This window comes from Mustela nigripes, chromosome 12 (genome assembly GCF_022355385.1).
Source record: "Mustela nigripes isolate SB6536 chromosome 12, MUSNIG.SB6536, whole genome shotgun sequence".
Taxonomy (NCBI): domain Eukaryota; kingdom Metazoa; phylum Chordata; class Mammalia; order Carnivora; family Mustelidae; genus Mustela; species Mustela nigripes.
Window position 1 is genome coordinate 97,022,236 of NC_081568.1, and position 71,511 is coordinate 97,093,746.

At 39.1% G+C, this 71,511-nt stretch overlaps 3 protein-coding genes, 1 long non-coding RNA gene and 1 pseudogene across 6 annotated transcripts in view; 3 read left to right on the forward strand and 2 right to left on the reverse strand.

Moving 5' to 3' along the window:
* Positions 1-3,693: 3,693 nt before the first annotated feature.
* Positions 3,694-36,270, reverse strand: LOC132028707 (survival motor neuron protein). Of its 3 annotated transcripts, XR_009407499.1 has the most exons (11): positions 36,023-36,154; positions 24,781-24,852; positions 22,592-22,711; positions 21,489-21,689; positions 20,745-20,903; positions 18,325-18,414; positions 17,178-17,288; positions 11,741-11,791; positions 7,973-7,999; positions 6,822-6,855; positions 3,694-4,049 (listed from the first exon to the last, which is right to left on the reverse strand). XR_009407499.1 is itself a non-coding variant. In XM_059418027.1 (10 exons), exons 1-8 carry the CDS (start codon positions 36,092-36,094, stop codon positions 11,744-11,746), a joined length of 873 nt encoding a protein of 290 aa, XP_059274010.1. In that variant the 5' UTR covers positions 36,095-36,155; the 3' UTR covers positions 3,694-4,049; positions 7,973-7,999; positions 11,741-11,743. The 3 variants fall into 3 exon arrangements, 2 of the variants coding, with proteins under 2 accessions (XP_059274010.1, XP_059274011.1); XM_059418027.1 differs by lacking the exon at positions 6,822-6,855 and having other exon boundaries at positions 36,023-36,155; XM_059418028.1 differs by lacking the exons at positions 6,822-6,855; positions 24,781-24,852 and having other exon boundaries at positions 36,023-36,270.
* Positions 18,779-18,903, forward strand: LOC132029014 (small nucleolar RNA SNORA70; annotated as a pseudogene).
* LOC132028709 (uncharacterized) lies at positions 36,198-41,444 on the forward strand. The gene is made up of 3 exons (XR_009407500.1): positions 36,198-36,314; positions 37,975-38,100; positions 41,316-41,444. It is a non-coding gene; the product is annotated as an uncharacterized LOC132028709 (long non-coding RNA).
* Positions 41,445-45,883: 4,439 nt separating this feature from the next.
* Positions 45,884-50,137, reverse strand: LOC132027939 (small EDRK-rich factor 1). The gene is made up of 3 exons (XM_059416638.1): positions 49,988-50,137; positions 49,087-49,195; positions 45,884-46,143 (listed from the first exon to the last, which is right to left on the reverse strand). The coding sequence occupies exons 1-3, from the start codon at positions 49,992-49,994 to the stop codon at positions 46,071-46,073; spliced, it is 189 nt and encodes a 62-aa protein (XP_059272621.1). The 5' UTR covers positions 49,995-50,137; the 3' UTR covers positions 45,884-46,070.
* A 4,272-nt stretch (positions 50,138-54,409) lies between these two features.
* The window catches only part of BDP1 (B double prime 1, subunit of RNA polymerase III transcription initiation factor IIIB), a 95,674-nt gene continuing 78,572 nt past the window's right edge, over positions 54,410-71,511 (forward strand). Inside the window, 7 exon segments of the mRNA XM_059418029.1 lie at positions 54,410-54,890; positions 58,202-58,478; positions 61,173-61,282; positions 62,295-62,354; positions 64,126-64,254; positions 65,367-65,500; positions 66,620-66,714. Coding sequence (XP_059274012.1) covers positions 54,679-54,890; positions 58,202-58,478; positions 61,173-61,282; positions 62,295-62,354; positions 64,126-64,254; positions 65,367-65,500; positions 66,620-66,714 — 1,017 coding nt within the window. The 5' untranslated portion in view covers positions 54,410-54,678.

A 71,511-nucleotide genomic window follows, 5' to 3' on the forward strand; every position in this document is an offset into this window, starting at 1 on the left:
TTTCGGCTCAGGTCATGATCCCAGGGTCCTGGGATCGAGCCCCATGTTGGGCTCTCTGCTCAGCGGGGAGCCTGCTTCCCTTCCCCCCTCTCTGCCTGCCTCTCTGCCTACTTGTGATCTCTGTCAAATAAATAAATAAAATCTTAAAAAAAAATACTCTTTAAAAAAAATTAAGATTTTATTAAATTTGGGGGCGCTTGGATGGCTCAGTGGGGTTAAGCCTCTGCCTTTGGCTCAGGTCATCATCTCAGGGTCCTAGGATTGGGCCCTGCGTTGGGCTCTCTGCTTGGCTCTGCTTTTCCTTTTCCTACTTGTGATCTCTCTCTCTATGTCAAATAAATAAATAATTAAAGATTTTATTAAATTTCAACATCTTTAAAAAATTTGAATTTTGAAAATTTTTGAAGATTTTATCAGAGAAAGAGCACAAGTAGGGGGAAAGGCAAGCATGGGGAGATGACCTGAGTCAAAGGCAGATGCTTAACCAGTGGAGCCACCCAGGTGTCCCTAAAAATGTTTTTGTTTTTTTTTAAATCAAAGATTTTTAAAATTTCTTTGACAGAGAAAGACATAACAAGAGAGGGAAGACACTAGCAGGGAGAGTAGGCAAGGGAGAAGCAGGCTTCCTCACAAGCAGGGAGCCCAATGTGGGGCTCGAATACAGGACTCTGGGATCATGACCTGAGCTGAAGGCACACACTCAACGACTGAGCCACCCAGGTACCCTTAAAAATGGTATTTTAAAAATGAAGAGAACTCCACATAAATGATCTCTTCAAAGCCAGCAAGGATGTCTAGTGTAAAGCAGGGGCCAGCAAAGTGTGGCCTGAAACTACATAGGCTTGGAACCAAGACTCTTTTTTACATTTTAAAAGTTTAAAAAATATGTGACTAGCCTGCAAAGCTAAAATAATTCTCGCCCTTCACAAACAATGGAATACTTCCATGACAAAGTATTTTTAGACTGTAAGATTACTGTCCTGTTTTATTCTAGTATATGTTGTCTCCACAACCCTCACCACCCTTTTGTTTCTAAACTTCTCCCCTTCTGATCACCTATTTAACCCTCTGCAATTCCCGAAATCCTTCCACTCTACCCACATGAGAAATATCCTCAACTATCCTCAACCTCTTATCCAACAATACCTACATCATCTTGTTCTAACTTCGTATTTTTCAGATTTTTACTCACAGTAAGAAATTTCATGTAAACAACTGACACATTCAAAAACATGTACACAAATGAACTAAGAATTACCAAAAAAAAACTCCTCAAAGTTATATACTATTTTACTTATATACAAATATAACAAATTCAGAAATGCAAAATTCCTTGGAAGAGTTGTTTATATGGTGCAATATTCAGTTGTTCTTACATTCTCTCCCACAAGGCTTTTCTTTTCTCCATTCCACCAAAACAGCATTTACGAAGGTCACCAGTGATCTCAACATTGCTCAATTCAATGAGCAATGTTCAGTACTTCTCAAACCTCATCCTACTTTACTTGTTAACATCATCTAACCCAGCAGTAACTCTGATGTGGCCCATCACTCTCTCCTCGAATGCTTCATTTGCCTTCCAGGGCACCCCTTCTGGGTTTGTTCCTAACTCACTGAGTTCCTCATTCTCCTTTACTGCTTCTCATATCTGATGTCTACACACTGGGGATACTCTGGAGTTCTCGGACATCTCTGTGTAAATGGAGATCTGGTCCTGTTGAACAGCTTGAAATTCCAAGTCTATGTGAACTTGTACATTTTCATGTCTAGCCCAGATCTCTTCTCTGAACTCCTGACTCGTATCGAACTCCTCTTAATATGAGCTATGAGTTTCATCTCAGGTTTCACCTGTCTAAACCCAACTCCTATCCTTCCTTTCCCTCAAGTACTCTTCACGCCAACTTCTTCATGTCAGTAAGTTCCACCTTTGTTCTACTTGCTGAGGCCCAAGTCATCTTTGATTTCTCTTTCATACTCCACATGCAATCAATCTATACGCAAAGGCTGAGCTCTACTTTTAAATTACACTCAGGTCCAACCACTACTACCCACTGGTCTTAACCAGTCAGCAGCCTACTGCCTCCCTTGAATCTTACTGTCTACTTTCAACACAAACACAACAGTCATAAGACAGTTTCAATAAATCAGATAATGCTGTATCTTTGGTTCAAAACCTTTCAATGGATCCCAAATGAAAATAATTGCAGAAGACCTTACAGTGGCCTACATGTGACCTGACCGCTGGCTACCTCTCTTACCTCCATCTCTTTAATCTCTCCTCCTCGTTCACTTCCATTCCACTGGTTTCTTTGCCATTCCCTAAACATGCCAAATTCACTCTTAGGGACTTTGCACTTGTCATTTCCTTTGCCAGGGAGGTTCTCTCTGTACTTACATGAATGGCTCTCATTTTCTTTGCATCTGTGCTCAGATGTCACCTCAGCTTCCCTGACCATTCTTTTTATTTTGTTAATTTTTATTTATTTTTTAAAGGTTTTATTTATTTATTTGACAGGCGGCCGGGGCGGGGGGAGAGCAGGCTCCCCGCTGAGTGGATAGCCCAATGTGGGGCTCGATCATGACCTGAGCCAAAGGCAGAGGCTTAACCCACTGAGCCACTCAGGCGCCTCTCTTTTTAACTTTTTAATAATCTCTACAACCAACATGGGGCTTGAACTTACAACCCCCAAGAGCAAGAGTCGCATGCTCTCCCAACCGAGCCAGCCAGGTGCCCCCTTGACCATTCTTTTTAAAAAAGCATCCACGCGGGACACCTGGGTGGCTCAGTTGGTTAAGCAGCTGCCTTCGGCTCAGGTCATGATCCCAGCATCCTGGGATCGAGTCCCACATCGTGCTCCTTGCTCCGCAGGGAGCCTGCTTCTCCCTCTGACTCTGCCTGCCACTCTGTCTGCCTGTGCTCGCGCTCTCTCTCTCTCTGACAAATAAATAAATAAATAAAATCTTAAAAAAAAAAAAAAAAGCGTCCACGCTCCAGTTGCAACCCCTGCGCAATCCCTTCCCCTGCTTCATTTTTGTCTGCAGCATGTATTACCATCTGGTGCCTTTACACACTCCACAAACATGTACTGGGCTGCTACAAATACATTACATACCTTTAGTTTGTCCAGGCGAAACTTCTGAAAGAAATAGCTTTTTATATTAACTCTTCCTCCACAGCTAAAAAGGTAGGGAGCATCCCAGGTGGATGGATACCAATCCTTAGACTCAAATGGAACAGTAGGATTCTCTACCTCTCCTGAGAATTTGAACGGACAGAGATACAGTCAAATGGATAGTAGGTAACGCAAGTAGGTAATGCAACCGTGGTAATGCAAGGCAGTGATGAAAGCACAAAAGCACGGACAGCCATGTTAGGCAGTGTGTGTGAGGAAAATCTGAAGGAGGCCAGAAGACAGAGAGGCAGGCAGATAAGACAAAGTATGGAGAGGAGAATGACAGTATGAATTCCAAGAAATGGAACAGAGCCATGGTCCCTGACTGGCTAGGTCCAGTGCCATGACACTCAGATTCATAGAAGCTTGGTTTCCTAAACTTGAATTACTAACAGTATGGCTTTACAACTGCTGTATGTTCACCCTGCTGCCTTTTATCTAAGTCTGAGAAGTTCTCTTCCTACAAATTTTAAACAGATTTACTTCACCATATATATTCTAAAGAAAATTACTCCTATAGTCAAGGTTAAAAAAATTTATCATTTATTTTTAAAGGCATTAATAAAAACCTTAACATACTTTATACTAAGAAAGATATAATATACAAATGGGCTGAGTTGAAATTTTCACAAATTGACTTTTCTTTACTACATGTAACTGAGTTTCTTTTAATTACTCACATTTCCACTGCTGAGTTATTCAAACTGATTATTCCCCTGAAACACATGGCTGGTTATTTAAGCATGAGTCATGTGCAACAAGGGGAAATGCAGGCGATTATGCCACCCAACCAACTGTTCATGAAGAAAAAACGACATTTTGTTCATGTTGACCATGGCGCATCAAAATACCATTCTCCTCGGGAGACAGCTGCACCTGTTTTTTTGGGAATAAAGATCGAGATATAAGTATGCAGTTAAAAAGCCTATTTTCTTGGGGCACCTGGGTGGCTCAGTTGGTTAAGCAACTGCCTTCGGCTCAGGTCATGATCCTGGAGTCACAGGATCAAGTCCCACATCGGGCCCTCTGCTTATCAGGGAGCCGGCTTCTCCTTCTGCCCCTCGCCCATTTCATGCTCGCTCGCGCTCTCAAATAAATAAAATCTTAAAAAAAAAAAAAAAGCCTATTTTCTTATAAAATCAAAAGAAATGGGGCGCCTGGGTAGCTCAGTTGGTTAAGTGTCTGCTTTTGGCTCGGGTCATGATAACAGAGTCCTGGGATGGAGACCTGTGTCAGGCTCCCTGCTTAGCATGGAGTCTTGCTTCTCCCTCTGCCTGCCACTCCCCCTGCTTATACTCTCTATGTCAAATAAAATCCTAAAAACAACAACAGCAACAACAACAAAAATAAACACACACACACACACAAAAGAAAATGGAAAGCAATACACTCAAGGGAAATAAAACTAGAATATAATATGCTAATATACTTAAATGCCATAAAAAATTCAATCTTTATAAGATACTTAATTACACAAATTGTGAAATTCACGTGAGTAAATGTGCAAGACTATTTTAAAAATAGTATTTTTTTAATAAAGATTTTATTTATTTGACAGAGAGATCACAAGTAGGCAAAGAGAGAGGGAAAACATGATCCCTGCTGAGCATAGAGCCTGATGCAGGGTTATATCCCTGGACTGAGATCATGACCTGAGCTGAAGGTAGAGCCTTAACCCACTGAGCCACCCAGATGCCCCTAAAAAATTTTAATGAACACTGGTATTTGATCTGTTTTAACAGAATTAAAAACATTACAAAACAGTGATCAAAATAATGTATTTTTAAAAAGCCCCCAAAACAAAAAACCGGAGTGCCTGGGCAGCTCAGTTGGTTAAGAAGGTGCCTTTGGTTCAAGTCAAGATCCTGGAGTCCTGGGATTGAGCCCTGTGTCAGGATCCCTGTTCAGCAAGGAGAGTCTGCCTGTCCTTCTCCCTCTGCCCCTCAACCCCCCACCCACCAGCTTGTGCTCTCTTACTTTCCAATAAAAATCTTAAAGAAAAAAAACCCCAACAGTGATTACAATACAAACAACATCACCCACCTGCAACAGGCAATTAAACCTAATTACCTAGAAATTAAAAACAAAGTCTTAGAGTATCTAGAAAATGGTAAGAATTCTACATAATAGAATCTACAAAATACAACTAAAGCACTGTCCAGAGAAAAAGTCATTGTCCTAAGATATCCATTTTGATAAACAGTGGATTAGAAGGAGTTTGTGAAACTTAGTAAGGAGAGCAAAAAGAGGAAACTAATTCCTACTGTATCATCTGGGTCCACTGGGTCCTATTCTATGTTTTGAGTTTCTTTTCTGAGCAGGTCTCATAGCTCTTTGTAAGGACTCATGACTCACTATTTCCTAGAGGTCTGCCAAAGAACAGAAAAAATTTACTTAGAATAATAAAAGATAAAACTCCTATCTTGCAATTTTGCTTTAATGCTATTGAATTTTTTTACAGATGTAAAATAGAGAATTTTAGTGATTTTATTATCCCTTAACTTTGAATATTTTGTTATTCTTCATCTCCGTATTTTACTTTAACTCATTGTGGTGGCCAGCCTTCAGCGTTGCCCCAGTGAGAACTGCCTCCTGGTAGGCATGCCCTTGGTAGACCCCTCCAGTTGACTGTTCATCCCACTCTTCTGACTTTAGTGGGTTGGACTTACTTCTAAAGAACAGAAAAGGGCAGGGAAGTGTTTCATTCAGAAACTAAGTTATTAAAATGGGTATGGTCTTGCTCACTCTCTTTTGGATCACTCCCCCTGGGGAATCAAGCTGTCACACTGTGACTCTCAGGCTGTATATGGAGAGCCCCAAAAAGCAAGGTCCTCAGGTCTCCAACAAAAAGCCATGAGTGAGCCTGGAAGCGGATCCTCCAGTCCCAGTGAAAACCTGAGAGGACTGTAATCTCAAGGGAACTACCCAGCTAATAAGCTGCTCCTGAATTCCTGACCAACAGAAACTAGAGATAATAAATGTGCTGTTTTGAAGTGCTAAATTTTGCGGTGAACAATTGATAATACACTCACTGATTATCTGCAGCTATGCTTAAAAAAAAAAAAAAAAAAAAAAAAAGACTGAAATAGTAACATGAAATCACCTAAAATGATGATGAAATAAATCATCAACAATGAGATGATTACTATTACAGCATTCTTCAGTTTTCTTATTCTCTTACCCAAAGTACTGGATTTTCTTTCAAAAAGTTACTATTTTTTAAGATTTTAGATTTTATATATTTGACAGAGCACAAGCAGGAAGAGTGGCAGGCAGAAGGAGAGGAAGGAGGAGAAGAAGGAGGCCTCCCCACTGAGCAGGGAGTCCAATGTGAGGCTCGATCCCAGGACCCTGGGATCATGACCTGAGCCAAAGGCAGTTGCCCAACCAACTGAACCACCAGGTACCCCAGAAAAAAATTTTGTATTACTTCTTAGTCTTTTCATTTTCTTATTTTTTAAGTAATGACTATACCCATTGTGGGGCTCTAACTGACGACCCTGAGATTGAGTCACATGCGCTTCCGACTGAGTCAGCTGTCCTTGAGAAAATATTTGTGATCCCTACTGTAGGCTAATAGTGGTGGTGAACTTGTTCCTATAAGCCAAGTCTCAGATGATGAGTCTTCAAATGGCATATGCTACTTACATGCATTTTCTCCAACCGAAGAACTGATATATTTCTGAAGACAAAAAAGGAAATACAGCACTGTGTTTCAAGTACTTCAATAGGAAGGATTTCATCATAATACCTTGTGGCAAAAATGTGAACAATCCCACTTGGCTAAAAAACAATCATTTTTCGGGACACCTGGGTCGCTCAGTGGGTTATGCCGCTGCCTTTGGCTCAGGTCATGATCCCAGAGTTCTGGGATGGAGCCCTGCATCGGGCTCCCTGCTCAGCAGGGAGCCTGCCTCTCTCTCTGCCTCTGCCTGCCTCTCTGCCTACTTGTGTGCTTTCTCTCTCTCTCTCTGACAAATAAATAAAATCTTTAAAAACAACAACAACAAAAACAATCTTTTTTCCCTGCCACCAGATAGTATTCAGCTTTTATGGCTTATGCACCAAAATTCACTTGATAAAGTTTTCAGCAAAGACAAGACCTATAGCTCTTAAACACATGAAAGGATGCTGGACTTTACAATAATAAAAAATTATAATGAGATAACCATTTCCAACTATAAGACTGACAAGAATCCAAAGGTTTCATAAATTATTGAACAGACTGGGGGAAACAGGAACTCTCAATGTTGATGAGAATATTAAAACAGTCTACAGAGAACATGGGAAGAAATTATTAAAATTATATATGTATATTCTCTTCAACCTAGCAGTTCTAATTCTAGAATCCAAACCAAGATTAGAATTCTAGACTCTATTAAGGTAATCCTAAAAATGTATTCAAAAATCTACAAAAAGAATTATGTAAAAGAGTACTGACTGTAGCATTAAATAGCAAACAATTAGGAAAGCCTAAAACTCCATCAATAAGAGCTTAATTAAGTAAAAGACACAGCTCCACATAAAAATATCATGCAACTTTAAAAAACAAGGCAGTTTTATTTTTTAATATTTTATTTATTTATTTGATAGAGATTACAAGTTGTCAGAGAAGCAGGCAGGGAAAAAATCCTCGCTGAGCAGAGAGCTTGATGCGGGGCTCGATCCCAGGACCCTGAGATCATGACCTGAGCCGAAGGCAGAGGCTTTAACCCACTGAGCCACCCAGGCGCCCCAAGCAAGGCAGCTTTATATACTGGTATGAAGTAGTCTCCAAAAAATGTTGAAAAAGCACTTACCTATTAAGAGAACACTGTCTGGATTACCTACAAAAATGAAAAAAATTTAAAGTTGAAAGGAATAATATGATAGAAACATCTTACCACATTTATTTCAATTATATATTATCTTTACTGTCAGTGAACATACACAGCACACATATACACGAACACAAAACATCAAAAGGTGTGCTGTGAAGTCTCCCTCACATGCCTAACCTAGTCTCTCTCCAGAGATGACCTGAGTATCACCCTGAGGTGACCATCAATGCACAGACATGTCTGTAAGTGTGTATTTACATCAATGGCAGGCAGCACAATACATTTCTGCATATTTTTTCATTTAAATATATCTATCTTCCTATCAGATTGTTCTACATTAATAAGTAACAATGCAGTTCTTTATTTTAGAGAGAGAGTGAGTGCCAGAACAGGGGGGGAAGAGCAGAAAGAGAGGGACAAACAGATTCCACGCTTAGCATGGAGCTCATGCCCACGACCTCGAGGATCATAACTCACGCCAAGATCAAGAGTTGGAGGCCTAACTGACTGAGATACCCAGGTGCTCCAATGATGTAGTTGTTTAAAAAAATAAAGAACTTTATGGCTTTTTCCCAGGATTCCTTAGTCTTTCAACATTAAATTCTTTTATTTTTATTTTTCTGTTTTTTAAAATTTTCCCTCTTGGGTACCTCAGTGGGTTAAAGCCTCTGCACTCGGCTCAAGTCATGATCCCAGCGTCCTGGGATGGAGCCCCACATTGGGCCCTCTGCTCAGCGGGGAGCATGCTTCCCTTCCTCTCTCTCTCTGCCTGCCTCTCTGCCTACTTGTGATCTCTGTCAAATAAATAAAATCTTTAAAAATTAAAAATAAATAAATAAATAAAATAAAAATAGGAACTGGGGTGCCTGGGTGACTCAGTGGATTTTAAAGCCTCTGCCTTCGGCTCAGGTCATGATCCCAGGGTCCTGGGATAAAGCCCTGCATCAGGCTCTCTGCTCAGCAGGGAGCCTGTTTCCCCCTCTCTTTCTGCCTGCCTCTCAGCCTACTTGTGATCTCTGTCAAATAAATAAATAAAATTTTTTAAAAAGAAAAAAAAATAGGAGGAACTGGCATGCCTGGCTGGCTTAGTCTGAACTCTCAACCTCAGGGTCACTGAGTTTCAGTCCCACATTGGGTGTAGAGATAACTTAAATAATAAAACTTAAAAATAACAGGAGGAACAGCTAGTAGTATACTAGCTATATCCATAGATTATGAAAGCTGGCATTGGGCAACAGATAGCACAGGGCAGAGATCCATGAAAAAAGCAAACACTTAAGGTGAGTTTTCCACTCACCCCATTTTGGAAGGAAACAATTTCCAAGGCAGAGCTTGAATAGGTATTGTTCTTCGTATGTGGAAAAAGAGAGAGAGTTTGGGCCTTGGAATAAGGGACCTAGAATCTAAAGATGTAAGGTCTAGTAAGCAGGGATTTGAAAATGTGGAGCTCCAGAAACCTGTGTAAAAATTCTACTTAGGTACTTGCCCAAATCCTAAATTATGCAGATACCACAGAGCTTGGAAGCAGTGCAGGGGGGCTGAGAGCTAAAGGGAGAGTTTTAAGGTCATCCAGAGTGCCATCACTTACTCTGTACCCAAGGAAAAGCCATTTCACTTCTATGAGTCTTATCTAAACACAAAGACTACAATGCTTCACATTGTAGTCTTCTGCCTGGAAACCAAGATCTGGTTTTATTTAGTGAAATACAGCTGTCCACCACCCTTCCGGGCTGCCGCAGTGGTGCCTGTGAATGCCCTGGCTGATGCTCTCAAGAGCATTAACAGTGCTGGGTTCTTATTAGGCCATGCTCCAGAGTCGTCATTCAGTTTCTAACTGTGATGACGAAGCATGGTTACATTGGTGATAGAAATCACTGATGATCACAGAGCTGGGAAAACTGCTGTAAACTTCATGGGAAGATTAAACACGTATGATCAGCCTCAGATCTGATGTACAACTGAAAGATCTAGAAACATGGCAGAATAATGTTCCTGTCCCATCAGTTTGGTTTCATTGTCCTCACAAACTCAGCTGGCATCATGGACTATCAAGAAGCAAGATGAAAACACACAGGAGGGAAAATTCTGGGATTCTTTTTCTAGGGATGTAATATATACAGCCAAATAAAATCCCTCAATGGACATGAATGAATGAATGAAGTGAAATGTAAATTCCAAATTATGTGCTATTTTAAAATATAAGACAAATTTATGTGTCATATTAATTAGTAATGAAATGATTAGAACTTGAAAGTCATAAATTACTTTCCTTAACCATATTACTTGTTACCTCCAAAATATGTTACATATAGTATCTGAAAACAACCGTAACACAACCGTAACTAAAAACAATCCTGTGTGAAAGAGTACATATTATAGGATTCCCTCATATAAAGTTCTAAAATAGGTAATCTTTGATCACAGAATTAAAAATGGTGACTTTTTATACTGAAGAAAATGTTCTATATCTTGGTTAAGGTGTAGTTAACAATGATACGCCTTCTCAAAACATCGAACTCTCATTTTAAAGATTTATTTCAGTGAGAGTGAGGGAGAGCGCAAGACAGCAAGAGAGAGAGCAGGGGGAACGGCAGAGAGCGGGGGGATAAGCAGACTCCTGCTGAACGGGGAACCTGACAAGGGGGGCTTGACCGAGATCACGACCTGAGCCAAAATCCAGAGTCAGACGCTCAACTGAGCCACCCAGCCACCCCTAAACTCTCCATTTTAAATCTGTGCCTTTTACTGTATACAAATTATACCTCAAACAAAGATACTGTGAAAAAAAATGTGGGCTATGTACAAATGTTGTTGAGCCATTCTGAAAGGCCATGATTCATACATAAAAATGACCAAATGCCAAGTACTTAGTGAGAGAACTATACAGTGAATGTTTTCTACAAACTGCCGTATACAAAACACAGACTCTGCAGTGGCAGGAATTGCTCTTATTCAAGGTTCAGAATTTGATTTCTGAGCTGAATTGTTTTTACACTCATCAAGAGCTTCAAACAACACGTGCCTTAGAAGTTTTTAACTGTTAAAAACCATTAACCCCGTAGTTTATTTACGTTAATGGCAACCATGCAGAAAAGCTATGTTTATTAAACGTGACTGAGGTACAGTGGTCTCTGGCCAATCCTTTAAAGAAGGCACTCTTCCAGTATGTCACCTCACCTGTCTCTCTTCCACCACCCAGGCGCCCCTTAATAGTTTTCGATTAACTTTTTTATTTTTTAACATTTCATTTAAAAAAATTTTTTCCGAAAAAAGATATTATATATTAGAGAGAGAGCGTGCACGCATGCAAGCACAAGCAGGGGGAGTGGCTGAGGGAAAAGGAGAAGCAGGTTCCCCACTGAGCAGGGAGCCCGACATGGGCCTCTATCTCAGGACCCTGGGATCATGACTTGAGCCTAAGGCAGATGGTTAACCAACTGAGCCACGGAGGCAACCCACCGTTTCAATTTTTTAAAACACATGTTGTGAGGGGCGCCTGAGTGGTTCAGTGGGTTAAAGCCTCTGCTTTCGGCTCAGGTCATGAGCCCAGGGTCCTGGGATCGAGCCCCGAATTGGGCTCTCTGCTCAGCAGGGAGCCTGCTTCCCTTCCTCTCTCTGTCTGCCTCTGCCTACTTGTGATCTCTCTCTGTCAAATAAAATCTTAAAAAAACAAACAAACAAACAAACAAAAACACATGTTGTGAAATTTATACAAAAGGTTCACTTTTATAATAATGGTACACTTACTCCTTAATTGAAATGTGAGCACCTTCCTTCTTTTTGGTTTTGTTTGAAACCCTGTAAGGAAACATAAAGGAATTTAAAAGAATAGCATACACATTTCCACTCTGTTCATATAACACATTTTACTAGTTCCACTTAAGAAAGTATCATCAGAAAATAAGTTCATAGCCTTTAAAAATATGCTTTAAAAGTGATCCCAGCGTAAACAACTATTAGGCTGTAATTAAAGAAATTTTCTTTCACGAAGTCCAGTGATGTTCCTGAGCAAACTTATACCTTAATTCTGTCAAGTAAAATATACACTGTATCACTCTCATTTATGAAAACAAAACCATTAGAGACTATGTACTAAAGAACATTTTAGAAGTTAAAAAAAGCAGGACCAGTACTTAAATATTTATTTGTTATTCCTGGTCAGACCTAACCCAAGTGCCCTATTCTTCTCTTCTGGCTTCCATGTGACCTTCTTTCCCTACACATGTATCAACTTTCCACTTTACTACTAATCTAGACTTTAGAGACCATAAGATATATTAAAAGTGATTTACTCTTAGTAAGTACCAAAGTTATAGCCTATTTCATGTTATTTCAAAAACACTACTCTTAAATCATCTGCATTATGCTTGGCTTTCTAGATTTCCAGAGGCTAAGAGGCGGACCCAAATCCTGTCTGGCTGTCCTAATGTGAACAGGTTGCTAATGGAAAAGTTGTCAGGCATGTTTCTGTGAAGCAATGGTTAAGAAATGCTAGCTGAAGGGTGCCTGGGTGGCTCATGTGGCTGAGTGTCTGACTCTTTTTTTTTTTTTTTTAAAGATTTTATTTATTTATTTGACAGAGAGAAATCACAAGTAGTCGGAGAGGCAGGCAGAGAGAGAGCAGAGAGCCCGATGCGGGACTCGATCCCAGGACCCTGAGATCATGACCTGAGCCGAAGGCAGTGGCTTAACCCACTGAGCCACCCAGGCGCCCCGAGTGTCTGACTCTTAATTTCAGCTCGTGTCATGTTCTCAGGGTTGCAAGAATGAGCTCTGCATAGGGCTCTGGGCTCAGAAGCCTGCTCAAGATTCTCTCTCCCCCTCCCTCGGACCCTCCCCCCACTAATAAATAAGTAAATCTAAAAAAAAAAAAAAAAAAAAAAGCTAGCTGAGAGTTGTGCCTCACAATCCCTGGAAAGCAGCTCTTTCTCCCCATGCCTTAAGAGAACACCTTTTGTACCAAAGCAAAACAAAAAACAAAAAACAAAACCAAGTGAGCTGTAGGCAGTGGTAGTTAAAACATATTTAAGCTGTTAGAAAACTTAATAATGAGTAGTGGCTTCTTTTTAATGATAACAATTTCAAAGAGAAATAATGCAATATCTAGGAAACTGCAATTTCTTTACACTTCTGATGTAAATGTTTTACATTTTAATGTATGCAGGTATACGAGTAACACCCCTTAAAGATCTTTTCTTTTTTTTTTTTTAAGATTTTATTTATTTATGAGAGAGAGAGAAGGGGAGAGAGTGAGCACAGGCAGACAGAATGGCAGGCAGAGGCAGAGGGAGAAGCAGGCTCCCCGCTGAGCAAGGAGCCCGATGTGGGACTCGATCCCAGGACCCTGGGATCATGACCTGAGCCGAAGGCAGCTGCTTAACCAACTGAGCCACCCAGGCGTCCCTTAAAGATCTTTTCTTAGGAACAAGTTAGTCATAGGTTGGTCATGAATTTGTGGCAAATATTCTGGACCAGGCTGCATTTCCAAGAACCGCTGCTTGAACTCAGGAAAGAAAAGCAAATATCTGCAATTTAATGGTCATTATCATAGTTGTAAGTCCAGTGAAAAAACAGAGTATGATCAAGTACTTCAAATAGGAGTACTTATAAATATAATTTTACCAAGTCTAATTTTCATCCATGCCATCCTTCAAATTAAATATATTCAAAATGTTGGGGTGCCTGGGTAACTCAGTTGGTTAAGCATTTGATTCTTGATTTTGGCTCAGGTCACAATCTCAGGGTGGTGACACTGAACCTTGCATCAGTTTTATTCCAATCATAAAAGTTAAAAAAAGGGCAAAACTAATCTATGATGTTAGAAGTCAAGAAAATGGTTACCCTTGGGAAATGGAATGGTAGTGATCAGAAGGAAACACAAGGATGCTTTAGGATTATGATAATGTTTTGTTGTTGTTGTTGTTTTTAAATACAGCTCCGTGTTTTCTTTTAAAAAGATTTTTATTTGTCAGAGAGAGCGAGCGCGCGCACGAGCCCGTGAGTGTGAGCACATGCACATAAGCAGGGGAGCTGCAGGCAGAGAGAGAAGCAGGCTCCCTGCTGAGCAAGAAGCCCAGAGGGGGACTTGATCTGTGGGGTCATGACTTGAGCTGAAGGCAGATGCTTAATGGACTGAGCCACCCAGGCATCCCAATGTTTTTTTTTAATCAAGCTATTCACTTCTAATACATGCATTTTTCTGCACATGTATTTCAATAAGAAGTTTACAACAATGACCAAATAAAACCATGAACCTATGCATAATATAAAGCTGAAAATAAAATATGGTGCATCTGGGTCAAAGAGCTCTCTAAAAAATAAACTAAAAAATAATCACAAGTTACATCAATAGTTTATTTATATATTATACATATATTTTTTAGATTTATTTATTTCAGAAAGAAAGAGCATGCAAGGGTGTATGTAAAAGAGAAAGCGTGGAGAGAGGGGGAGAGAACCCCAAGCAGACTCTGTGCTGAGCCTGAGGCAGGGCTTGAGACCATGAACTTGAGACCATACCCGGAGCTGAAACCAAGAGTCTGACACCCAGCCAATTGTGCCACTCAGTCGCCCTTACATTTTTCAAAATACTTCACAATAAAAAATATATGGAGAGAAATGTGAAGTGCAGAAAATGGAAGCTTAGCAAGTTAAGTGATTGGTCTCAAAGTATAACCTGTTAACTTGTTACTTTGCATTATCTTGTTGGTTATTAAAAGGGGAATTTCATCATACAATATAAATACACCAAGGTTACAACAGCTCATCATTAGCTTTTAAATAACAGTATTAATGGGAGCATGTACAGGTAATACATTTAAAAAAATACACCTTCAAGGCAGTTGTTTTTCTTCTATACATTAATTAACCAGAAATTCAAGTACCTACAATATCACATCGTAAACTCAGCATGGTATAACAGCTTCCTTTTAAAAAACTTAAAAATTACAGTGAATTGAGACAGAGGTTATGCTTCCATCACAGCAAGGTTACTGCTGTGGAGACAATGACACCGGTAATATGTTCTGCTAGGCTCATGGAGCAGAGTGGAAGTTACAAGACTTTTCTTTTTTTTTAAATTTATTTGACAGAGAGAGATCACAAGTAGGCAGAGAGGCAGGCAGAGAGAGAGAGGAGGAAGCAGGCTCCCTGCTGAGCAGAGAGCCCGATGCGGGACTCGATCCCAGGACCCTGAGATAATGACCTAAGCCGAAGGCAGCGGCTTAACCCACTGAGCCACCCAGGCACCCAAGACTTTTCAATATTAGAAAAAATCAAGGAATAAAAATTTTAGATCATTTGCCAAAATAGCAATCAGTGTATTTCCTACAGTTTGATTTCTAGGGGGTATAGCTCAGGGGTAGAGCATTTGACTGCAGTTTGATTTCTAAGGTCCTAAGGTCAAGAAATTGGATCCAGGGCGCCTGGGTGGCTCAGTGGGTTAAGCCGCTGCCTTCGGCTCAGATCATGATCTCAGGGTCCTGGGATCGAGTCCCGCATCAGGCTCTCTGCTCGGCAGGGAGCCTGCTTCCTCCTCTCCCTCTCTCTGCCTGCCTCTCTGCCTACTTGTGATCTCTCTCTGTCAAATAAATAAATAAAATCTTTAAAAAAAAAAAAAAAAAAAAAGAAATTGGATCCAAAAGGTTGCAGGTAGAGAATATGTGAAGTATGTCCACATTTAAGGGAAGATCAAAACTCAACTGAAAGAACTGTGGACTGACACTGACAAATGTGGGCTGAACAAAAGTTCTTTCTAAAAGTGCTGTTTTGGGGTGCCTGGGTGGCTCAGTTCTTGGGCATCTGTCTTCAGCTCAGGTCATGATCCCAGGGTCTTGGGATTGAGCCCCGCATTGGGCTCCCTGCTTGATGGGAAGCCTGCTTCTCTCTCTCCCACTCCCCCTGCTTCTGTTCCCTCTTTCACGGTCTCTCTCTGTGTCAAATAAATAAGAAAAAAAAAATGCTATTTTGAAGATTGTGATTCTGACTTTGGATGAACTACAGAGATTGGCAGTGAAAGGAAATCACATGTAAAAATTCCATAAATAAAATTTTAAAAATTAAAAAATTTCGGGACACCTGAGTGGCTCAGTGGGTTAAAGCCTCTGCCTTCGGCTCAGGTCATGATCTCAGGGTCCTGGGATGAGTCCCAAATCAGTCTCTCTGCTCAGCAGGGAGCCTGCTTCCTCCTCTCTTTCTGCCTGCCTCTCTGCCTACTTGTGATCTCTGTCTGTCAAAGAAATAAATAAAATCTTTAAAATTAAAAAATTTCTTGATAAATCCCAATACTACATGCCTGCAACAGACTGATATATCACATGATAAGTATGGCGCTTCCGTCCCTAACATCCAACCTGGATTATCACCTCAGACCTTCCTCTATGCACAAAAAGAACTTAACTCTTTTTGTCTTTCTTTTTTCAAGGTATTATTCATTCTTTGTCTATCTCCTACAATGCATTTTTTTAAAAAAGATTATTTATTTATTTGACAGAGATCACAAGTAGGCAGAGTGGCAGGCAGATAGAGTGGGGAAGCAGGTTCCCTGCTGAGCAGAGATTCCCAATGTGGGGCTCGATCCCAAGACCCTGAGATCATGACCTGAGCCAAAGGCAGAGGCTTATTAACCCACTGAGCCACCCAGATGCCCCTCCTACAATGCATTTTTATTTCAGATTGAAAGAGAAAGATTAGGGGCACCTGGGTGGCTCAGTGTTAAGCCTCTGCCTTCAGCTCAGGTCATGGTCTCAGGGTCCTGGGTTCAAGCCCCACGTCAGGATCTCTGCTCGGTGGGGAGCCTGCCTCCCCCTCTCCCTCTGCCTGCCTCTCTGCCTACTTGTGATTTCTCTCCCTCTGTGAAATAAATAAATAAATAATCTTTTAAAAAAAAAAAGGAGAAAGGCTAATAAGACTGGAAAATAATTTGGGAAGGGCATCATTAAATTAGAAAACATATTATCAACATTATCCAATAACATGAAACAGTTACACTTAGCAGGGACAATACAAGAATACAAGAGTACAAGAATAATGTAAACTTTAAACAAATAATTGTGTGTTTTTTTAACTTTAAGGTGATTTTCAATCCTTAGGATCTACCAAACATAACAAAACACTTTTTTAGTCACAAAACAAAGTCACATAATCACAAAATGGTTGTCAGGAAAGATGCTAAGTGATCACTTACCATATAGTAACCAGTATGATAGCCACTCATGTACCAAGAGATTAACATACTTCCCAAAGCATCAGCATCATCAAAAGAATCTGGACATATGGGAGGTGGTGGGGGAATTATCTGGAAAAGGAGAAAGACGTACTTTAAAGTCAATAAACAAAAACTGAAGTCTGGACATCCATTTTACATAAAGAATGCTGGATATTTGTTGTATCTTCCTCTATATTTTATGCCATTTTCTATTTAAAACTTAAAAAAAAAAAAAGACATTTTGAGAAAGCCAATGAGTAAAAACAAAAGACCAACAAAATCAAAATAAGTAAGAATCAAAAGACGATACATCATGTAAAAATGTCAGGTATTGTTTTGGCTTTTGAACTATTATTCCATTCCATTAATTATCTATGGGTAAAAGACCAAGTATAATATACTTTTTTTTTAAGATTTTATTTATTCAGAGAGAGAAAGAGAGCGCGAGCACGTGTGCTGGTGGGTAGGGGCAGAGGGAGAGAAACAATCTCAAGCAGATTCTATGCTGAACGTGGAGCCTGATGTGGGGTTCAGTCCCATGACCCTGAGATCATAGACCTGAGCCAAAATCAAGAGTCAGATGCCCAACCAACTGAGCCACCCAGACATCGCATGTATATATACTTCTATGGTTTTACTCAAAAACCACCCAGACAGCATATTAAGTAAAGGTCTTGGGTAGAACAGCTGCGCTGCCCCACTGGAACACATGCGATTTGCTAAAAAGCGTCTTGTATCTAGCCTACTGCTGATATCCAGAAGTCTACCATTAGAAACCCACACAGTCTATGCGAAGTTAACATCCAGGCATATATGGAAGAGCAAAAGATTAATCCTTAACTTACAGTGCAATTAAATCCTTTTAAGTAAGAAACACCTCCCTATAGAATGACATACAATTTCTGACAGGAAGGAATATAAGGCTCAGAGTTGGGGCCAATAAGAGGACTGAGTCTGGGTAGCAGAAGGGCATTAAAAACAAAAACCTGGGGTTCAGTTCCAATTGTTACCCACTAGAATCTGACCATAGGGATGGTCTAAAATGACATTTCGCAATCACCCATGTGCTGCTAAATCCCTAACTATGTATGAAAGCAACGTTTAATCTGAATTCTTTTGCACTTACTGGTGGTCCAGAAGGAAATGGAGGCAGCCAGCATGATAAGAAGTGTGGTGGTGGTGGAGGTGGTGGTGGGCCACTGAATTTTAGACCAGGCTGTAAAGAAGATTCCAAAGGAAGATTAATGTACCCATTTACACATGAAAGGAGGAAAATGATTCAGTGCCATAAGAGTCAAAATAACCACCAAGAATATTATACATATCAAGAAAGATGAAATAGAATTTCATATACCAAATAGTGAAAAATCATAAATCTAGATATCCCTCATTTCCTTTCTATATAAACATTCAGAAAATCAAATCAAACTAAGAAAGACTCTTAATTACCTAATAAATCAGAGATAATATATTTACCAAGGTATGTAAATCACTAAAGACTATCTCCCCCACAGTTTTACTAATTGTGTAATCTTTTTACGGATGTCCTTTGAGTTACATATTACTGTAGAGCATATACTGTACAAATTAGTAAACCTCACGTGTAATAAGGAAAACCATGCCATGGTTGCAAACAGTAGCCTCGTTGGTACTGTATGCAGCCTGTTGATTGTATGGGTTGCCCTAAGGGACCTTGGAGACAGCCCTTTCCAGTAGATGCTGAGGTCTGACCTCATGGCTATCTCCAATTTAGGCTGCAGACAGGTATGTGGGGTGCCTTTGCAAAGCCCCAGGTCACAGCAGCCAAGGTCCACACTGGCCAAGTCATCATGTCCATCCCTACCAAGCTGCAGAAAAAGGAGCATGTAGAGGGGGTATAGCTCAGTGGTAGAGCATTTGACTGCAGAAAAAGGAGCATGTGATCGGAGCCCTACGCAGGGCCAAGTTCAAGTTCCCTGGATGCCAGAAGATCCACATCTCCAAGAAGTGGGGCTTTACTAAGTTCAATGCAGATGAATTTGAAGACATGGCAGCTGAAAAGTGGCTTATCTTAGATGGCTGTAGGGTCAAATACATCTCTAATCATTGCCCCTCAGACAAATGGAGGGCTCTGCACTCATGAGAACCTTGGCACCACCCCCTCCTGTTGTATTCATGCCCACCAATGCCCACCAATAAATCCAACTTCCTGTCCAAAAAAAAAAAAAGAAAAAGAAAAAGAAAAACCAGCCCCGAGACCAATAAAGTATGATATATAAATTAAGAGGTTTGATCATTCTAGAAATTACAATATAAACCTAGTAAGAAATCTCTCACAGAAAATCTTCAAAAAACGCTTTAGTAAAACATGATTTTTTTTTAATTTTTTATTTTTTTAAAGATTTTATTTATTATTTATTTGACAGAGAGAGAAATCACAAGTAGGCGGAGAGTCAGGCAGAGAGAGAGAGAGAAGCAGGCTCCCGCTGAGCAAAGAGCCCGATGCGGGGCCCGATCCCAGGACACTGAGATCACGACCTGAGCCGAAGGCAGCGGCCCAATCCACTGAGCCACCCAGGCGCCCCTAAAACATGATTTTTAATTTATTATTATTGCTGCCTGAATACTATAACCTCCAGTGAAGAAATCACTGCTTTATACAAAACAACTGGGTAGGGACACACGCACATGACACAACTTAAAGTAAAAATCTTTTCTTCCTCCAAAGATTGAACTAATTAATTTATATGAGAGACAGAATGAGCGGGGGATGGGGGAAGTGGGGCAGAGGGAGAGGCAGACTCTCCCCTGGGCAGGGAACCTGACATGGGGCTCGATCCCAGGACCCTGAGATCATAATCTGGGCTGAAAGCAGACACTTAATCGACTGAGCCACCCAGGTGCCCCAGTAAAAATCTTTTCCAAGGTCTTACTTAGAGCTAAAAGAACCATATAGGAAAATATTATTTGCATTTTATTCTACAGAACAATCTGGGAGCACCCTAGGATTTAATCTGTATTAGATGTAAATGCTGTGTTTTCCTCCAGTTTTTACACACTTACCCAAGTGACGTGGGGAACTAGAGTATAACACCCAGCTGACCGTAAAACACCATACCTTCTAACTTAAGTTCACTAAATCATCAGACTAACATGCAATCCTCCATAAATAGTTGGGAAAGTCTTTCAGTATAAAATACTCTGTATTACGTTACTACCTTATTTCCTTTACAAAAAATTTTCAAGGGGCGCTTGGGTGGCTCAGTGGGTTAAAGCCTCTGCCTTTGGCTCAGGTCATGATCTCAGGGTCCTGGGATCGAGCCCCCATCAGGCTCTCTGCTCAATGGGGAGCCTGCTTCCCTCTCTCTCTGGCTGCCTCTCTTCCTACTTGTGATCTCTGTCTGTTAAATAAATAAATAAAAATATTAAAAAAAATTTTTTTCAAGTGTAGGTATGTTAGTATCTACAGAAAATTAACAGTTTCACAGAAAAGCTAAAACTCACTTAATGGAGGAGTAGAAAGTTCTTAACTATTTCCTCGGAAAACTTTTCTGAGTAAAAATGTACCTTTCCTGGTCCCAGTCCCGATCCTGGCATGGGGGGCGGTGGAGGGAGAAAAGAGTTCCATGGAGCAGCTTTTGACTTGATGTTATTGGGTTTATTTCCAGGAGACCTGGAGGAGGAGTTCTCACTTTCATCTGTTGAAATTTGACTCTCGTTTTCATTCTTTAGAAAGAAAAAACAGATGTGTTTTTGTTATACAGGTATCTTTTTTTTTTTTTTTTTTAAGATTTTATTTGTCAGAAAGCGTGACAGAGAGCACAAGCAGGGGGTGCAGCAGACAGAGGGAGAAGCAGGCTCTTGCTAAGCAGGGAGGCCGATGTGGGGCTCAATCCCTGGACCCTGGGATCACGACCTGAACTGAAGGCAAACGCTTAACCCACTGAGCCACCCAGGCGTCCCTAAAAGTATCATTAAAAAAGAATTAGTGCTTCAGGGTGCCTGGGTGGCTCAGTGGGTTAAGCCTCTGCCTTCAGCTCAGGTCGTGATCCTGGAGTCCTGGGATCAAGTCCCACATCGGGTTCTCTGCTCAGTGGGGAGCCTGCTTCCCCCCCTTATCCCTGCCTGCCTCTCTGCCTACTTGTGATTTCTCTCTCTGTTTGTCAAATAAATAAAATCTTAAAAAAACAAACAAACAAAAAAAAGAATTCGTGATTTCAGTAGATCAAACTAACAACTAGTTGTAGTATTTAGTTTCTCATCCCCTCTTGGCTTCCAAGAATTCTTTTTCCCCCCCCTCCGTATCCTTACCTCCTGAGCATTCTGTTCTACATTATTAGCTACTTCAGAGGCTGGGGAAAGTAGATCAGACATATTTTGCTCCTCCCTATTTCCATATCCGGTATAAACCACAACACAGGTTTCTCTCTTAAAATCAATTGAAGCAATGGTAGCTGGGTAAACGCAGCCATCTTCTGACCAAATGGCAGAACATTTGTCACCAACTTTCCACTATAAAAGAAACCAAAGATACATACACTCACATACTTCCTTTAAAGAGGATGAACTGCAATCTTGTTTAGGTAGGGTATGGTAGGCTGTGAAGGGGATAGTCTCCAGTTAACTCATCCGGAATGCAGAATCATATAAAAAGGTTTGGGGCCCAAAACACACAAGTATGAATTTCCAATATAATTCTGTTTATATCATCAAGCCACAGATTTGCCATATAAATTCGGCCATTTATATAATCACAGACAAGTTTCTTAATCTCTTTAAGTCTCATTTTCCTCATCTGTTAATTAATTACAACAAAATCTACCTCATGTATTTGCTGTAAAGAAGAGAAAGGGGGAAGGCGTGTAAAGTGTCCTGTGCTGTGACCCAGGACACAGGGATAGCTTATCAAATGTTAGCTCTCTTCCCCCTTGGTAATGATAAAATTAAAGGAACTGATGAGACACCAAAATATTTAGCTTTCAGGTCTACTAATTTAAATAGGAGATCTGATTCCACCCAGAATATTTGGTTCCTGGGTATTAGTTCAAGGGACCATAGAATGTGTGGTCCAAAGTGGGGGGAAAAGAAAGCAGAGCCATCTCTCAGCTTAAGTAGAACACTGCCAATTCAGATTAGGGTTCTGTAGTACTCCTCTCAAATAGCATTGGGTTCCTCTACAGCACCCCTCATATAAAGTAAACACAATCTTCAATGGATCATTCCCAACCAATTCAGCATACTTTTATTAACACGCATGTTCCTAAACTATAGAAAGTTTAATAGCTATTTTAGAATTTTGTGATTAACTGTCAATGGAAAACACTATACTAATCATTTAAGTTTAAAATATTTTACACTATTCTTAAAAACAGCAACAAATTCTTTGAAGTTAAATCTCAATATTTAAAAATAACCTGCTTCAGGGGTGTTGTTGCATTCTTTTTTTGGCTTTTATTCTTCTTAGCAGGTTTTCTTTTAGGTGTGCCTTTTGGTTTATCTGAAGCTTCAGAAATATCACCATTCTTTAGAGCATGCTATGAAAACAAGAATACAAATGTTCGTGTTACAGGTAAAACATCAAAGAAGTGTAACAAAAGAACTCAGTCACCATAAGCTGGTCCGAAGGTCCCATCAACGCAGATAGCTTCTATTTCCTCTTTCCGTCATCCCACACAATACAAAAACTATTCTGGAAGGCATCATACAGTTATCAGCTCTAAGGACCCTTTTATTTATTTTATTTATTTTTTAAAGATTTATTTATCTCTCAGAGAGAGAGAGAGACAGGGAGTGAGTGCACAGGCAGGGGGGAGTGGCAGGCAGAGGGAGAAGCAGGCTCCCTGCTGGGCAAGGAGCCCAATGTGGGACTCCATCCCAGGACCCAAGGATCATGATCTGGAGCTGAAGGCAGGCCCTTAACCGACTAAGCCACACAAGCATCCCTCTGAGGACCCCTTTAATTAAGTCCTCACTCTCATCCTTTCAGTAGCATTATATTCTGCTAATCATTTGTCTTGAAATTCATGACATTTTGGAAATAGCAATGCAGAGGACTCCAATACTTTATTACCTCTCTGATCAAGTCTTAAACTTGGGTATTCCCGAAAAGAACGGTCCACCCTTCTTTAACTACTTAGGATCATCTATTCCTATTAATTCCATTATAACCTCTATGTGAGCAGACTTTTAAAGCTATTATTCAGGTGACATTTCTCCTTCATTCAATCCAACATTTCCAATTACCGATTTCTTATCTTCACATTTACTTCACACTCAACACAATTAAAAGTAAACTATCAGGGAGCCTGGGTGGCTCAGTCGGTTAAGTATCTGACTCTTGGTTTCTTTTTCTTTTTTTTTTTTTAAGATTTTATTTATTTATTTGACACAGAAAGAGATCACAAGTAGGCAGAGAGGCAGGCGGAGAGAGGAGGAAGCAGGCTCCCTGCTGAGCAGAGAGCCCGATGTGGGGCTCGATCCCAGGACCCTGGGATCATGACCTAAGCGGAAGGCAAAGGCTTTAACCCACTGAGCCACCCAGGCGCCCCTGACTCTTGGTCTCAAATCAGGTCATGATCTCAGGGTTGTGACTGAATCCCACTCTGGGCTCTGTTTGGGATTCTCTCTCTCCCTTTCCCTCTGCCCCACCTCCTCCTCATACTCTCTAAAAGAAAAATCTTTAAAAATAAATAAACGTACCCTATTTTTTCCTCTACTCAGACTACTTCCCTCTGCAATATCGTTAATTCCATCCAATACTGAGCCCTACTTTAACCTGCATTTTACAGAACCCCGCATTAGTATGCTTCTATTCTAAGGGTATACTGTAAAGCATTACTGACAAATCTGAATTCAGCTTCAAGGATGACATACAGGTTTGATCTTTACCTCATGCTACAGGAGTGACTGAGGGAAAGAAGCGGACTTTGAACCTGGTGCTCTGAGGATATGCTCTTTGCCTGGACTACTGAAGGCCCATGCATGGTGCTCAAAAAAAAAACAAATACCTTACACGGTAGGGAAAGTGATAAAGGCAGATATCTGTGTAAATATCTTGTCTGGGCCACAAAAAGAGACTACAGCCCCTAAAAGAATAGTATATTCCTACCAGCAGGAACACTTGACTTGATAATCAACTCACAGGATTTGGGGAAGATTAATTTAATGTAAGCACAGCACTTAGAACGATGCCTAAAATGCTGTACACATTCTACAAATACTAATTATAGCACTGCTGATATTTATCATTATTATTTCAGTGAAGGCTTGTTAAATGGACATTATAATTCAGGCTGCCCTTCCACTAATTGGAATTAGAGGACTTCTATTGTTTGATACAATGCAAACACATTAAAAGTAATTAGTGTTTTAAAATTCTACTCCGGTTGCCTTTGCTAAAGGGATGACATACAGAGAACCTGCCTACTTTTAAAGGAAGATTATCAGATTATCAGGTAAGTTAATTAAGCAATGGTATCTACTGGTCTTCAAAATTAGAACTGAGTGATAGGTACATTAACACCTTAAGTATGTTATAGCTAATTTTTTTAACCAAATGATTAACATGAGGAAATAAGGAAATGAGTTAGTAAACATTTCATACCTTAAACGAAGCCACAGCTTTATCGTAAGCTTTTATCAATGCTGTATCATCCCAAATGTCAGAATCATCACTCTGGGAAGGGTAAAGAACAAAAACATTTATATGGATTTCATCAAAATGTATGTTAGATAGTATCACGGGCCATCTTACTCCAGACATAATGAAATTACACTAAAAATAGGTCTTTAAAATCCTAAATAAAACTGAAGAAAGACTACCTACTTAGACAGTATGTGACATCCCCAAAGCTAGACCTATGTAAATGCTCTAAGAGGTATGCTGAAAAGTGAATGCTCCACAATTTAATGAATAAGTATGTTTAAGGGTAACCTGTGTTTCAATCCTTTCTATGAGCCGATAAATGGTTTAGCTTGGCAATGTGGGAAAATACTTGGCCATTACCTTGAGATTATACAGACTACAGTAATGCTAGCCTGACCGTAGAATCTGAGGTCTAAAAAATATTCTTTCCCCCTTGACTTACAGTATGCCTAGATTATTAAAAAAATTCTCGTGGCACCTGGGTGGCTGAGTTGGTTAAGTGACTGACTTCAGCTCAGGTCATGATCCTGAAATCCTGGGATGGAGTCCCACATTGGGCTCCCTGCTTGGTGGGGAGTCTGCTTCTCCCTCTGAACCTCCCCCTTCCCATGCTCTCCCTTTCTTTCTCATTCTCTCTCTCAAAAAAATAAATAAAATCTTTATTAAAAAAATTCTCAAAATGTTTAAGGTTATAAATTATTAATAGTGACTAATCAACTTTCATTTTATTTTATTTTTAAAGATTTTTATTTATTAATTTGACAGAACGGGACAGGGAAAGAGAGAACACAAGCAAGGGGGGAGGTAAGCAGAGGGAAAGGTAGAAGCAGGCTCTCCACTGAGCAGGGAGCCTGATGTGGGAGGACTGAGCCACCCATGTGCCCTTGGAGAGGGCATTCTTTTTTATTTATTTATTGGACAGAGAGAGACACAGCTTGAAAGGGAACACACAGAGGGAGCAGCAGAGGGAAAGGGAAAAGCAGGCTTCCCACTGAGCAGGGGCTAGATCCGATGTGGGGCTTGACCCCAGGACTGGGATCATGACCTGAGCTGAAGGCAGACGCTTAATGACTGAGTCACCCACGTGCCCCAGAGAGGGCGTTCTTTTTCTTTTCTTTTCTTTTAAGATTTTATTTATTTACTTGACAGAGAGGAAGAGAGAGAGATCACAAGTAGGCAGAGAGGCAGGCAGAGAGAGGAAGGGAAGCAGGCTCCCTGCTGAGCAGAGAGCCCAACCTGGGGCTTGATCCCAGGACTCTGAGATCATGACCTGAGGTAAGGGCAGAGGCTTACCCCACTGAGCCACCCAGGTGCCCCCAGAGAAAGCGTTCTTAAAAGTAAAACACATAGGGGTGCCTGAGTGGCTCATCGGTTGTCTGCTTTTGGCTCAGGTCATGATCCCAGGGTTGTGGGATTGAGCTCTAGCCTGGGCTCCCTGCTCAGTGGGAAGTCTGCTTCTCCCTCTCCCACTTCCCCTGCTTGTGTTGTGTCTCTGGCTGTGTCTCCCTCTGTCCTATAAATAAATAAAATCTTAAAAAAAAATAAAAATAAAAACACAAAGCAACTCAAAATCCTCACATGGCAATGGTTATTGTCAGATCAGGGAAACAGGACATTTAAAGACACCTCAGATTTTATACAAAGCTATTACAACAAAAAATATTTTAGCTGATAAAACTTCCCAAATAACAATCACAAAAAGAAGAAAACACAACACCCAACTGAAATTAAATATTCTTAAACTAGCATCCACAAACCGACTTGAATCAAGTATTTAAAAAACTTAGATGGGGGTATCTGGGTGGCTCAGTGGGTTGAGGTGGGAAGTCTGCTCCGCCCCCACCCCTGCCGCCTCTGCCTGCTGCTCTGCCTACTTGTGATCTCTCTTTGTCAAATAAATAAAATATTAAAAAAAAAAAAAAAACTTAGATGACAAAACGGCAAAAGGGCAAGATTTGAATCAAGAGTTAAAATCAAGAAAGAAATGGAAGAAACAGTAATGTTTGCTACAAAGTAACCAAAGAAGAACACATTTGACTGAAGACTTAAGTGGTTCCAAGGAAAAGCTGAGAAAGAAAGAAAGAAAAACAAGAAGTGAAATGATAAATATGAGCGACTAGCAAAGAATATTTAACATATGTATAAATGGGGTCCCTGAAGAAAAAGCCTAAAAACACAAAAACAAACAAAAAACTCTAAAAAAACCTTACAGCCTATAAACAAAAAGATCAAGTCATTTACAAGATAAAGAAAATCAGTATTAGACTGTCCCATAGAAATTTATGAGAAAAATGGGGTGCCTGGGTGGCTCAGTGGGTTAAGCCTCTGCCTTTAGCTCAGGTCATGATCTCAGGATCCTGCGATGGAGCCCCACATTCAGGATGCCAGCTCAGCAGGGAGCCTGCTTCCCCCTCGCTCTCTCTTGTCTCTCTGGCCACTTGTGATCTCTGTCAAATAAATTAAAAAATCTCAAAAAAAAATTTATGAGAGAAAGTATAAGCCAAGGATCTTGTGATACACCCTAACTATCCTTCAAGTACCAAGACTAACTTACAATGTGCAAGAACACAACTAGTCTTTGCAGAGGAATCTACTGAAAATAAGCTTCATCCAACTAAGATATGAACAGGGAAATCTTGGGTTAAAAAAAAAATAAACCCAATGCTGTTAGCATCAAATATATATAATTGCAGTTTTAAGAGAAAAGTAAAGTATATGTGACTCCTGAACAACAGGTGGGGAGGATCAGGGGTGCCAACTCCTCTCTACCCCCTCTACTGCCCCCCCCCCGGCAAAAACCTGTTTTTAACTTTTTTTTTTTTTTTTTTTTTAAAGCAGACTCCATACCTAACATGGGCTTGAAGTCACGACCCAAAATCAGGAGTCACATGCTCTACTGACTGAGCCAACCAAGCACCCCTGTGTATAACTTGACCTGCCAAAACCTTAACCACTAATAGCCTATTGCTGACCAGAAAGGCTTACAGGTAACATGAACAGCCCATCAACACATATTTTAAAAGTATTATATACTGTATTCTTTTTAAAAATTTTAAAAAGATTTTATTTATGTATTTGACAGAGATCACAAGTAGGCAGAGAGGCAGGCAGAGAGAGGGAGGAAGCAGACTCTCTGCTGAGCAGAGAGCCTGACACGGGGCTCAATGCCAGGACCCTGAGATCATGACCTGAGCTGAAGGCAGAGGCTATAACCCACTGAGCCACCCAGGCACCCCTATGTACTGTATTCTTACACTGAAGTAAACTAAATATTAAAATCCTAAGGAAAATACATTTATATTACTGTACTATATTTATGGCAAAAAAATTCACATACAGGTGGACCTGCGCAGCTCAAATCAATGCTTTTCAAGGGTCAATATCTATTAAATTGACAAGCTGATTCTAAAACTCAAATGGAAATACAAAGGACCTAGAATAACCAAAACAACTTTTTTTTCTTTTTAAAAGATTTTATTTATTTATTAGACAGAGAGAGAGAGAAGCAGTCCCCCTACTCAACAGGGAGCCCATGGGGCTTGATCTCAAGACCCTGAGATCATGACTTGAGTGGAAGGCAGACGCTCAACCCACTAGGGGCACCCAGGTGCCTCTAGCCAAAACAATTTTGAAAAAGCAAAGCAAAGCTGGAGGATTTAATTTATCTGACTTCAAGATGTACTGTGAAGTTATAGTTATCAAAAAGTGCGTTATTAGCACAAGATAGATAAATAGACTAATGTAATAAAGCTGAGTCATAAATAGTCCCACACACATATGACTGATTTGAAACAAAGGTACAGATGCAATTTAGTAGAGAAAGCATAGTAGTGTCAACAAACGGTGCTGAAACAAACTCTTACCCAGAGAAAAGAATTTGCATCCGTATCTTGAGCCATACTCAAAAATTAATTCATAATGGATCACAGAAATGTAAAACAAAACTGTAAGACTTAAGAGAAAAAACCTTGAGACCTTAGTTTGCCTACACAAAAAGAACACTGAGAAAAAAAAAAACCTGAAAAATTAGATTTCAGCAAAATGAAGAATTCCTATTCCTAAAAAAGACAATGTTAAGAGACTGAAAAAGCAAGCCACAAACTGGGAGAAAATATCTGTGAATTATCTACCTCGTAAAATTTTGTATCTAGCATATTTGGAGAACTTGCAAATATCGACAAAATCCAATTTAAAAACAGACAAAACTGCCTGGGTGGCTTAGGTGGTTAAAGATCTGACTCTGGCTCAGGTCATGATCTAGGATTCTGAGATGGAGCACCAAGCTGGGCTCCATTCCCAACGGGGAGTGCTCTTCTCCCTCATCCTCTTCTCCCCCCTTCCTCTGCTTGTGTTTTCCCATATAAATAAGTAAGTAAGATAACAAAAGACAAACGATCTCAGCACTTTGTCAAAGAAGATAGTAAATGCGTAGCAAATAAGCACATAAAATGACGATCAATATCATCAGTCATTAAGGAAATCCTAACTAAAATCATGAGCTAGGGGTGCCTGGCTTGTGGAGTTGTGAGTTTTTGAGTCCCATGCTGAGTGCAGAGATTACTTAAAACAAACAAACAAACACAAACTTGAGAACAATAAATAAAATCTTGAGATAGCACCACATTAGAATGTCTTAAGTTAACAAGAATTACCAACTCAAATATTAAAAAGGATGCGCAAAATATGGAAATGTCACACATTCCTACTCAATATGTGACATGGTACAATCACTCTGAAAGAAGAGCTTCACACCCTCCCCTTTTTTTAAAAAAAAAACATTTTATTTATTTATTTGACAGAGAGAGATCACAAGTAGATAAGAAGGCAGGCAGAGAGAGAGAGAGAGAGAGGGAAGCAGGCTCCCCGCTGAGCAGAGAGCCCGATGCGGGGCTTGATCCCAGGTCCCTGGGATCATGACCTGAGCCGAAGGCAGACACTTAATGTGCCACCCAGGCATCCTTCCCTCCTTTTTAAAAAGATTTATCCATTTATTTGAGTGAGAGAGACTAAAAGAGAGTATGTGTGCACATAAGAGTGGGGTGAGGAGCAGACGGAGAGGGAGAGTAGCAGACTCAGTGCTGAGCAAGCAGCCTGACCCCGAAATCAAGCTCCAAGCGAAAATCAACAGCTGGATGCCCAACCAACTGAGCCACCTAAGCATCTGACCTTAGTTACAGCTCTGTTCATCATCTCATAGAGCCACATGTCGGGCTCTGCACTAAGCAACTAAACCAACAGAACCACCCTAGCATCCCACCTTTATTACTGTTTCAAGCTACTATGTTTGGGGTGTTTTGTTACACAATAGCCACCAGAACAGGACATGAGCACTGTCTTTATGTATCTGTTTCTCCGTTACCAGTAGTAGTAGCCTAGGTTTCCCAAGGTACTCCTCAATTCTGCCATCTTCTGTAATTCTCAATTGCTGACACTTCTGTTGTGATCTCTTGAGTAATCAGCAAATCCTGCTCCCAGTGTCTTTAACGTCTTATCTGAATATTCCCTTTATCTTCTTGTTTTAAAATCTAGCTTTGGCGTGCCTGGATGGCTCAGTCATTAAGCGTCTGCCTTAGGCTCAGGTCATGATCCAGGGTCTAGGATCAAACTCTACATCCCTGCTCAGTGGGAAGCCTGCTTCTCCCTCACCTACTCCCCCACTTGTGTTCCCTCTCTTGCTGTGCCTCTCTCTGTCAAATAAAGAAATAAAATCTTAAAAAAAAAAAAATCTAGCTTTCCCCAAAGATGCTTCTTTCCTTACAGACATTCAAATGAAGTATTTTCCCCTCCATATTCCTCAAATTATTGTACCACAGATGGGAAAGCAATCTTCCTTCTCCTCACACCCACTTCCAGATTTTTCTTCCTCCTTCCTTCCTGAAAACTGTTTTAAAAATCCTGTTACCAGACTCCACTGTCTACTGTTCCTCTCTATGTGACCATCTACAGCCATCTGAGCCACCTTTCCTCATTTTGAGATTTAAATCTCAGTACTCTTTGCAATCTACCCCTGTCATTCCTAATCATTTAAAAACCCATGTAGATGATCCTTCCAATATCCTATCATTGCAGGTCATTAAATAAACTCCTTCCTACCATCTTGTACACCACCCAATAGCAGCCACTAACTGATATGGTTCTTACTTATAATAATAACTACAAGCTTTCCATGAACTTGGTTTAAAGAATCCTACTCTTCCTGGGCAGCAGAGATAAGTATGTATTTCTTGGAATAAGACACAGAGGGCCAAAACACACATGAAAAGATGCTTAACATCTCTCATCATCAGGCAAATCCAAACCAAAACCCCAAGGAGATATCAACTCACACCTGTTATAATGGCTAAAATCAAGAACACAAGAAACAAGTGTGCGTAAGGATGGGCAGAAAAAGGTATCCTCCTGTACTGTTGGTGACAATCCCAACTGGACCAGCCACCATGGAAAACTGTACGACGATTACACAAAAAATTAATAACAGAACTACTCACCCCCTGTGATCCAGTAACCACACTGAATATTTATCCACAGAATACAAAAACACTAACTTGAAAGGATATATGCACCCTTATGTTTATTTTAACAATCATTTCATCATAGGTATATTCTTTAATCCCCATATCCCCACCTACCTCTCCTAACCATCAGTTTGTTTTCTCTAGTTAAGAGCCTTTCTTGGTTTGTGTTTTTCCTTTGTTTTCTCTTTCTTTCTTTCTTCCTTTTTTTTTTTTTTAAACATAGGCTCCAAGCCTAGCATGGAGCCCAATGTGGGGCTTGAACTCACCTGAGATAGAGACCTGGGCTGAGATCAAGAGTCAGACGATTTACCAACCAAGCCACCCAGGCACCCGTTTGTTTGGTTTCTTAAATTCCACATAAGGGTCAAATCAGAGGCGTCTGCCTTTGGCTCGTGTCATGATCCCAGGGTTCTGGGATCAAGGCCTGCATCAGGCTCCCTGCTCAGTGGGAAGCCAGCTTCTCCCTCTCCTCCTGCTTATGTTCCCTCTCTCGCTGTCTCTCTGTCAAATAAATAAATAAAATCTTAAAAAAAAATCAAATCATATGCTATTTGTTTTCCTATTTCACTTAACATTATACTCTCTAGCTCTATGCATGTTGTTGTAAATGGCAAGACTTCATTCCTTTTTAGGACTATGTAATATTCCATTGTATATACATACTGCATCTTCTTTATCCATTCACAGATCAATGAACACTTGGACTGCTTCCAATTTGGCTAGTATAAATAATGCTGCTATAAACATAGGGGTGCATATATCCCTTTGACTTAGAGTTTTTGTCTTTTTTGGGTAAATACCCTGTAGTGCAATTCCTACATCTTAAGGTAGTTGTATTTTTAATTTTTTGAGGAACCTTTATACTGTGTTCCACAGATGGACCAATTTGCATTCCCACTGACAGTGCAAAAGGGTTCCCTTTTCTGCACAGCCTCACACACTTTTCTTTTTTAATTTTAGCCATTATGACTGGTGAGATGGTATCTTTTCTTTTTTAAAGTAAACTCTATGCACAACATGGGGGTCAACTCATGACTCCAAGTTCCAGAGTCACTTACTTTACCCACTGAGCCAGCCAGGCACTCCTCATTGTGGTTTTGATTTGCATTTCCTTTGTGATGAGTGATGCTGTGCTTCTTTTCATATGTGTGTTGGCATCTGTCTTCTTCTTTGGAAATGTCTGTTCATGTCTTCTGCCCGTTCTTTTCTTAATTTTTAGTTAATTTTTTAAAGTAAACTCTACATCCACCAATGGATGGGCTTGAACTTGCAACAGTGAGTTAAAGAGTCATATGTTCTACTGACTCACACAGCCTGGTGCCCCTCTTCTGCCCATTTTTATTTTTATTTTATTTTTTTTTAAAGATTTTTTTTTTTTTATTTGTCAGAAAGAGAGAGAGAGAGAGCGAACAAAGGCAGACAGAATGGCAGGCAGAGGCAGAGGGAGAAGCAGACTCCCCGCTGAGCAAGGAGCCTGATGTGGGACTCGATCCCAGGACGCTGGGATCATGACCTGAGCCGAAGGCAGCTGCCCAACCAACTGAGCCACCCAGGGGTCCCTCTTCTGCCCATTTTTAAATTGGATTGTTTACTGGGTACTGAGTTCTATCAGTTCTTCACATATTTTGGATACTAATCCTTTATTAGATATGTCATTTGCAAATACCCTCTCCCATTCATTGGTTGCCTTTTAAAGATTGTTTCCTTTGCTGTACTGGAACTTTTTTCCTGATGTAGTTCCAATAACTTTTGCTTTTATTTTGCTTGTCTCAGGAGACCTATCTAAAAAAATGGTGCTATGACCAATGTCAGAGAGATTACTGCCTGTGCTCTCTTCAAGGATTTGTATGGTTTCAGATCTCACATTAGGTGTCTAATCCATTTTGAGTTTATTTTTGTGTATGGAGAAAGAAAGTGGTCCAGTTTTTCTACAACATTTGTAGAAGAGTTTTTTTTTTTTCCATTGTACATTCATTCCTCCTTGGTGAAAGATTAATTGACCATATAATTGTGCACTTATTTGGGGGTTTTCTGTTCTATTCCATTGAGCTACATATTTTTATGCCAGTACCATACTATTTTAATTACTACCAATCTGTTATGTATCTTGAAATCTGCATTTCTGATACCTTCAGTTTCACTTTTCTATTTCAAGATTACTTTGGCTATTCAAGGTCTTCTGCAGTACCATACAAATTTTAGGATTGTTCATTCTAGCTCTGTGAAAAATACTGTTAGTATTTTGACAGGGATGGCATTAAATCTATAGATTGCTTTTAGCACTATAGACATTTTAACAGTATTTGTTCTTCTAACCCATGAGCATTGAATAAATGCCTTTCTGCCTCTTTACATTGTCCTGAAATTTTTTCCATTGGTATCTCACCTCTATGTTTACTGCAGCATTATTTAGTCAAATAATGGAGGCAGCCCAAGTGTCCACCGATAGTTGAATGGATAAAGATGATGTGGTATATATAAACAATGGAGTATTACTGGCTATAAAAATGAAGTCTTGCCATTTGCAACAACACAGACAGACCTAGAGAGTATAATGCTAAGTGAAATACATCAGTCAGAAAAAGACAAATACCGTAAGATCTCACTCTTAAATATGTGGAATTTAAGAATTAAGAAACAAAACAAAGGACGAGGAGGCACCCGGCTGGCTCAACTGGTAGAGGATGCAATTCTTGATCTCAGGGTAGTCAGTTCAAGCCCCATGTTGGGTGTGGAGCCTACTTAAAAAACAAAGCAACAAGAACAAAAAGACACAAACAAAGCGGGGGGGGGGGGGGGGGGGGGAGACAAACTAAGAAACAGACTCTTAACTATTGAGAACAAATTGATGGTTACCAGAGGAGAGGTGGCTGGGGAGATGGGTGAAATTGGTGAAGGGGATTAAGAGTAAACTTACCATGATAAGCCCTGAGTAATGTAGAGAAGTACTGAGCCACTATAGTGTACACATGAAATATTGCACTGTACGTTACTAATATTACACTGTACGTTGAGTATACTGGAATTGAAAAAAAAAAGAATCCTACTTTCCACAACTATCACTTTCTAGCCTCTGCAACTTACTCCTTCTAGTAGGTGGATGATGGCAATCATTCCACCTCATGGGGACAAAACACTGATCCTCCAACTTTTTAAACTCCTACTCTAAGAACCCTCACTCCATTTCTTAGCCAGCTTAAATTCCATGGCCAATTATCAAGACATTTCCATTGTACCTCCCCATCTCCCTTCCTTACATTCTCTTGGTAAAAAGATACCGCCCCCTAGCTGTAGCTTTATTTAGGATAGAGAAAGAGAGCGAGAGTACAAATGAGGGAAGGGGCAGAAGGAGGAGGCGCTTCACTGATGGGGAGCTCGATGTGGGCCTCCTAACAGGATCCTGGGATCATGACCTGAGCCGAAGGCAAACACTTAACCAACTGAGCCATCAGGTGCTCCAAACTACAGCCCTTTTAATTTCAACTCTTAATTCACTCTGTGCCTGCCCTCACACACCTGAATTGGACTTAGCTGGAGAAAAACACAATTACACTGCCTAGTCCCCTTTATACTCATGACCACAAATCTCAAGTAGACCATCAATGTGGCCTAGCAACACTTCCACTACATTTCCCTAGTCCAACACTCATTCTCTATCCCTAGTTTCTACTCTCTCTGCTCAAATCTCCAACATTTTGTCTCTTCTCACTTCTAGGTGATGACTTCACTTCTTTTACTGAACACAGCCACAATCAAAAGAGAACTTTGACAAATCTGTCCAACCACAAAGGTCTCTATGCACACAATTACCACAATATTAACTGTCAATGTTTCTAACAAAGGCCAAATCCATCCTCTCTTAGCTATTCTAGAACAGTGCTTCGACATTTCTGTCTCTTGTGTCACCAAGTGTTCCATCCTTACTGGATCTTTCCCACCAGCCCACAAAATGTTGAAACAGGTCTCCCTCACCTTACAAACAAAAAACAAAATTGAGAATCCTGTTTATTTCAGTGCTCCCTCCATCTACTGGCCAATTTCTCTACCTTCTATTTACAACTTGAAATATTTATTTACAAATTTTCCCTTGATTTTCTTCTCTCCCGCTCCAAACTCACTCCCATCAGATTTTACCCAAGGTTGATCTTCCCCCTTACAAACCTTCTCTACCCACAGTCTTCCTAAGCCCACCTGAGTAAAAAGCAATTTCAGTTCGGGACAATCTTGAAATTACCTTTGACTTACCTTTCTCAAATCTCCATTATCGATTCCATGTGCAAAACCCACAGTACCTCTTGATTTCAAACTACACCTGGAATCCAAGTACTTTATTTTCCATTGCTAACACCTGGGTCTAAAACGGGATCCTTTCAACGGACTCCTAACTGGTTCGCCTGCTTCACCCCGGTCTGCTTTCCCACCACTTCCCAATCAGAAAGAATGAACAAATGAAGGTACGATCAAGGTGAGGTAGGGAAACGTCTCTCAGCTATCAGGGAGCCCGAGCCGCAAGAGAAAGGAGCTCGTGGCTAAAAGATCCCAAACGTGTGAAGACGTAGAAACCTAGAATCAGGTCCCGCAATCAGCGAACCCGCTAGGTCCCGTTCAGCCGCGGGGGCCGGGAGGAGGGCGCTGGGAGCCCACTCGGGGCGCTCGTCGGAAGGCGGTGCCCTCCAAGACCTCACCTGGCCTGTGCCGCGCCGGAACAACACGGAGTCTTCCTGCTCCGGGACGCCACCACCTCCTCCCATCGCCATGGCGAGCTTACTGCCGGGTGCACGGCGTGGGCAGCGTCTCTCTGGAAGTGACAACTTCCGCCGCCGGGGACCTCTGGGAGCGGAAGAGTACGGTGTCCTGGAGAGCGGCCACGAGGCCTGGAGAACTCCGCGTGGTCCGTAGGAGTGGTCGCGGTCTCCGTGATTGGTCGTATTGCTCCGTCTTTTCCGCCTGCTTTCAGTTCTTTGATTTCACTGTTTGGTATGTTCGTAGAGTGATTCTACCAGGGTGTTTTTCTTTTAAGCAAATTTCGATAGAAAGTATTGTCCATTGCAAATAATTTGGGAAATGTGGGTAAGAAATAAAAGCCTAGAGGTAACCATTAATACGGCTACCATTTAAAAAATGCTTTACAAAGTTTTATGTTAATTTTCACCACCCCGTAAGTGTGGAATTATTATGTCCATTTTAAAGAAATTTACTTTGGAATATGTGTACCATAGACTACTACTCAGCAATAAAAAGGAACAAGGGGCACATGGCTGGCTCAGTAGGTACAGCATGAGACTTACTCTGGGGGCGGGGGATGTGAGTTACACTCCCACACGAGGTGGTAGAGATTACTTTTTTAAAGATTTAAAAAGTAATGAACTGTTGATATCCTCCCAACCCGCCCCTTCCTTCCCCCCCTCCCCCAAGGAAACCAGCACAGAGCATTTACACAGCTGCCTGGATTCCTTTAGCCACTTCCCAATATTAACATTTAGGTGGATATCCATTCTCCCAAACCTTTTCTAGCAAATTTTGAAACTTAAACGAATCAAAATGAACAAATGGGACTGCATCAAACTTTAATTCTTTGCATAGTGAAGGAAACAAAAGGAAAAGACAACCTACTGAATGGGCAAAGACATTCTCAGATACGATTTAACTGATAAGGCATTAACATCAAAAATCTATAAAGAACCCATAAAACTCAAAGTTAAAAAACAACAAAAGGGGAGCCTGGGTGGCTCAGTGGGTTAAGTGCTTGCCTTCAGCTCAGGTCATGATCTGAGTGTCCCATTAGGTGCGGAGAGCCTTCTCCCTTGCCTCTGCCTACTTGTAATTTCTCAATCTATCAAGTAAAATATTTAAAAGACAACAAGAAAACTCCCCCAACGCCAAAAATCAATTCCCTTAAAAAATGTGCAGAGGCCCTGCACAGATACTTTTCCGAAGGACACATACAGATGTCAACAGGTACATGGAAAGATGCTCAATATCACTAATCATCAGGAAAATGCAAACCAAAACTACAAAGAGCTATTACAGGTGTTGGAATAGCTATTATCAGAAAGACAAGAAGTAACAAGGAGAGTAAGGATGTAAAAAGGGAACCCTCATGCACTATTGGTGGGAATATAAACTGATGCAAACCCCAGATGACTGGATAAAGATGTGTTTATACACATATGCACAATGAAATCTTCCATTTACAACAACAGAGACCCAGAGAGTACCATGCTATATGAAATGAGTCAGAGAAATACCATATGACTTGACTTACATGTGAAAACCAAAAACAAATGAAACAGAACAGATTCCTAGAGAATAAACTGATAATTGCCAGGGAGTGGGAGGAGTATAGTGATGGTTAAAGTGAGAGGGATAGGCAAGAAAAATGGGATAAAATATTATCTAATGTTTATGAAGGTGCATTTTTTTGTCTTGGATCAAGCAGGATTTTAGATCTTCAAAGGAGTTTATCATTTATTTTTCCAGATTCTTTATTGTTTAGGATTTAGTATTTATTTAGTATATTATTAAGTATTTAGTATTTATTAAGTGTTTAGGATTGCCAGATGGATTTAAAAAAAAAAAACACTGAGATATCTCTCAATCATAAAAATTCTCACAATAGCATTTTTTTTTTTTAAAGTAATTTCACGTAATGTGGGGCTCGAACTGACCACCTGGAAATCAAGAGTTGCAAGATCCTATGGGGCCAGCCAGGAACCCCTTCACGATGGCATTTGATGCAGAAATTTGAAGAATTTGGAATGAGGTTTTTATTTTTTAAAGTATAATTTATGTACCATAAATTTCACCATTTTATTTATTTATTTTTTAAGATTTTATTTATTTATTTGACAGACAGAGATCACAAATAGGCAGAGAGGCAGAGAGAAAGGAGGAAGCAGGCCCCCCGTAGAGCAGAGAGCCCGATGCGGGGCTCTATCCCAGAATTCTGGGATCCCGACCTGAGCTGAAGGCAGAGGCTTTAACCACTGAGCCACTCAGATGCCCCTAAATTTCACTATTTTAAAGCAAACAACTTAGTTTTTAGTGTATTTGGAAGGTTATTCAGCCACCACCACTAATTCTAGAGCACTTCATCACCCCAAAAAGAAACTTGTACCCATTAGCCATCACTCCCTATTCTTTCCTCCTTCCAGCCCCTCACAACTACTCATCACTTTCTATGTATGGATTTACTTATTTTTATATTTTATATAAATGGAATATGTGTTCTTTTGTGTCTGGATTTTCTCCCTTAGCATAAAGTTTTCAAGAAGGAATAAGTATCTTACATTCAGAATGGCAGATTCTTTGTGGGATAAGTATTTCTCCTTATGAGGACCAGGTTCGCCAACAAAAATGAACCTGTGGAATTTTTGTCCTTAAATATTAAGTTCTTTTATCCCTGATGATGACCTCTGTTTGAATTTCTATATTTTATAAAGTTATTTATATGACACACAAATCACTCAAAGTACAATGTAGTGCACTTCCAAAGAAAAGCCATTTCACCTGATTTGAAGGCATTTACGAAAACATCACATTTAACTTCATGAACTGGAACACATCTTCGTGTGTATGTAATTTCCAAATAAAAAACCTACCTTCAGTGACTCTTGGAACTTGCCCAGGAGCAAATAAAGGATTCAAATAATTAGTGATGAGGTTTCCAATTTGAATTTCAAGTGCAAGAGTGAGTAAACAAATGACAAAGCCAAACCAGTTAGTTCCTTACCCTTGTTTTCAGGGTCTAGGGGCAGATCAGAGATGTTATCAGTGATTTTAGTACAAGAATGCTCACAGACCTGTTATAGCTCATAAAGTTAAAACTTAAAATTGATGTTTTGGAAGAGTATATGAACCATGTAATGGAAAAATGGTATTTTAATTCATAAACAACATAGCTATAATTAACCATGCAGTATCTGAGGCTTGGACTCCTCACCCTCACATCACGTACCAAAGTACATTCTAGGTGATTTTTATAAACTTGGGATGGGGAAGATCTTAAGGTAGAAACAAAAAACCATGCTAGCACTGAAAACCCAAATACCTTTTGGGAGTAAGTAAGTTAAGGAGGAGTAAGCAGTAAGGGGTGGTGGGTACTGTAATCAGTTAAGTGGAGACTATCCCTCCACCCCATCCCACTCACTATGCCGGGTCCCTGCCCGAACAAAGGTATTTAAGTTCACATTAAAAAGTTTTAACATGTCAGACAGGACAACTCAGCTGTCAGTCTGCATCCTTACTTAAAAAGAAACTAGACAAGGGGCGCCTGGGTGGCTCAGTGGGTTAAGCCGCTGCCTTCGGCTCAGGTCATGATCTCAGGGTCCTGGGATCGAGTCCCGCATCGGGCTCTCTGCTCAGCAGGGAGCCTGCTTCCTCCTCTCTCTCTCTCTGCCTACTTGTGATTTCTCTCTGTCAAATAAATAAATAAAATCTTTAAAAAAAAAAAAAAAGAAACTAGACAAATGATTATGTAATTAAAAATTATTGGGGCACCTGGGTGGCTCAGTGGGTTAAGCCTCTGCCTTCACCTCACGTCATGATCTCAGGGTCCTGGGATCGAGCCCCGCATCAGGCTCTCTGCTCAGTGGGGTGCCTGCTTCTCCCCACCCCCACCCCCCACCTGCCTCACTACCTACTTGTGATCTCTCTTTCTCTATCAAATAAAAATAAAAATCTTTATAAAAAATTTCTGGCAAAAGCAGAATAAATACAATGAAATGACATACAATAGTTTGGAAAACATTTTTCACATTTAAAGAGGTTACTATCTCTTACATATTTAATATAATTTATATAAATACATTATATACATACATTTATATATTTTAAAAAAGCTTTGTCCAAAGTAAAAACTGCAAAAAAATAATAAAGCCAAGAATAAAATATTCCAAAGTGGGGGGAAGAAAAACATAGCCAGTAAATATGAAAATAAGCCTAACTCCTGCACTCAGTCTGCCTCGTTTAATATCCCTAACCTGCCATTTACTAGCTGGGTAAGCTTGGGGAAAATTCCTTAATTAAAACATCAATTTCTTGGGGCACCTGGGTGGCTCAGTGGTTTGGGCTGCTGCCTTCGGCTCAGGTCATGATCTCAGGGTCCTGGGATCGAGCCCCGCATCGGGCTCCCTGCTCCGCAGGAAGCCTGCTTCCCTCTCTCTCTCTCTCTCTCTCTCTGCCTGCCTCTCTGCCTACTTGTGATCTCTGTCTGTCAAATAAATAAATAAAATCTTTAAAAAGAAAAAAAAAACAAACCTCAATTTCTTTAACTATACAGATAGAATAGTAGTGCCTACATGTGAAGACTAAATGATGAAATAAAAAGCGTAAAGCAGAGAGAAAACGAGTAGATCAGAAGAAAAAATCTCACTGTCCAATAAACATGGAAAAATGCTCAACCTCTACATGCAGGGAATTATTTATTAAAACTAAGATACCATTTTTCACTCACATTGGCAAAATTAGTAGAGATTAATATTTGATGTTATCAAGGGCATGGATATGGAAAGCTATTTTCTTCCTGGAAATAATTGTTTAAAATAGCGAAAACATGTACTCTACCATTGTCCTAAGAATTCTATCTTTAGGAATGCATTCTTACAGAAATAAAAGAACATTATAGGTATGACTGTATTATAGAATAGTTTGTAGTAGCAAATGCTTGAAAACATCTTCAATGTCCATGAGTAAGGAAGTCACTGGATAAATTACTATATATCTACACTATGGTTAGATCTATATGGACTGACCTATAGGATGGCTTAAAAAAAAGTAAGTTATAGTTAAGTTTCCCTGTTTTTGTTTTCCATTTTGTAGTGGGTGAATAGTAGTCCCCAAAATATGTCCAATATATTTTGTGAATGTGACCCTATTTGGGAAAAAGGTTGTGCTGATGTAATTAAAGATCTTAAGATGAGATCATCCTAAATTAGAGTGGGCCCTAAACCCAGTGACAACCATCCTTTTAAAAAATAGGAAGAAGCCTGAGAAAAGAAGGCTATGTGAAGACAAAGACAGGAGTTAGGCTGCCACAAGCAAAGTAATGCATGGAGCCAATGGAAGAGGCAAGCAAAGATTTTCATTTAGAATGTTCAGAGGCCATGTGGTCCCACTGACAACTTGCCTGTGTACTTCTGGGCTGTAGAACTGTGAAAGAATAAATTTCGGTTCATGTAAGCCCTGAAGTTTGTGGTTATTTGTTACAGCAACCCAAGGAAATTCCCCACATTCCTTAGTTATGTGCTTAAAGTGCTTAAATGAGCATTAAGGAAAACTAGACAATTTTATGTATTCTATGACCCAGCAATTCCAGTTAATATTAAATAGAAATACATATTTATGACCCCTAAAAGATATATATACATTTATTTATTTATTTATTTATTTATTTATTTATGGCAGAATAATTTTTAAAAGCTCCAAACTAAGAGCAAACCAAACGTCATGAAAAGTAAAGTGGATAACTAAATCATGGTATATTTTTATAACAGGATACTACACAGCAATGAAGATGATAGAGCTACTGACACACAAAACATAAAGCATTCTTACAGACATCTATTACTCACGAGATACACTCTTGGTTCTATCATCTTAGGTGCCTGCCCTCCCCTTGCTGAAGGGTAGGCATGCAACCCAAATACGTTCATTTGGAGGAACTCTGAATGGCAAAGACTGAAAATAGTTGTCAAAACTTCACCCTGAGAGGAGCATTGTGGAATAAAAAATTCTCATAGGACCTGGAGCTGTTCCACTCTTGACCTTTCCAAAACCTTGAGTCTTCAACTTTTCCTCGGACTCTGGAGTCTCTCATCCACTCAACTGTTGTGGTTATTCATAATTAATGAGTCTGTTTGCAACTAGAAATTTTAATATATAAATATACAAATCACAGGTTTAATGTGCTTGTATTTCTTCAAGCATGCATTAAAATACATAACTCTATTAAATGTCTATTCATAAGCCACCTTAGCAGTCATCTTGAGTGTACAAGGCTAAATGAACCTTTGACCAATAACTCCTCCCTCCCAAAATCCAAAGCCTTCACAAAAGCCTTTGTCATGCAATATATGTTTATAAAAGGGAAGTACTCAATAGGATATTGTCTTGATTACAGTCAGGTTGGTAGGCAATTTCTTAAAAACTAAAAACTTGTGTAAAAGAAGCTCCATTCAGTAATACTCAAGGAAATATTCCTATGGACACACCAGTAAGCAAAGTTAGGTCCAATTGACAGAGTAGCATGAAAAGCAGTAGGTGGCGTGAAAAATATTTCTATAAAAGTTAGGTTATAATCAAAGTATAAATTTTAAATTTCAACTTTGCTGGACAAATCATCTAATTGTGGGCTGCTTATAAACTTTTCAAGTGTATTAGATTTAGTGGTACGTGAAAGGGTTTTTAAGAAGCAAAGTTGTATGGAAAAGTCTATATGATGTTTAAAATTTTGGTGCAATTTATGGGAAAGTGCATTTCAGCAACCTAGAGTCATTCCTCTTTTCCCATTGACATTTTCATGACTTGGCCATCTGTAAAGCAATATATCCTAACATGCAGTTACCAAAAAGCAAGTACTTCAGCAGATAAAGTCTTTGGAGGTAGTTTAATAAACTTTCTTACTCTCTTTTGTTCTAATGGAAAATTATGGTTGACAATTTCATAAAGTTAATTCAGTTTCTCAATTCAATTTTTACTTTAGGTCTTCATCACCAAAGGCAATTGGAAACTTAAGTTCACAGGCTCCCTGCTTAGTTTTAATCACTGCTGACACAGATGATAAAATGTAGAAATCTCAAATTCTGACTGCCAAAGTCAATTTTATATTGGGTTTTCACTTTAGGGGTATTTTTCTTCTCACTGCTTCAATGAGGTATGATTTGCTACTAAAATTGTTTATATTTACAGTGTACAATATAATTTGTTAGATGTATACACTGTGAGAGGATAGCCTTTTTAGAGTTCAATAGTTTTCAAACAGCTTTTAGACAGTATTAGTACAAACAGTATTAGTATGACCCTTGCCTTGAACAGAAAAATTCTTTATAAGGCACAACTTTAAAATAATAAGTGCTCACTCTCCTCGAGTGAGTAACCTCCTTCCATCTATAAAAACATGCAGAAAAAGAAAAACTATTTTTAAAAAGTTAGAAAAATGATGTCAGTAATCAGTATTTCCTGTGAGTCCTATTTTTCAACACTTTGCTGTGTTGAGTGGGTAACAATTTCTTACACATGCAACTAATAGAAAGGGTACTCAAAAGGAATCAAGGAACTGATGAATCTGGTCTCCCTGTTCTCACCTTGGGCAGTAGCAGCTGCTCCCTCATATATCTCAGCAGGACTTATGATGATTGCTAATGACAATCCACTACCGCATTAAGGATAATGCAAGGTAGCAATTTTAATGCCTATGAGGGTGTTCCATGGAGTTCAGGATTTTCTAAATTACATTTTAGAGTTGGCACTACTTCATTTAAGTAATTTTATCTTGCCTTAGCAACATACCAAAACAATAATCTAAAGTTAGTGCATAAATTAACTTTACTGATTGGATGTAATTATTCACACGTATTTTCCCTTAATATCTTGTGATTGAGAAATTAAAAAGTATCTTGGCCTGTTACCATCTTTAGAAGTTTAGCTATTTTAGTTATGTTGCTTAACTACAGTACAAGGAAAGAAACTGAAGTGTCAATAAATTACAGCAATTACAGTTAATTTTCTTCCTCTTGGGTAACTTTTCTGTCTGCCTTGAGGAAACGTGGTCATGTTTTAGTTAAAAACCAAACCCTTTATCTTAACAATGAACTCATTCAACTCATTCAAGTGTCGTAATTTTTTTTTTTTTTAAGATTTTATTTATTTGTCAGAGAGAGAGCGAGCGAGAGTGAGCATAGGCAGACAGAGTGGAAGGCAGAGTCAGAGGGAGAAGCAGGCTCCCTGCAGAGCAAGGAGCCGGATGTGGGACTCGATCCCAGGACGCTGGGATCATGACCTGAGCCGAAGACAGCTGCTTAACCAACTGAGCCACCCAGGCGTCCCCGTAATTTTTTTTTAAGATGCAGTTCTGGATTTAAGTCTTTTTTTAAAAAAATATTTTATTTATTTGACAGAGATCACAAGTGGGCAGAGAGAGAGGGGAAGCAGGCTCCCTGCTGAACAGAGAGCCCCATGCGGGGCTCGATCCCAAGACCCTGGGATCATGACCTGAGCTGAAGGCAGAGGCTTTAACCCACTGAGCCACCCAGGCACCCCTCTGGATTTAAGTCTTCTTAATGATTAATTATAACACAGAGATCTTCCTTATCCTAATACCCATGTTCTTTTGGAAAACGCGGTTTTCCCCAGACGATTAAGGATTAACTTCTGAAAAGCTAAAGTTATTCCACTACCTTATTCATTACTTAAAAACAAAAAACAAAGTATACAGCTGAAGAAAGCATAACAAGTTCTTTGTATTCATGACTTATCACTATGTAAAATTCTGGAGATAGGATTATAGAAATCAAACCCATAAAGAAGCTTTGCAGTACAATCAGACTTCATCATCCTTTTTATTAGAAAGTAACTTAAGCTGTTGTAATCCTTTTGCCCTTATTACTCCCCATATAAAGTTTGAAGACTTAAGTTAACCTAAGACAAAGTTTTATTTTAACTGAAAAGCTATAGTAATACGAAGATAAGAACTTCCCATTTGCCTCTTCCAGTATTAGAGACACTGAGGATTCCACCCCATTAACAGGTGGTACCATGGCCAAGTGACTTATCTCAAGATTATCAGAACCTTTGTTAAAATAGGAGGCCAAATCTTAAAGAACTGTCCACTGACTGTCCATTTCCTCAGTGGTAGACTCTCTTTGCAGCAATTATGCCTATTTGCTTCAGAGTAGTATAGTCATAAATCCTTCTCTAGATTAATGTATTTCCATTATTTATCACTGTCAAGTCACAAGGTTTTCAGTTTCAGAATTGACTTAAAAAACGACACCAAGACTGAATCCTTTGAACTTTGGACTAGTAACCTCGTACTTTGGGTGATTATGATATGCTACTATAGATTTATCAATTATAACAGGCTTACCACTCTGGTGGGGCATATTCATAATGGAGGAGGCTATGTATAAATAGAAGCAGGGTATACATGAGAAATCAATTTTATTGTGAACCTAATTCTGTTCTAAAGAACATAGTCTATTAGAAGAAAGGCACTCACTAAAAATTTTAAAGCTGTAAGCAAAACTCAGAATGTTCTCAGTAAGTTACTCTTCATTTAATTTGTATTCATTTAGTTGCCATTCCAGGTGGGTCTGTGCTATGTTAAATTCTTCAAACAAACCAGTTAATCACAAAACAACATAGATTGTTTAAGATAAATGTATCGTAAATTCTATTATACAATCAAGTTGATTGTAAATAAGATCTACTTTAACAAAGTTTATGACAAATATTCTAGATTTATAGATTTTATTATCTCATCACATTATGTCTCTAGCAATTATATAAATGCTCAATGCTGATAAAAAAAAATAACATCCACCAATATATCACATGAATGGTTAGTGTTTTATTCTTTGAAGAATGGTTCTGAAACATTACACTAAGGCTGAAAGGTAAAGTTTAAAATAGTTTTATAAGGATATAACATATAACTGTTAGCTCCACAAATTTTTGACCCTTCGAGCTTATGATACACCTAGTCGGCAGCAGCACCCAGGTTTTTCCAAATAGTCATCATTTTTCTCTTGTCTGCATAGACTTCTTCTCATTAGCTGCCTTCTGCTTTTGTTGCATTATCTCAGAGTCCCTATAATGGGGGAAAAGGCTGTAAGTTGTTACAGAAAAACTGATTACATGTTCTGTTTTGTATACATAACCCATTAAACATATTAGAAAACAAACTAAAAGATATAAAGATTCAAGTGTTTCTGTTTTCATGGCAACAGAATGGGAAAACAAAGTATGGAAGGACTTTGAAGTCACATCTTATTTTGAAAACCATCTCTATTGTTATGATCTTGGGCAAATAACGACCTTTCAAAATCAGAAAAGTAGTCACTAGGGTTGTTTTGTGGCATAGCTATGAATATATCTATCTGACATCAGGCAGCTATGTACATAAATAATGGCAATTACTTTTGTTTTCAACAAGGTTAATATACTCTATTTTTCTCTCAGAGAAGGGGCATTTAAGAAGTCTCCTAAAGCATAAGAAATAACACGGAGGTCATGGGGAGATGGAGAGGAGAAGGGTGTTGGGGGAAATTGGAGGAGGAGACAAACCATGAGAGACTGTGGACTCTGAGGAACTGAGGGTTTTGGAGGGGAGAGGAGTGGGGGGTTAGGTAAGCCTGGTGGTGGGTATTGTGGAGGGCATGTATTGCATGGAGCACTGGGTGTGGTGCATACACAATGAACTCTGGAACACTGAAAATAAATTTTAAAAATTAAAAAAAAAAAAAAAAAAAAGAAAAGAAGAAGAAGAAGTCTTCTAGATACCCAAAATGGCCCTAGCATTAGGACATAGATGTTATGAAGCAATTCAGTTTCTTACAAGCCTGAAAGCCCAATAGCTAGTGATTAAAAATGGATTACCCTAAAAAACAACAGGATATTCAGGCGTTTCCTTAACACTGTGTCTCTGGCTGAACCTCTATATCATATTAATGGTGAACTACAACCAGACTACCTGGGCTAGATGGGCTAGATGGTTCAGAAAGTCCTTATTTTAAAAAATACATTAAATGGCTTTGTAATCGACACCTGGCTGTGTGCCAATTTGCTGGCTCTGGGTTAAGTCTAATAGCAACTGTTATTACCCCCATGATTCAAATTAAAAAAGTTTAGAACTAAATAATTTACCTTAAATCATTTAAAACCCAAGTTTGTCTAATTTCAAAGTTCAGGCTCTTTCCTGTTATCACATAGATTTAGTGTGAGATTTTAATACAGGTGAGTAGCTCTGTCCATTATAATAGACATTTCTGTAAAGCCAATAGCAAAGATGAGGAATGAGGATGAAGGAAAACCAGGATGGCTATAAAGAAATGAAGTATTGGACGCCTGGGTGGCTCAGTCGTTGAGTGTCTGCCTTTGACTCAGGTCATGATCCTGGAGTCCCAGGATTGAGTCCCGCATCAGGCTCCCTGCTCCGTAGGAAGCCTGCTTTTCTCTCTCCCACTCTCCCTATTTCTGTTCCCTCTCTAGCTGTGTCTCTGTCAAATAAATAAATAAAATATTTAAAAGAAAAAAAAAGAAATGAAGTATCATGGAATAGGATAGTAACTTTTCTGTTTGAAACTGAACTCTATTGCACTTGCTTTACCCTTAGTAATGTTACTGAAATTCAGAACCTCAGTTTCCTATCCTATACATCGAGGCTAATATCACTTTTCAGGGTAACGAATAGAGATACTAAGTATAGAGTATCTAGCGCAGAGCTTTCTAACAAATGGATATTCATTTAACAAGGACTATTACTGAGCTAGACTAGGGTTCCCCACTAAAAATTTCAAGGTCACTGATTTGTACCATGTTCACTTTTATTGCAACGTGGGTAAACAGAAAATTTAAGGCAAACCTTATCACTTTAATATCACAGAAAAAAAGCGTGAGGTGATAATTAACCCAATGTGTACTTGAAGTGATGACTCAAGAGTCACATTCTCCACTGACTGAGCTAGCCAGACAGCCCCAAACGATTATTATTTTTTTTAAAGATTTTATTTATTTGTTTGACAAACAGAGATCACAAGTGGGCAGAGGGGCGGGCAGAGAGGAGGAAGCAGGCTCGCCGTGGAGCAGAGAGCCCGACTCGGGGCTCGATCCGAGGACCCCGAGATCATGATCTGCGCCGAAGGCAGAGGCTTTAACCCACTGAGCCACCCAGGCGCCCCTCAGACGATTGTTCTTAACTCTAGTTGCACATTGGAATCAGCTGGGGACATTTTTTAAAAGCAGGTTTAACTTAGTCACAATAAAATTTACCTAGAGCACCTACTATGCCCAGCCCCAGACCAATTAAATCAGGACTGAATTTAAGGTACAGGCTTGAGTAGCCTTTAGGGTTTCCCAGGTGTTTCTAATGTGCAGGCTAGAGGACCACAGAGAAGCCCCACTGAAGCATGTGTAGGCAATTCTCCACCTGCCCTCCAAGTTATACCCAGACAAAATTTGTTTTTAGAATAACATTGAGCTTGTTTATAAATATGAATGCTTTTTAAAAAATTTAAGCTGCAATCCAAATATGTCTGTAGCAATTTTGTATTATTTCTCACATATATAATCATATATCAAGGCTGTGCACCTGCAGTTTTTCCAACGCAAAGGATCTTTAAAAGTCCATATAGCTACATATACTTTTTTGCGTCTCCTTCAGAACCTTAATCCCTGTAATTGAGTCACCTGTCATCTCGACTAGTTTGGGTAGGATGCCTCCTTTGAAAATGCTGTATCCCTAGCACAGAACAGTGCCTACCACGCGGAAGGCATTCAGATATTTTGCTAGATGAAATTTCTATGGTTGTGGTGACTGAAGCCTGAGATTCTCATCAAGACTATTGCTTGAGAGCTGGAAATTTCTCATTCACGTATGGGGGATAATTGCTACCTTATAGTTTCAGTGTGCATGTAACAAATGTTCAGCTGTTACCCCCTATGCAGTTCTAGTTCTACCAAGAACTTAAAAAGTTCTCCCCGTTCTCCAAAACACAAACTTCAGGGACTTGAAAATTCCTTTAGTATTGCTTACCTCTGCTTTCTCTGAGAGGTGGTCAAGCTATCCTCTTTTCTTTTTCCCTTGCTGATTTCCTGGGATTTCTTCATGTTTTTCTGGCGGGCAAGTTCTCGCTGATTTCCTCCTACAAAGCCAAACAGTCATGCTCTTTCCCCCATCTCAAAAATAATCACGAATTCCGCAAAAACGCTCTTATTTAAATGCATCTGAAGCTGGCTTTTTAACAGACACTCCAGCAGAGGAATTACACTGAACACTGTTCCCGTATCTGACGAGGAGGAAGCACAGAGGTAAACACACAAGGTCTTAATACTATCATACCAATGAACGTGTACACTGGCTGTGAATACCAGGTCTCTTACAACAGGCATTCCACTCCTCTGTCTATACCGGTTAGCATTCCAGATTAAAGTCTAGCTTTTGAAAACCGTGTACGAAAAGAAGAATAGATACACAGAGAACACAGCTCCACAAGTTGGCCCATCACAACTCGACTGTTAGGCGAACAAATGCGGCTGTTCGAGAACAGTACCTGTAGGAGCCAAACAAAAGAACGACGGAGGAGACTCAGTCGGAGCTTCTAGTCCTCAACAGGCCTTAGGATCTTTTAAGTACCAGACAGAAACCCCTTTCAGACCAGGACCCCTCCCGGGGCCGCGATCCTCACACCTCACCTCTGGAAAGGTGTTTTTTACCGTGTAAACTCACACCTGAACAGCAGGTGCATGCCCGATTTCTCAAGCGGACCCGAAGCTAACCATCCCTCTCCCTCTGCGGACTGAGGACAGGGTCCCCGCGCCGCCGGACCGAAGGGGCTACACCAGCCAGTCCCCGCCTCCCGTCCGGCCGCGCCTCGGAGCTAGGCTCTCTCAGCGGACGCTCCCCGCCGCGTTCCCGCACCCGTCCGCACACTCACGGGCCATGCCGACACCGGACCGAGCCTGGGAGAAAGCCGCCACAGAAAGCAACGGCCTCTTAGCACGCTGAGCAGCCGTCCCCACCGGCGGCCCTTGAAGGCTGAGCCCGCGCGGGCCCTCTGCCGGGCAACGCCTCCGCACCTCCCATGGCCCCGCCCACCGAGGCTGGACCGCGGCCGCCCGCAAGCCGGGCGAGCGACTGCGCGTGCGCTGCCGGGGGGAGGCGGGGAACCCCGGCCAAGGGTCCCGGACCGAGAGCGTCTTGAGATTAATCCATTCTCTGGGGTCTTTCCGCCACGCGAGTATGGTCGAGTTTACAAACCAGGTCCTGAGTCTGTGGATTTTACGCACTGTGTACCCAACACTGGGCCCTGGCCAGCCTCTATTTTTTGGTAACGACAAAAACAATAAATGCTACTATATCTCATTTTCCAACAAAGAATATTAACTTTTATTCATCCCTTGCAGAAGTAGGAAAAGAAGGAAGGGGACAAAACAGATTGAGGGTTAACTCTGCAAAAGTCAGTATGGCTCTTTACATATTTTCTTCCTTTATTCCTGCGCCAATGCTGTAACGCAGGCTTCATTGTTCTCATTATACAGAAGAGGATATTGAGACTGAGACGAGGAGCGACTGACCTAACAGGTAGGGACTTGTAGAAGGGAGATGACAATTTAAGACAGACTCTTAAATCTCATCATTTCCCGTTTAATCCCAGTGCCTTTGTCATGGTCGACAGTACTTTAGGAGTTGTAGGTTAATGGCTTTGTGCTGGGGTTGTGTGATGGGAAGGGAATGGCAGGGAATGCAGTTTTATCACACATTCATAATAGCCCAGGATAACCTTGGAACCTGGGTAAAAGCCGTGGTGCGTTTGCCATTGCTAGAAACAGACGTGGAAAGATGCCTGTTGGTCAATGCAATAGTTATATTCTTCATCTATCCCGTTAATGATTACAAACTGATAAATGTGTGGAATTCTGTACACCCTAAAATTGCCGTTTTTTAAAGAAAAGATTTATTTGAGAGAGAGACAGAGAGGAATAGACAGCACAAGAGGAGGGAGAAGGGGAAGGAGAGAGGCAGCTTCCCCTCTGAGCGGGAAGCCAGTTGCGGTGCTCCATCCCAGCACCCTGAGATCATGACCTGAGCCCAAACCACGGGTTGGCTGCTTAACCTACTGAGCCACCTAAGTGCTCCCCTAAATCGCCCTGTTTCTAGAATAATTTTATTTTGGAAAATTTCAAACATATACAAAAGTATAGAAAATACTATAATGCACTCTCAAGTATATATGACCAAGATTCAATAATATTTATTTTAACTCTGAAGAATCACCTATTTTAGAGAAGGTAGGAGAAAATGGTGAAGACTTAGAGCACTGGAATATCTTGGTTGAAAGCCCAGCTTTACCATGGAGTAGATATGTGAACTTGGGCACGTTACTTCATTGCAGTAAAGCTTCCTTGCCAGTAAAATGGGAAGGCAGATGTTCCTCCTTAATTAACTGAATTAATGTACGTGAAGTACTAAGTGCCCAAAACATGGTAGCCCTCAATAAATTAGCTATTATTGTCATTCTTTTAAACTCAGAGGGCCTTGTGTACTTGTCACACTTCTTAAGCCCCACCTCTCTTCAATAGTTCTTATGGGCCAAGAGTCTGATTCCATTTAAGCAACTTCTTCTGGAGTAAGGAGTAGGGGGAAAAGACTGACTTTCTGGCCAGGCTCATAAAGAAGGAAACGAAGCAGTTTGGGATTGGAAGGTAAGTAGTAGAGTTGTTTCTGTCTGTGGTCTTAATTTGCAGTCTAATTGAGCTTTATCTTTGGGGCTGCAAATATACTTTGTGAGTTGTAGGGTTACGTAATGATGTACACAAGAAATGCTGGGTGTATCTGCCAGAGAAAACGGAATATTTTTGAAATTACTGTGCTACCCTTATGAATTTACTGCACAAACTTCGTTCTGTAACAAATATCTTAGGACTTAATATTTACTTATTTATTTTTATTTTTTATTTTATTTTTTAAAAAAGATTTTATTTATCCATTCATGAGAGACAGAGAGGCAGAGACAGAGGGAGAAGCAGGCTCCAGGGAGCCAGATATAGGATTCGATTCCAGGATCCTGGAATCATCACCTGAGCTGATAGCAGTCGCTTAACAGACTGACCCACTCAGGCACCCACTTATTTATTTTTAAATATTTTATTTATTTATTTATTTGAAAGAGAGAAGGGGTGGGTAGTGAGCGAGCTTGCCGAAGGAGGAACAGAGGGAGGGGGACAAGTAAGACTCCAAGCTGAGGGCAGAGCCCCCACTGGGGCTCAATTTCAGGTCCTGGGAATCATGACCAGAGCTGAAATCAAGAGTCAGAAGCTTAAACAGTGGCGCCATCCAGGTGTGCTTGACTTTATATTTAATAATAAAATTAAATCTGACTTTGTTCCCTTCTTTATACTAGTGAGAAATTAAATCATTGTCATTATTGATTGCCTTACATACAGAATTGTGGGAATGCCCTAGATTCTGAGGTGCAACAGAACATTTGGGGAAAGGCAATGTGCCCTTGTACCAGAATATATTGTGCAAAGCCCTGTGGTCCTGGTAGTGGCTCCAACATTCCTGAAACATCTTTAGTAGGGGTTTCTTTGTTAAGTTCTGGAGCTTCTCTAGGTGTATCTGAAGCTCTGTTCCCTCCCCCGGGGTCCCGGAGGGAGCCCACAGAATCTACAGACCTCCAGTTTCTTTCCAGTTTGAAAGGAATCTCTTCTCTCTTCTGTGCTTTCCATCCTTGTTATCTTACTCTCAAAAACACTTGCCTTTCTTTCTCCTTCTTGATGACATAGCAAGGATTAATTAATAAAGGATTTAATTCCTTTGACATTTTGTTATTAATGTAGTAGGATTTTTTGTTAAATCTTGTCCTTCCAGGGACGCCTGGGTGGCTCAGTTGGTTAAGCAGCTGCCTTTGGCTCAGGTCATGATCCCAGCGTCCTGGGATCGAGTCCCACATCGGGCTCCTTGCTCCGCAGGGAGCCTGCTTCTCCCTCTGACTCTGCCTTCCACTCTGTCTGCCTGTGCTCGCTCTCGCTCGCTCTCTCTCTGACAAATAAATAAATAAAATCTTAAAAAAAAAAATCTTGTCCTTCCATGAAGGATGTCCGGCCTCTCTGTTGCAACGAGTCAGAGAATTTATACTGCAAGTTCAAAAACTGGCTCATAGTGTGTAAGGCCAATCTCATCTATGGCCATTTTTCCTGACATTCTAGAAGCCTAACCATCCTACCTACAATAAGCCAGGCTTCCATTAATCTCTGTCATAGTACACTTTACTTATTTAAACATTTTATTTATTTGTTTGACAGAGAGAGAGAGACAGCACAAGTAGGGGGATTGACAGGTTCCCTACTGAGCAGGGAGCTGGATGCGGGGCTCTATCCCAGGATCCTGAGATCATGACCCACCAGGAAGGCAGGTGCTTAAGCGACTGAGCCACCCAGGTGTGCCTGTCATAGTACCCTTTAAATTTGTTTCATAGCATTTAATAAATTCTTAAATTATCTTGTTCTTTTGTTGTATTTTTTTCTCCCCAACTCAGAGTGTCTTGTTTATTGCTCTATTTCTATTTTCTGAAGCAGATTAGGAATACTTATGCTAATTTATTCTAACTATATAGTTTTAACTATAATAATTTTTGAACAGATATATTAAAAAGTACACAAAGGTATACAGTGAGTGGTCTTTCTCCCACAACATGGTCCAGAAATCTAGCTCCCCTTCTAGGAAGTAATTTACCAGTTTCTTCATACCTGAATTTGTAATTTATGTTCTACTCAGTTTAGAATTTCTAAGTTCTGGGGATGTGCTGGTGAACAGGAACTACTATACAACACCTTTTTTTTCAAGTTTTTTTTTTTTAAGATTTATTTATTTGACAGAGAGAGAGAGAGAGATATCACAAGTAGGCGGAGAGGCAGGCGGAGAGAAAGGGGGAAAACAGGCTCCTCGCGGAGCAGACAGACCGATGGGGAGTGGATCCCAGAACCCTGAGATCATGACCTGAGCTGAAAGCAGAGGCTTTAACCCACTGAGCAATCCAGGCGCCCCTAAAAAAAAGTTTTTTTTTTAAAATTGTTTTTAGTAATCTCTACCCCCAATGTGGGGCTTGCACGAGAGTCCCACACTTTTTCTGATTGAGCCAGTCAGGCGCCCCATGATTTTCATAGTCTCCGAAAGGTTTGGGTTGAGGGGCTTGACTACCTCCTTCCCCTCCTTTCAGTAACATCTAAGGATTCCTGATGAGGTGAGAGGGGTTCACCGTGCATCCCAATTTCCGGTTTACAGGAGACTCTATAGTTTGACAGTTACCATGGCTCCGGGAGCTGTGCGTCTTACGTTCTTCCGCGGCGCTGGCTGATGGCGTCATCAGTTCCGGCGCCCTACGAGGGCGGGGAAGCAAGGTACTGGGGGGAAACTTAGCTATTAGTGCAGCAGGGTCATGAAGAAGAGGCGGCGGCGGGAGGAAGGAGGAGGCGGCGGGGGTGAGAAACTGCGGTAGCTCCCGGCTGGACTGGTGGCGTGGCTGTGTGGAAAGGGCGTAGTTCTTAATCCCTTCTCCGGGCAGCGGCCGGGGCTCGGGGCTGAGAGCGGCCTTGGGGCCGCCTCCCCGGGCCCCCTGGCTCCGCCATGTTCCGCAGGGCACGCCTTAGCGTGAAGCCGAATGTCAGGCCTGGTGTAGGCGCCAGGGGTTCCACCGCCCCCAACCCCCAGCGTGGACAAGAGGCGCCCAGGCCCCAGGATCCTGCAGCGGCCTCCTCCCCGAAGCCAGCGGAGTCTACAGATGTGCCCCCGGTGGATTGCGGGGGATCTGAACCCCAAGAAAAGGCTCCCAAGAGCAGGTAAGTGCATGCGGTGGGGAGCATTTTCCTCTGCCCCGCCTCTATGGGGCTGTCACCTGGAAGCTGACCAGATGAATTTACCGTAGGAGTCTTCCGTCGCCTGCTTTAAGCCTCAAGAGTTGAGGCCCTATGAACCTACTCCCAACTGCAGTTTGTCGTTCTGTCCACAAGGTGTGGCAAATGTGGATTTTGTTAAGGTTTGTAGATTCCCGGGGTGAGGACCATGTCTTCAAAACGTGGTGGGAAGAATCCACATGTAACAGTTTTGAAGTGAAAAGTATCCACACTTGGTAATGTTCATTAGCTTAGATTACTTTACCGTAGTTTTTATTCTTCCGGAGTACACGGAGGAGGTTAAGTAGTTTTTAAAATTTTAAAAACATTATTTTTAAAAGACCAATGTTACTTTGGTTCTGCTAATTTGTGTCAGTGGAAAGGAGATGTGGTTATTTGCTTTTCTTTGAGGGCGTGCCCTTTTATAGTGGTCATGTTTTCTGAAGGGAAAAGCATGTGCCAGTGCCACATTTGGATTTAGGATTTTTTTCTTAATTTAACAGTTTGTCAGACTTGGCCAGGCAGAATTTACTTACTCTAAAATGGAGATAATACTAACGTGCTTTGGAGAGTTATTGTGGAGTTTAGAAAAAACTGACATAAACTGTCTTGCATAGGACATGGCAGAATAGTTGCGTACAAAAAGATGTTTGTTTAAAATAAATGCGATGAAAAAAAATAAATGCGATGGTAGTAATTAAGAAAGTAATTAAAGTTAAGACATGTTGGGCTGCTAATAACCCCTGTTTCTGTAATGTGAATGTGAGGAAAGCAATAAAACCTGACCCTATTAAATGACAATGAGATGGTATAAATTCTCTATATGCTCTGACAGGAAGGTGGAAATTTTACTCCCTTTCTTTTTGGCCAAACTTTTGGCCTGTACTGGTGCTGGTTATAAGGTGTTATTTTGCCAGCTTAGTGATGATTAGTAGCTTACAAGTTTTTTGTGTGAATACTTTTTCAAAATTTCTCTAAAAAAGGAAATACAAATATTAGTCACTGTTAATGAAGTTTGAAGAGATCCTGTTAATTACATATAAGTGTGTGAGGTTTGATAATTTAATAAATTACTCAGGTTCTGTAGTCTTGAGACATTTGAGGTTGAGGATATTTGGTTTCTTGGAGTTGGCATATGGGGAGTATATATTTTTTTAACCTTTATTTTGGTGGGTCTTTGCAGTTGTAAAAATACGTGATAAAAATATAGGATGTATATTTTGTCCTTGTGGTTTCAGCATAATTGGGTGAAATGTACATGGTGCATGTATCACGTTATAAAGGCTGAGATATGAATTTAAATTGGACAATTTTTGGGTACTTGGCTAACTTACTCAGAAGAGCATGCAACTCTTAATCTTGGGGCTGTAAGTTTGGGCCCTATGTTGAGTGTAGAGATTATTTAAAAAAAAAAAAAGAAAACTTCAAAAAAATGGAGATTTCTTGGGACGATTATTCTATAGGTTAAGGCGTTTTCCACTTGTATTTATTTATATTTAAGAGTTTATATATTTATTTGTCAGAGAGAGAGAGAGAGCGCTTGCACAGATAGGGGGAGCAGCAGGCAGAGGGAAAGGCAGGCTCCCTGCTGAGCAAAGAGCCAGATTCTGGGCTCTATCCCAGGACCCTGGAATCATGACCTGAGCCCAAGGCAGATGCTTAACCACTGAGCCATGCAGGCATCCCTGTTTTCCACTTTTATATACAACTAATCATAACATGAAAGTGTGGACTACTTTTTTTTTCCCTTTTGAAGGTTTTATTTATTTATTTATTTATTTTTAAAGATTTTATTTATTTATTTGAGAGAGAGACAGTGAGAGAGAGCATGAGAGGTGAGAAGGTCAGAGGGAGAAGCAGACTCCCCATGGAGCTGGGAGCCCGATGCGGGACTCGATCCTGGGACTCCAGGACCGTGACCTGAGCTGAAAGCAGTTGTTTAACCAACTGAGCCACCCGAGAGAGCGTACACAAGCGGGAGGAGAGGAGAAGGGAGGGGGGGAGAGGAGAAGCAGACTCCCCACTGAGCAGCTAGCCCGACATGGGACTTGATCCCAGACCTGGGGATCATGACCTGAGAGGAAGGCAGATTCTTTACCAACTGAGCCACACAGGTGCTGCAAGTGTGGACTACTTTTAATATATTTTTTAAGATTTTATTTATTTATTTATTCTACAGAGAGAGAGAGAGACAGCACATGGAGGGAGAGGGAGAAGCAGACTCCCTGCTGAGAAGGGAACTTCATTTGGGACTGGGATCATGACCTGAGCCCAAGGCAGGCACTTAACCTGCTGAACCACCCAGACGCCTCATCTGCTTTTAATTTTAAATCCTCTTATCTTTTTTTTTTTTTTTTAAGATTTTATTTATTTATTTGACAGAGATCCAAGTAGGCAGAGAGGCAGACAGAGAGAGGGTGGGGGGAAGCAGGCTCCCTGCTGAGCAGAGAGCCTAAAGTGGGGCTCCATCCCAGGACCCCCAGATCATGATCTGAGCCAAAGGCAGAGGCTTTAACCTACTGAGCCACCCAGGTGTCCCTAACCCTTGTATCTTTTTGACTTAATTTCCTTTCAGGCCATTCCTGAAATACGTATATCCAGTCTGAGCTATATACCTACTATGTAATTTGGAGTACTCAGTCACTTACTTACTTACTCAAAGAAAAAGGAGTTTGATAGCTGTGTAACTAGTTACCCAACAAAAGATAAATGATTTCTGCTCCATATAATACTTGGTTTGATTAATGAAGCTAAATGAATATTCTCAAGTACTGCAGTAAAGGTATTTTAGAAGTTTGAAGTTTTGTATGTTTGGTTTGGCTGATCTTAGGTTGATAGAGTAAAATTTCAGTAATTTAGGTCAATTCAGGAGGATGTTAGTATAGATTATCAAGAAAAACATTTGTCAGTTATCTAGTGGTTCAAAATAGGGTAATTAAACTTTAATTTTTAACTTGGCCTTTTGTTTTCCTTGAAAGAGTTAGCGTGAGCATGAAACAATATGTTCTATTGTCCTATGGGATTTGAAGTTTGAAAAAGATCAGTAGTCTTTTTAGAATTAATATATCTATTAAAAACATTTACTAAATAAAATTTTTATTGCAGTTGCTGTCATGATTACTGTATATCTCAAGTCATTGAGTTTTTTAATAATGAGGTTCTATTGTTTTAGATTTTCACCAGGCTAGTTTTTTAAAACTAGAATATAAAAGATCCATGGTACTCTTTTTTTTTTTCTTTTTTAAAAATTTCAACAGTGATGAAAAGACTGACAGTGAGAATTATGTTGAAGAATCCAGTAAATCTTCCTCTACTGTTTCACAGAGAAGAAAGAGAATATCAAGTACTCCTACTCTGGTTAAGCCTGGTGTCACTGTTCCTTCAGAATCTCATCCCTTATCTACAGTTAATCAAGAAGTTGCACAGCCGAACCCTGTTTCAACAAAAGAGAAACAGCCATGTTCAGACAGATATCGATTATATAAAGCCCAGAAACTAAGAGAAATGTTAAAAGAAGAATTGAGGAAAGAGAAGGTAAGGGAGACAAAAAATCACATTTTGACCAGTCCCTGCTAGAATTCTGTTTTTCTGTTAGGCATCATTTGGAGTAAAAGTATCTACAGCATTTAATGGAACATAATCAATTCATATCCCTTTTGTTTTTGTTTTTATTATTAACATATAATGTATTACTTGTTTCAGGGGTACAGGTCTGTAATTCATCAGTCAATATCCCTTTTGTTAACTGATTGATTAATAAGCACAGTGGACTTAATAAACTTTTCCCCCCACTATGTTAATTTTTATATATTCATCTGTATCTTTCATTGTTTTTGGTGAAGGCCACAAATAGAAGTTCTGTACATTTACATACATAAAAAGTATAGCAAGTATATTTATAAAATAAATCTTCAGTCTGTTTTTTCATGATGTCCAAGTGACATGAGTTCTATTTGTTTTAATTAAGACAAATATACTTGAGCAAAATGAATTGGTAATATTTTCTAAGTTGACAATATGGAAATTATAAATGGGAAAAATTTGCACGTATGTGTAGAGTCCGTCTTCTTCCTTTTTTTTTTTAAGACTATCTTTTAATCTTAAAGATAGGTTATTTTTTGAAAAGGGCACTGTACCAATAGAGAAGCATATAAATCTGCAGTTAGATACTTAAGATTTGAATCTTAGAGTCGTTGCTTACTATGTAACCTTGCAAAATTTAATTAATTTTTCTGTGTCCTCATCTGTAAAATAAGACTGATGATAGTATGTATCTCATTGGAGGTTGTAAAGATTAGATGAGCTTATACGTGTAAAACACATTTAGACTACTTTTCTGCTGATAGTAAGAGCCCAAAACATGTTAGCTCTTATTCTTAAATACAGAATGCCCTTTTTATTTATTTATTTATTTTAAAAATTTTTAAATTTTTTATTAGCACATAATGTATTATTTGCTTCAAGGGTACAGGTTTGTGAATCATTAGGCTTATACGTTTCACAGCACTCATGATAGCACATACCCTCATCAGTGTCCACAACCCAATTACCTTATCCTTCCTCCCCAATCCCCCAGCAACCTTCAGTTTGTTTACTGAGATTAAGAGTCTCTTATGGTTTGTGTCCTTCCTGGTCCCATCTTGTTTCATTTTTTCCTACCCTCCACGACTCCCCGCCCTGCCTCTCAAATTCCTTACATCAGAGATACTATATGATAGTTGTCTTTCTCTGATTGACTTTATTTTTTTTTAAAGATTTTATTTATTTTTTGACAGAGAGAGAAATCACAAGTAGGCAGAGAGGCAGGCAGAGAGAGAGGGGGAAGCAAGCTCTCTGTTGAGAAGAGAGCCTGATTCAGGGCTTGAACCCAGGACCCTGGGATCATGACCCAAGCCGAAGGCAGAGGCTTTAACCCACTGACCCACCCAGGCACTCCTCTGATTGACTTTTTTCGCTTAGGATCATACCCTCTAGTTTGATCCACGTCATTACAAATGGCAGGATTTGGGTTCCTTTTTTGATGGCTGCATAGTATTCCATGGTGTGTGTGTGTGTGTGTGTGTGTGTGTGTGTGTGTGTGTTTATGTATATATGTATGTATATACATACCACATCTTTATCTGTTCATCTGTTGATGGACATGTAGGCTCTTTCCATAGTTTGGCTATTGTGGACATTGCTGCTATAAACATTTGGGTGCACATGCCCCTTCGGATCACTACATTTGTATCTTCAGGTTAAATACCCAGTAGTGCGATTGCTGGGTTGTAGGGTAGCTCTATTTTCAACTTTTTTTTTTTTTTAAAGATTTTATTTATTTATTTGACACAGAGAGAGAGATCACAAGCAGGCAGAGAGGCAGGCAGAGAGAGAGGGGGAAGCAGGCTCCCTGCTGAGCAGAGAGCCCAATGAGGGGCTTGATCCCAGGACCCTGAGACCATGACCTGAGCCAAAGGCAGAGGCTTAACCCACTGAGCCACCCAGGAGCCCCTATTTTCAATTTTTTGAGGAGGCTCCATACTGTGTTCCAGAGTGGCTGCACCAGCTTGCATTCCCACCAACAGGGTAGGAGGATTCATTTTCCTTTCTCTGCATCCTCGCGAACATCTGTCATTTCCTGACTTATTAATTTTAGCCCAGAATGCCCTTTTTAATTAAGAGGAAGGCGCTTAACATGGTGCTTTTTATTCTATTACATTTGTGAAGTACACATCACTGTTTTACACAGATGGAAATAGGCTCATAGATGTTACTTGCTTTGTGTCAAACACCAGTGGGATTTGAATCTGTTCCCCTAAAATTGAAGTCTTTCCAGATGTTCTATGTTTATTGAATCTGCTTAGGTAGGGGAACTAAAAAATTAAACATTTGCTTCAAGAATTTTATGAAATTCACAGAAATCCAATTCACTGTAATGTTTAAAAAAAAGGCTGTATGTTTATAAATTCTTAGTAAACTCCTATAGTTAGAAGACATTTGTATGATTTATACATTGAGCTTTTGTCCAGTCCTGGAGACTTTTGTTTTTAAGGTTCCTTGATGCACTACAACTTTTTAACATTCACTTGAAGAAATTTTTCCTTAAATTAGGAATAATTGTGGTAGGAATAATATTAAATCACTTGGAATGAATGCAGCAGTGAGCTATACCTAGGAGTATAGTACATGTGAAATTCTTCCGTATTTGTAAAATAAAAGTGGATCTTTGTATGTGTTTGCGTGTAATAGAGGCAATGGAAAAACAAGTATGCCATAAATGAAAGTCAGAAGCCACCAGATCGTTCAAAAATGACTATGAGAGATTTCATATATTACCTGCCAGATAATAATCCAATGACGTAAGTAAACTTTACTTGTTTTCCTTTCTTAGAGTGTATAGTGACTTAAGTATCACTTTTAGAGTAGAGTTTCAGTGTTTTCCAAAAGCATGTTGATAAGATTTATAGCACATACAATGTTCTTTTAGAGAGAATTTTTTAACAAAACTTAGTGGTATTTCACGTAACTGCTTTCTTGGGATGGTATCCTTTACTTCTGAGATTAAAAAGTAAGTTTCTTTTCCTATATTACTAAGTTGTTGTAAAACCAACTAAACAGCTTTTCTCTAATAGATATTACGGATTCTATTTCTTGTACACTATAACCTGAATCTAAAGGAATGGTCTGATTTTTATGCCCTACCTCCTAATTAAATATAGTGGCATTTGATTAACAAGTTCTCCAAGAACAAAGCTTCTTTAATCAAGTTAGCCTGGAGAAGGAGATGGTTTATAATAAATTTCAGTGTATGTTCTTCATGGTTTAGCCGGTGGATATAGGAATAGTGCCATGTTTTCAGTATAGCCTTTTTCAGGTTCAGCAGGGTCTTTGGCCCAGTGAAGGAAGGGCCAAAGACCTAGGTTTTGCATTATTTTACATCTAAGGGTTGGGAGAAAAGCCACGGCTGAGTAGCTTTAGTCCTTAGGACTAAGAGAGCCTCCTTTTGCTAAGGAATTAGAGAGTAAAAACATTCTCTACTTAGAGTGTAGCAAATTATTTATCCTTTTTTTTTTTTTTTTTTTTTTTTTTTGTTAAAGTATAATGTATTACTTGCTTCAGGGGTACAGGTCTGTGAATCATCAGATTATTTATACTTGATGACAAAAGTTTTTGACTGAGAAATTGACTCTTGGACCACACACTGTCATTAATAATGATGTTATGATGTATCATTAAAAAAAACAAGTTAAAATAATTTCTTTCTTGGTGATGGATAGAATAGACATGATGTGTGAATTACTTAAAAGAATTTTTTATATTAAATATTAAATCTTTTTACATATTTAAAAACAAGTGTTATTTATTTGTTAGTTCTTCCCTGGAGCAAGAAAAGAAAACTGAAAAATCTTTGACACCAGTCCAGACAAGAGAGTAAGCATTTATCGTACTGTTTTGTTTTTTTTTTTAAATAAATTCTTTGGGGGGTAGAGTTTTTAAAAAATGAAATCAAATAATGCTTTTTGTTATAGTCAAGTCACATGGGATAGGAATGTTTAAGTAGAATAACAAAAATAAAAGTTAATGCTTGATTTAAATCAAAATGAAAGGTCCACACTGTTTGTGTATTATATATGGAAATGGTCAGTGGTATGATTTCAGTTAAAGCTTTCAGAATTAAAAAGGATTTTGTTTTGTTTTAGAATAATGATATAATACAGTTGTACAAAAACCACAGGGAACAAAAGTATACTGAGAAAAATCTTCCAAATCTGTTTTTCTGTCTTCTTGTTCTTCTGTGGAGGCAACAAATGTTACTGTTTTTTTAATGTATCTTTCTAGTTCCATTCTGTGTATCTCCAAATAAGCATGCATATATTTTTCTTTTTCCTTTTCTTTCCTTTCTTTCTTTCTTTCTTTCTTTTTTTTTTTTTTAAAGATTTTATTTATTTATTTGACAGAGAGACAGAGGTCACAAGTAGGCAGAGAGGCAGGCAGAGAGAGAGGGGGAAGAATGCTCCTTGTTGAGCAGAGAGCCTGATGTGGGGCTTGATTCCAGGACCCTGAGATCCTGACCTGAGCCGAAGGCAGAGGCTTAACCCAATGAGCCAACCAGGCACCCCTCTTTCCTTTCTTTTTATAGTTTTGATGCCAGTAGAGAGTCTGTTGTTGCCTTCTACGCTGCACTGTAATGTTCCCTTACTACTAGGAAATGTCTCCAAGAGGCTTCCTGGGAAGTTAATGTAGTTTTGAAATTCAGGATGGGGGGATTATGGAAAATTGCCAGAAACATTGGGATTTTCTGGTTGTTATTTCAAAGGTTATTAAGTAATGATTGATGTTTTGCTTAGAATTTATATTGTTTTAAAGCAAAAGTCTTAGACTTTATAATAGGCTATATTTTTATAGATTTATGGGTTATGTTTGCTTATGTAAAACCTTAAGAAGACCATGTAGTTGAATGTAAGGTATATGGTATTCAGAATTATTATTTGGGAAACTGTGTTTAGCTTCTTGGTCTGCCTTTATTGTTGTGAAATCTAAAGCAAAGATTATTTATCTACTACAAACCTCAAATGGGTTTGAAAATACTAATGCATGGGGGCCTGGGTGGCTCAGTTGGTTAAGTATCTGCGTTCAGCTCAGGTCATGATCCTGGTGTCCTGGTTTCCAGCCCCACATTGGGCTCCCTGCTCAGTGGAGAGCTTGCTTCTCCCTCTCCCTCCCTTCCTCTCATGCTCGTTTGCTCGCTTTCTCTCTCAAATAAATTTTTAAAAATCTTAAAAAAAAAAAAAGAAAATACTAATCCCCAAGGATTGTTATGAAGAGTTAATAGAATGATCTGCAAACTAATGCTTTATAACTGTAAGGGGGGTGTGTGTGTGTGTGAGTGTATGTGTGTGAATTCCCCAGTATCTATTTGGTTTATCTGATACTCTGTTGGAACAGAGAAGATGAGAGTTTTTTTTCTTTATTTTCAAAAGTGAGTTTCTTTATTTTCAAAAAGTGAGGCTTTTTAATAAATGCTACTGGATAGAATTAGAAAAATCTTATAGCCCTGTCCTTAACATGAATTTTTTCATTTAGGTTATAGGGAAAGTTGGAAATAGAAGGTAGAATTTGAAGTAATTTATTTCACAAGTTCATAGTATTCAGAAAATACTTCTCATGGATATATGAATTATCCTGTCTTTCCATTTGGTAGGCAAGAAGGTAAGAGTACTCCTGATACTGCAGATAATGAAGAACTAGAAGAAGAGGTGGATGATGGGCCATTGCTGGTTCCTCGAGTAAAAGTGGCAGAAGATGGTTCCATTATTTTGGATGAAGAAAGGTAAGTTTAAAAATCAAAAAAGACTGTGGTTTCAAACCTGAGAACAAATGTGCTTTGTTTAATGAGAGAGAGTGTTTCCGCATCAGTCATTGTCACTTAGACACTGATTTTTTAAATTTTTGTAACAGATGTTGTAAATGGAAAAGTGAGTTAGATTCATTTATAATTTTTAGGAATTTTTATGCTATGTTTTACATGAGAAGATAGTACTCTTGATCTATCATCCATTAGCCTACCATCCATTGTTTACTATCTTTACTGGTAATTGGGATGAGCTACTGAACTAATCATATGCTGGCCTCTACTGATGATAGATTTCAAAAATTGTCTTGAAGTCAAAATTCAAGACTACCATGTCTTATTGTCTGATAAGTAATGAAAATGGAACAAATCATAGGTTTAATATTCTATGATTTCTGTTTTGACAATGTTTAATTCACCTTGTAGTTTAATTTTTCAATTATAACATTAAATTTTTCAAATTTGACATTGTGGACTTTGTTGTTTGTCCAAAGTATGTTTTTTAAAAAAGAAAATAAATTCATAGGTAGTAAATAAATAGGAAAAGGGTGATAGTCTTCCAACAGTTTAGTTAGTTAAAAAGTCTTTTTATAGCATATAAAATTCTATGATAATTAAACATTAATGCAATACTATTAGTAATTGTTTTTGTGTGTTTTTATTGTGATAATGATTTTACTGGCCATTAAATAGTTAAAAGCATTTAACTGCTTTGTGTATAGGAACATAGAACATTATTATCAAAAACTTATATTTCTTGATATTTTCTGATGGGTCTAGTATAAGAAAATGGATATTAAATATAGGAGACATTCAGAGGTTAATAAAACATAATTTTTTGGTGGCTCAAAGATAATGTGTAAATTTTATATTGCTGATAAGGATTTTGGAAAAATGTTAGCATTTATATTTATTCCTGGGCAATCACATTTCAAGTGAAAATTAATAGATTCTTAGAAAATATGCATATCTCATAATTATACTTTTTTGATATGATTCTGACATGGCTTCAAAAGATAACTATTCAGATATCATTTCTTTTCTTTTTTTTGCTTTTAGAGCAGATCTATTTAAAAATGTGTCTTTTTCAGTTTAACTGTAGAAGTTTTAAGGACAAAAGGTCCCTGTGTGGTTGAGGAAAATGATCCCATATTTGAACGTGGTTCTACAACTACATATTCCAGCTTTAGGAAAAACTATTATTCTAAACCATGGTCAAATAAAGGTAACTAATTTTCATTTTATTTTATTTATTTATTTATTTATTTATTTTTTAAAGAAGATTTTATTTATTTATTTGACAGAGAGATCACAAGTAGGCAGAGAGGCAGGCAGAGAGAGGGGGAAGTGGGGTCTCTACTGAGCAGAGAGCCCAAGGCGGGGCTCCATCCCAGGACCCTGAGATCATGACCTGGGCCGAAAGCAGAGGCTTAACCCACTGAGCCACCCAGGCGCCCCACTAATTTTCATTTTAAATTGTATAGGTTATTTATTTGAAATAAAGTGAATTATTTTCTGTAAGTAAATAAAACACAAACTGTATTATTTTCTCTATAGCTACTTTTATTGGCACCTTCCAGTGAGGCTCCCTCTCCCAATATTATAGAACTGTATTTCTGGCTTTATCTTAGTATTTTAGGAATTAGCATTGTGGTCATCTGGGCCGGAATTTTCCTGTCAAATCCCTGTATAAAAAATAACATTTTTATGGAAAATTATTAGTGTTTTTAATACTCATAATAATGTTATACCTTCGTTGTATAATAAAGTTTGTAAAAATTAGGCTGTTAAAAAAGCTCGTAATACCTATTGAATGATATTGCTTATTCTTATAAAAATAATGCAGGTTGTTTTGGGAAAAAAGTAAAAAACAACAGACTGATACAGGGCAACAAGAAAGATTCTATACTTCCCTCCTCTGACTTCCCCAATCCTATTCTGTTGAAGTTACTTCTATTAGTAGTTTCTTCTGTGTTTTTTTTAAGCTACTTTCTTTCCTATACTAATTAGTGCATCTCATTTGCTTCCATTAAAGCGATAATTTATTGGCTGTGACTGACAGTTTTGGTCACTTGGAGACCAGAATGTTGTCGTCTTTTTTTTTTTTTTTTTTAATTCCAGCTGCTTTGGTATGAACATGCAAATTTCTTTTATCATGTTTCTGTATAAAAGTTTAGAGGTATTTGAGATTCATCAAGTTCTTTGCAACAAAATTGAAGATTTCTTAAATAATATTTAAGTACTCTCAAATTTATTAACTCAAAATATATACTTAATCTAAGATTTTTTTCCTCTGACATACTTATATTAATTTTCATTCTTTCTAAATCTTTTATTTTTACAGAAACAGATATGTTTTTTTTAGCCATCAGCATGGTAGGAACTGACTTTTCTATGATCGGACAGCTTTTTCCTCACAGAGCAAGGATAGAAATTAAGGTAAAGTAAACTCATTACATTCACTGATTGGAAAGGTCCAAAAATTACTATTTTTTTTAACTTTATTTAAATCTCAGTCCATCCTTGTTCACTACAGTGTTTTGGGTAGAACTTTCCCCTTTATAGCTCAGAAAGTAATGAAATGTTCCTCAATTCTAATATGAGTACATCCTCCTTAGTTTTAGCACATTATCTTATTTAGGTGTTGCCCACTTCGGAAATGGATTTGAGGGAGTACCAATAAAACCAAAGAAATTAAGATAAAAGAAGAACTAAGTAATGAGGAGGGAGAATAAATATACCAGAATATTTGGGTTAGCTTCTGAACACAATGTGTTTCTGAATTCCTCAGAAGGCATGGAGAGAAACATATTAAGTTAAATAATTCTCAATCTGAATTAACCATTGTTTTCCTAGGCTACCTTAACTTTCTGGACAGTTGGGGACACTATTAACAACAACAGTGGTGTAAATTAGTGCTTTAATATGCCTGAAAGAATAAGCATTCTCTGTTTTATTGTTCATTTTGTGAGAAACTGAATTACAGGTTTCCTGGGATAGAGTGCATTTGAGTGCACTATGTTGCTGTAATTTTCTCTCTCTCTCTTTTTTTTTTAAGATTTTATTTATTTATTTAACAGAGAGAGATCATAAGTAGACAGGCAGGCAGAGAGAGAGAGAGAGAAAGAAGCAGGCTCCCTGCTGAGCAAAGAGCCCAATGCAGGACTTGATCCCAGGACCCTGAGATCATGACTTAAGCCGAAGGCAGAGGCTTAACCCACTGAGCCACCCAGGTGCCCCTGTAATTTTCAATTTCCAATTGAATTTTCAGTTTCCAATTCATTTCCAATTTATAGTGAGATCTTTATTCAACCATGGGTTTTTTCTTTCATTAATTAAAAGAATATTAGGAAATTTTTTTTTTTTTTGAACTAGACTGGGCATGGATCCTTTGCATTTGGACTATGTACAGTGTAATGGTTATTCTGTTTCTGCAAAAGACGAAGAATTGTTCATATTATTTATGTTCCTTTTCTAATGATCTTTGTAAAGAACAAAATGTTAAAGCTAGAAATTGTCTAGGGGAACTTTCTAATCTGACTGATAAATTTGTCACTAGACTATTTCTCTCAAAAATTATTTAGATTTCTCCCCTAAGTTTAGTATAGTCCCTACAGGTCTTTGGGTAAAGTATAGAAAAGTGAAAATAGACTAGTCAGTCATATTGATTTTCAAGTGTTGAACCAGACTTGTATTATCTTTTTGTATGTTGAATTTTACTTTATTTCCTTGAGGGTTTTTTAATTTTAATTTTTATTTATTTATTTTTTTAAAAGATTTTATTCATTTATTTGACAGATAGAGATCACAAGTAGGCAGAGAGGCAGGCAGAGAGAGAGGGGAAGCAGGCTCCCCGCTGAGCAGAGAGCCCGATGCGGGGCTCGATCCCAGGACCCTGATATCATGACCTGAGCCAAAGGCAGAGGCTTACCCACTGAGCCACCCAGGCGCCCTTAAATTTCTTTTTTCATTTTTGTTCACAAGGGATATTCTGCAATTTTTAAAAATTCTTTGTCCAAAATGTTTTGGTACTAGGATTATGCTGGTCATAGAAAATGAATTGGAAAGTGTTCCTTCTTTGAATGGATTTAAGATTAGTGGTGTTTCCCCTTTAATGGTTGATAGAATTCAACAGTGAAACCATCTGGGCCTGTAATTTTCTTTGCAGGAAGAGTTTTGATTATAAATTCAATTTCTTTAATACCTATAGGTATACTCAGATTTTCAGTTTTGTCTTGTGTCAGTTTTGATGCTAAGCTTTTTAATTTATAGGTGTGACGTTTTCATACTGTTTACTGAAATTTTTAATGTGTGGTGGATAGTCTTCTTTGATCAATAATTGATGTTTTTCTTTTCTCTTTTTTTTACCTTTGTCTTGCTAACGGTATTTTGACTTCCAAAATCTTTTTAATGAACCACTTTGTAGCTGTAAGTTTTCAGTTTTTTGTGTATTCCCAGTTTTTAACTCTTTAATATTTCCTTTCTTCTGTTTACTCTGCTTTTAATTTTCTCTTTTGCTAGCTTCTTAAGATGAAATTTTAGGGGCCCCTGGGTGGCTCATTCATTAAGCATCTGCCTTCGGCTCTGTTCGGCTCCCTGCTCAGTGAGAAGCCTGATTCTCCCTCTCCCTCTCCCCTTACTTGTGTTCCCTCTCTTGCTGTCTCTCTCTCTCTCTGTCAAATAAATAAAATCTTAAAAAAGTTAGATTGATTATAAGCTCTTTTTCTTTCCTAATTAGACATTTAAATCTATACATTTTTATCTGAGCATTGCTTTAGTTGCATTTCATAAGTTTTGATAGTTTGTTTCCATTGTTCAGTTAAAAATATGGTCTAGTTTTCTTTGATTTCTTACTTTACAGATCAGTTATTTAGAAGTGTGTTGTTTAATTTCCAAATATTTGGGACATTGCTAAATGTCTTACCGTTTTTTAACTTCATTCCATTGTGAATGTCAAATAACATAATCTGTAAAATTTCCATCTTTCTGGAATTTAATGAGGTTTATTTTAAAACCTTTCATACTTAGTATTCCTGGTGCACTCACTTGAAATGTGTGTGTACTCTGTAGTTGTTGCATGTGTTATTTAGTTCTGTCAGTTAACAGAGAATTGACATCTGCACCATGATTATAGATAGATTGGCCTGTTTCTATGCTTACATCTATTACTTTTTGATATATATGAAGTTCTTTTATTTGGTGTGCTCATTTTTACTATGTTGTTGAACTGATGATACATCATTTGTCTTTCCCTTATTTTATTTAGCACAATGCTTTCAATGTCCATTTGTGATGTTGCAAATAGCAGAATTTTTTTCTTGATGGCTGAATAATATTCCTATACACACACGTATGTGCCACATTTTCTTTATTCATTTGTCACTGGATTGTGTTGGCTGTTGTAAATAATGCTGCAGTGAACATGAGGATACTATTATCTTTTTACTATAGTGATTTTATCCTTTCAGGTCAAGATCCAGAAGTAGAATTGCTGTATCATATGATCATTTTATTTTTAGTTTTTTTGAGGAGTACCCACGCTGTTTTCTGTGGTGGCTCCAGCGATTTATCCAGTCTGACACTCTACCTTTTAATTTAATCTAATTATAAATTGCATTTCTGACTGAGATGAGGAAGTATTCATTGAATTCTTATTTGACCTTTGATAAAAATAAGACAAAATGTCTGTTGTACATTTCCAGGTAATAATTGATTTACTGTAATGTGATAATTGATATGATTGGACTTAAGTCTACCATCTCACTATTTCCCACTTAACCCATCTGTTTTTCAGTTCTCATTTGCTGCCTCCTTTTGGGTTATTCAGATAATTTAGTGTAATTTTCTCTCTTGTACCATTTTACTTTTTTTTTTTTTTTTAAGATTTTGTTTATTTATTTGACAGACAGAGATCACAAGTAGGCAGAGAGGCAGGCAGAGAGAGAGGAGGAAACAGGCTCCCTGCAGCGCAGAGAGCCCGATGCGGGGCTCGATCCCAGGACCCTGGGATCATGACCTGAGCTGAAGGCAGAGGCTTTAACCCACTGAGCCACCCAGGTGCCCCCCATTTTACTCTTTATACTTCATACTCCACAAGAATTAAGCTCTTAAGAGTACATTCTATTTATCTTTCATCTTTTGTGCTATTATGCGTTTCATTTTTACATTACCCAATTTTATGTCCAACTTATTTTGGCTTACAGTCTTTTATCTTTAAAGGGAGTTGAGCACAAAAGAGAAACTAGTTCTAATTTGTAGCCATGTTTAATATTTAGCCACCAATTTTGATGCTTTGCATTTCTTTTTGTAGGTCTGAATGTCAGGTCAGTTGTTGAAAATTTCTCTCAGTTTTGATTTATCTGAAGTTCTCTGTTTCAGCTTCACTTTTGCAGGATATTTTTACTGGATATGTAGGTGGTTTGAAAGTTATTGCTTTCAGTGTTCTAAAATTGTCGTTCCATTGTCCATTGGCTTCTAGTATTTCAATCAGTCATATTTATGTTATTCTTTCCTCGTATGTAATAAATTGTTTTCTGTGGCTATTTTTGAGATTTTTTTTCTTTAACTCTGGTGTTTAGCAGTATGGTTATGATTTGCCCAGGGATAGTGTCTTTTCTATATTTTTTCCACTTTGTTCTTGCTCTCTGGGACTCCATTTATATGTGTTTGGTTACTAAAGCTCTGTTTGTGTTTTTCTGATTTTTTTTATATTGGTTTCCGTTACTGTGTTCACAAGTTGACTAACCTGTCTTCTTTCTTCAGTCTGCATATAAGCCCATTCAGTGAATGCTTCATTTCTCATGTTATAGTTTTCATTTCTGTAATTAATACTTGGTTATTTTTCTTAGTTTCCTTTCTTCTGCTGGGATTTCCCTATCTATTCTTTATTTGCCTTTAAATTATTGAACATATTTATAACAGGTGCTTAAACTTTCTTGTCTACTAATTTCAATGTCTATGTCATGTTGATCTATTTCTGTTGAGTCTCTTTTTATTTCCTTGTGTATCACATTTTTCTATCTTTTGTCATGTCTTACGGAGTTTTTTTTAATTGAGTACTAGACATTGTGGATGGTATGTTTGATAATGTCTAGATTATGTTTGTTTTTTTCCTTTGAAGAGTGTTGTTTTATTCTAAAGGGTAGCTAATGTTCTCCCAACTCTCCTTGTTCCTTTCAAGGCTTGGTTTTAGGCTTTAATATGGCAAATCTAGACTGGTCCCTATTCTAGGTTTCT

Bases quoted from the DNA above. Each gene is read 5' to 3' on its own strand.
- LOC132028707 (XM_059418027.1), bottom strand. From the start codon at position 36,094: ATGGCGATGGGAGGAGGTGGTGGCGTCCCGGAGCAGGAAGACTCCGTG. The intron at 22,712-24,780 runs GTATGAAATGTT...TTGTTTTCATAG, and splicing joins AAGCTGTGGCTTCGTTTAAG to CATGCTCTAAAGAATGGTGA. The intron at 21,690-22,591 runs GTTATTTTTAAA...TTTCTTTTATAG, and splicing joins CAACAACACCCCTGAAGCAG to TGGAAAGTTGGTGACAAATG.
- LOC132027939 (XM_059416638.1), bottom strand. The intron at 46,144-49,086 runs GTAAGCAATACT...CCCCCATTATAG, and splicing joins ACCTCTCAGAGAAAGCAGAG to GGACTCTGAGATAATGCAAC.